This window comes from Bos taurus, chromosome 18, assembly GCF_002263795.3.
Source record: "Bos taurus isolate L1 Dominette 01449 registration number 42190680 breed Hereford chromosome 18, ARS-UCD2.0, whole genome shotgun sequence".
Classification (NCBI taxonomy): Eukaryota; Metazoa; Chordata; class Mammalia; order Artiodactyla; family Bovidae; genus Bos; species Bos taurus.
In genome coordinates, this window is record NC_037345.1 from 53,553,557 (window position 1) to 53,618,588 (window position 65,032).

At 53.4% G+C, this 65,032-nt stretch overlaps 2 protein-coding genes across 5 annotated transcripts; both read left to right on the plus strand.

Annotated features, from left to right (window-relative positions):
- The first annotated feature begins 5,414 nt into the window (after positions 1–5,414).
- Positions 5,415–36,968, plus strand: HIF3A (hypoxia inducible factor 3 subunit alpha). 4 transcript variants are annotated; one of them, XM_015458155.3, is made up of 15 exons: positions 5,415–6,878; positions 11,628–11,818; positions 13,242–13,387; positions 15,363–15,447; positions 15,912–16,024; positions 16,521–16,729; positions 18,314–18,420; positions 18,589–18,736; positions 24,537–24,655; positions 25,673–25,863; positions 26,923–27,027; positions 29,184–29,455; positions 31,090–31,207; positions 32,639–32,720; positions 34,147–36,968. In XM_015458155.3, exons 2-15 carry the CDS (start codon positions 11,770–11,772, stop codon positions 34,242–34,244), a joined length of 1,842 nt encoding a protein of 613 aa, XP_015313641.2. In that variant the 5' UTR covers positions 5,415–6,878; positions 11,628–11,769; the 3' UTR covers positions 34,245–36,968.
- Positions 36,969–39,060: 2,092 nt separating this feature from the next.
- On the plus strand, positions 39,061–59,621 carry PPP5C (protein phosphatase 5 catalytic subunit). The gene is made up of 13 exons (NM_001192249.2): positions 39,061–39,240; positions 45,154–45,395; positions 51,083–51,230; positions 51,899–52,020; positions 54,006–54,071; positions 54,373–54,471; positions 55,325–55,430; positions 56,954–57,096; positions 57,200–57,287; positions 57,714–57,754; positions 57,851–58,029; positions 58,856–58,937; positions 59,103–59,621. The coding sequence occupies exons 1-13, from the start codon at positions 39,120–39,122 to the stop codon at positions 59,163–59,165; spliced, it is 1,500 nt and encodes a 499-aa protein (NP_001179178.1). The 5' UTR covers positions 39,061–39,119; the 3' UTR covers positions 59,166–59,621.
- Positions 59,622–65,032: the final 5,411 nt, after the last annotated feature.

A 65,032-nucleotide genomic window follows, 5' to 3' on the forward strand; every position in this document is an offset into this window, starting at 1 on the left:
TATTGGAAAAACCATACCTTTGCCTATACAAACCATGTCTGCAAAGTGAGGCCTCTGCTTTTTAATATACTGTCTAGGTTTGTCACAGCTTTCCTTCCAAGGAGCAAACGTCTTTTAATTTCACGACTGCAGTCGCCGTCCACAGTGATTTTGGAGCCCAAGAAAAGAAAACTTGTCATTCTTTCCACTTTCCCCCTTCTATTTGCCATGAAGTGATGGGACCGGATGCCATGATCTTTGTTTTCAGAATGTTGAGTTTTAAGCCAGCTTTTTCACTCTCCTCTTTCACCCTCATCAAGAGGCTCTTCGGGTTCTTTTTGCTTTCTGCCATTAGAATGGCATCATCTACATATCTGAGGTTGTTGATATATTTTAATATATATGCAAAATTCTTGCCAGCTATAGGTAAAAGTGGGAGCCTCTGTAGCCTAAGATGGTCGTTAAGAGATTCTTCTTGCATCCCATTCGAGCAGGAACCCAGGAAACCCCTTCTGGTCCGAGCTGCACAGTGCATCGCAACAATCTGGATTCCCGGGCCACCAAATGTCAGAAGACTTACAGATTTACACACATCTCCTAGGATGGGTCCAAGTGCTGAGACTTGCTCACTGAACCACGAAGGAGGGATGTACCAGGGAGCAGGGGGACTTCGAGAACTGGGGAGGGGCGTTCTGGCTTCCAGAGTCTAACCAGAGGTTTCACTGCAGGGAGTGCCAAAGCGCTGAGCACTTGCGCAGGGGGACTTGGGTCACTGTACCTATCACCCCCGTGGCGGGGTGGTTTCCTGCGTTTACACCAACATACACATCAAAGTCTTTGCAGATAACCATGTGATGCAAGAGATTTTTAGATGCGTGTGCTTATAGTCGTGCGTGTGAGTTTCACGTGTCTTATGGATGACAGGTGCTGTTGTTACAGAACCCAGATACCTACATGCGTCACTTATCTGGGTGTGCATCAACACGCATCCACGTGCCAGCAGCAACAAGCAGGCTAACATCAAAGTATGCCTAAGGCCAAGACGGGCTCCCCTGGTGGCTCAGCTGTAAAGAATCCGCCTGCCAACGCAAGAGACTCGGTTTCCATCCCAGGGTTGGGGAGATCCCCTGGAGAAGGAAACAGCAACCCACTCCAACATTCTTGCCTGGGAAATCCCATGGGCAGAGGAGCCTGGCGGGCTGCAGTCCATGGGGTGGCAAAAGAGTCGTAGGACACAACTTAGCAACTAAACAACAAGGCCAAGACATAGATCTCGATCATGGTATGTGCTAGCACGAGCATTTGTCAGAATCCATGTGTTGCTACTGACTCGTGTGTTAATGGCAGCCTGTTACACGACACCTATGTGTGTGACATCAAAATGCACATGGACACGTATGCATATGGACATGTAGGTGGTGACCATGCTTGTCTGAGCTATGCCTGTTCACCCTCCAGAATGGAGCCCTTTGACTGGCAGGGGAGTGAAGATTTGGAAACAACAGTCTGATCTACTTCAGGGTTTGGTGTTTTTTTTTTTTTTAAACTAAAAGCATTTTACAGAAATGACTCAGTCACGGAGCAACATGCCCAAGCTCACACAGCTGGCAAGTGATGGAGTAAAAATTTGAACCCAAGCAGGCTGGCTATAGAACCATGGATCATAACCACTGATCAGCAGGAAAATAATGGAGCCCACCTAATGGAGCTGTCCTGATGTTCCAGTAAGAGCAGGAATTGCACTTGGCATAGAGCCGGTGCATAACACTTAGGACTCATCCTATTTAATCCATCGTCTGCTTCCAGGTTGGCTTGGCTCGAGTTTGGAGGGATTTTCTGCTCCTGGCAGTGTTCCAGGAATGCCAGCTGATTTTTATAAGCCCATATTATTAAGAGTCAGAGTCAGGGAAGGGGAGAGCTGAGACAAAATCAAATCACAAGATGGGACTTCCCTGGTGGTCGGGCAGTTAAGACTCAGAGCTCCTAATGCAGGGGGCCCGAGTCTGATCCCTGGTCAGGGAACTAGATCTCACCTGCCACAACTAAGACCAGGTGCAGCCAAATAAATAAGTATGTTTAAAAATTTTAAAAAGATTTAGATCACAAGAGGTGACGCCTGCAGAACGGTTAGGAGCTATTCCCCCCAGTCTTCGACAGCAGGGAGAGTGAGTCATACAGAAGTGAACATCAGCAAGTAAAATGCCCAAGCAGATGTACAGAAAACTAGCCAGGAATGCTGACTTGTCAAACTGGGAATGTTCACGGTTCTGGGGTTTTGTTGCTGAACCCTATTTCCCTGTTGATAAAATAAGCATTTTTACCTCCAATATCCCAAAGCCTAAGACTCCACCTCCATGGCACTGCTTGTAGGCAGAACTCCAAGGTAATGTTCTGTAAAAAAGATAATGTAAAAAGATAATGTTCTGTAAAAAAGATAATGTAAAAAGATAATGTTCTGTAAAAAAGATATTTCCCAAAAATAGCTGCAGTAATGTTTCCAGTTCCACACGTTCTTCCCTGTGGAAGCTTGATCTTTCCCATCAAGATGTGGAGTCTCTTTCCGTCCACTAGGCAGTATTTTTTGTGATTGCCTGTCGAAAGGAATGAGAGGGAAGTGACGCTGCATGACTTCCAAGGCTAGGTCATAAAGGAGGCATGGTTTCTGTGAGTGTTCTCGCTCACTCTTCCTCTCCACTGGGACTTGGCGGCCATGATGGGAGGAAGCCCAAGCAGCCGCATGGAAGGCCCACATGTAGATGCTCCAGGCACAGTCCCCAGGGGAGGTTCTAGGTGACAGGCAGCATCAACCACCAGGCAGGTGAGTGAGGGGAGCATCAGATCATTTCAGCTTCCCTTGCCAGGGGCCTGGGTTTGATCCCTGGTCAGCAAACTAGGTAGGATCGATCCCATAAGCCTTGCAACTCAGGCAAAAAAAAAAAAGTTCACTCCTTTAAAAAAAATTAATCAATTTATTTGACTACATCATGTCTTAGTTGCAGCATATGGATCTTTGATCTAAGCTGTGGCATGCAGGATCTTTTTATTGCAGCATGTGAAAGCTTATTTGCAGCACATGGGATTTGTTTCCCTGACCAGGGATTGAATTCAGGACCCCTGCTTTGGGAGCACAGAGTCTTAGCCACTGGACCACCAGGGAAGTCCCCCAAACATATCCTTTTAGCAAAAGTTAGAAACTATTTCAACAAACACATTTCCTGTATTGCTTTTGCTGCCAGGAACAACCAAGTGAAGTTTATTGTTAACCTAGATCATAGATGCCTGGCACATCTATGTACATAAGATTTAGTCCTGTTTTAATTTTTGTTTAACATATGCTAGTTTTCCTTGGACACCATAAGTCCTCAGCTTGGCTTTCTGCTGTGAGTTGGATAACCCCTGCTTCCTTGAACAGGACACTGATTCTCCTGCAGCCTTTTCTAGATTTGGCTTCACATTCACACATCTCTCTCCTGAGATTTAGGACACAGTCCCTCAGTTTATCAAGATTCTTTGGAGGGTAAGCAGCTGACATCAACTCAACTAATCTAAGCACAGAGTAAATAAATAAAACAATATTTAACAACAACAGCAACCACCAAAAACCCCATAATGGTTCCAAGATTAAAATGGTGTTCAGGTGTAGCCAGATCCAGGCACCTAAGTGCTAGTGTCAAGACTATCTTTCACAAACTTTCATTTCTGCTTTCCTCTGCATTGACATTCAGCTCATAAAGCCTTTCTCAGCAACAGAGCCCCATAAGCTCCAAGCTCACATCCCACTAGCTTGGCAACTCCAGGAGAAAGAGAACATCTTTCATGATAGTTGCAGCAAATGTCTCAGGGCTGGTTGTCACTATGCTAGGTTAGGTCACATACCTTCTCTGAACTAATCACTGTGATTTGAGAAACAGAATAAACTGGCTAGGTCTAGTCCCTGGTGGCTAAGTGGTAAAGAATCCAACTGCCAATGCAGGAGACCTGGGTTCGATCCCTGGGTCGAGATGATCCCTTGGAGGAGGAAACGGCAACCCTCTTCAGTATTCTTGCCTGGGAAATCCCATGGACAGAGGAATCTGGTGGGCTACAGTCCATGGGGTTGCAAGAGTCTGACATGACTTAGTGACTAAACCAAGCTATCACCAGTCGCTGGAGCTGGTGATGGGAGGGTTATGGCCAGTCCTGTTCAAATTAAATAGACTGAGGGACTTCCCTGGTGGTCCAGTGGCTGAACCTCTGCACTCCCAATGCATGTGGGCTTGGGTTTGGTCTCTGGTCAGGGAACTATATCCTACATGCTGAAACTAAGAGTTAGTATGTTGCAACTAAAGATCCCATGTGCTGCAACTAAGACCCGGTGCAGCCAGATACATAAATAAGTAAAAGTGCTTTATTTATTAATAAATAAAGAAGAGAGAAGAAGTTCCCCAAAAGAAAACTGAATGGGATACTAGGGTGGGCAAAATCCACAGACTTCTGCTATAGTGTCCTTTTCTTTGCCCAAAGCTGTATCCAGAATATTGACCTGCGGTGGATTAACACCCATCTTAGTCAAGTGTAACACTCCTCGGTGACCTCGCGTCTCTACCGTCTTACTTCCTTCACTGGTAGACAGCTACAACTTCTCCGCTCTTCTGAAAAGTGGGTGTGATTGAGTTTTGAAATTTACCTGACATAAACTTAATCACTCACCAGCGAGAACCTGCAAAGGGAGTTCGAGAGGCAAGGAGGCGGGATTGGGGACTGAGGGGTGCCAGACCAGAGGAGCGCGGACCAGGGAGCATGGGAGCGAGATGGAGGGATGAGAGGGTGGAAGGAAGGGACAAGGAACTGAGAGGGAACGGTGCGGTACAGAAGTGGAGGGACTGTAGAACTGGGGTGGGTGGGGTCGGGAGTTGGGGGCGAAAAGGAAAAGCGGGGGGCTCGGTGGGTAGGGAAGACGAGACAGAGTAGGCGGAGCTGGGCGACTCCAGAGGCAGGGCTGGGCCACTGGAGCGGGTGGGATTGGAAGTCGGAGGGGCCCATCTGGGGGTAGAAAGTGGAGGGGTGAGCCGGGGGTGGGAGTTAGAGGGTGGGGGCTGGGGTGTGAGGGACAGAGTGAACTACGTGGGTTCAGACGAGTGTCGGTGTCGGAACTTGGCGGGGTAGACTGGGCCAGAAGGAGAGGCCCGCCGACTGTGCACAGTGCGGGTGACACTGCCTAGAAGTCCGCGGCAAGGGGTGTGGCGGGGTGTGTGTGTGTATTCCTCGGTACCCGCCTCCTGCACACACACACGCCTGGCGTTCTAAGGCTCAGTCTCTGGTCCCGCCTCTTTCTTGGAAGTGACAGACCGATCAGCCAATCAGGGCCGCGGGCAGGGCGCGGGACAGCCAACCGCGAGGCGGGAGGAGGGGCTGAGGAGGGGGCTCGCGGGGCAGGGGAGGGGGCTAGGGGCCTCGAAGGGCTCCGGAGCTGCGACTGGAGAGTCATGGCGCTGGGACTACAGCGCGCAAGGTACTGGGCTTCGCGGGCAGGAGTGATGAGAATTGGGGGTTCTTCTTCCAGCGACCCCTGAGCCGGGTGGGGAAGGAGCGGGTGCAAGCCTAGGACGCCCTCGGACGCGCGGTTGCAGGCACATCCCCGCCGCACTTTCCACCCTAGGGGATCGCAGGGGTGGGGGCATTTCCCCAAGTCCAGGCTGCCACGCCCCTCTAGCCAGGAGCGACTTTGGGGTCTTGATCCCCGATTTCCTGCTGCTCTGGGTTCGCTTCCCTTTCTGATTAGGGGTGAAACTCGGGGTCCCCACGGAATTGGGGTGGTTGCACTTGAGCAGTTCCCGGGATTCTGCGGGAGGCATTTTCCTTCTTCAGAGTAACTTTTCTGGCCTCCGAGCCCCCAGAATTGAGGTTGTTCTTTGACACAAGACCCCTGGGGTCCTAGTAGATACGGGACAGCCCCGAATTGAGCCTTCCCAGATAAAGGGAATCCCTTAGAATTGGGAGTCAGCTATTGATTCAAGAGAGAACCTCCATAACTGGACCCTCCCTGATACTGTTTCCCAAACCTTGGGTTGCCTAGAAATAGGCAGAGGCGGTCACCTTTCAGAAGCCACCTGGGGGACCCTTCCCAAGGGCTTTTCTTGTATTCTTGTGAAAGGTAGGGTCATCCCTTTAATAATAGGAAAACAGCCTGACCCACTTCCCAAAGTCTAGCCTCTTATCTGACTCCTCCAACCCCACCCAATTCCTGTGACAGTGGGAAGCAGCACCCAAGCCTTATTTGGGAAGACCCCAGAGAGGGTGCTGTGCCTGCTTCAGTGTGAGCTGTGATGGGTGCGCCCCCTGCCGCAGCGGCCAGCTAGGTCATCCTGGGCACGGAGTGGGTTTCTGTGTTCCCTTCCCAACAGGTGCAGATCTGCTGGGCAGCACAGGGAACTGGTGTTCTGGGTCCACAGCCAGGGGGTCCTGTCTGGCCATGTTTTCATGGGACCCCGGAAAGTATCTCAAGCCCTTGATTTCTCCCGTCCAATCTGAGGCGTCCAGGAAGCCTCACCCCCTTCCCTCCTCCCTGGCTTCACAGGTCTGATTGGATCTGTCTACACCCTCATGTTTTCACATCCCTCCCCCACTCACCTATACTCCCCCCTGCAATTCTATTCCAGTCTCTGGCTCTGGGCCTGCCAGGGAAACTCTATCCCACCCTTTCTGGGCCAGCCCTGGCCCAGCCCCTCCTGACTGGGTGGGGGCCCCTCTTGGCTGAGCTGGGGGCGCTCCCCCTCTCCGCATCTAAGGACAGCCCTTTCCTTTGGTGTCATCTGAGCCTGCGCACCACCCACTCATAACTTGCACCCGGATCCCGGCCACGCTCCATCCCCTCCTGCACCCCTAGGATGGCATTTGGGCCAAAGAGGGTCTGGGTGATGGTGAGTGGGCCCCCATACTCCCTTACTGCTTCCCCCTCTTCCAGCTCTGGCTAATTGCCATCCCACCCCAGGCAAGGGTGATTCTCGGGAAGCCCCGATGGGCACTTGGCCCTGGGTGTCTCCCAGGTCAGAGGGTTCCCAGAGAACATAGGACTTGGGGTACAGGCACCCCACTGATTACCAGGTCCTTGGGAATGCGCAGAGTCAGGAGTAGAGAGACTCCCCCAACCCCCTTCCCCAAGTCCCTTCTCCAACCCAAACCCTGCCTCTGGCCTTTTCAGGCCACCTCAGGGCAGTGCCAAGAGGATCCTTGCATGGATTCAGCCTAAGGCCCCCCAAATCTTCTATACTTTTTGCAAGACCCCCAATACCAAGTCGATTGTCTGGAGAGGCACAGGAGCAGCCCCGAATGTGGGGCCAGTGTCCCCACTTTCTCTGTGCCTTTGCTCTCAGGGGCAAGTTCTTCAGGGCAGGGAAGAAGTGGGCTTCTCCCTCTCTTGGTGTGTGTGGGGGGGCACCAGGCCCTAGTCCCCATCCCAGGCCTTACCCTGGGGCCTCCCAGTCTGGCTCCACCCCCTGTTCTCTGCTGGAACACAGAGGAAGGGTGGCAGGGCTCCAGCTGCACGTCTCAACCTGGGCAGAGTGCCAAGGGGCTGGACCAGGGCTGGGCATGGGGCCAGCTGGGGAAATCCGGAGGCAGCAGGGGTGGGAGCAGGGGAAAGGACAGGGGTCCACTGGGCGGTGGAGGGGCCGGACAGGGGTCCCTTGGGTGGCATGCCCACCAAGGCATGTCACTTAAAAGCCCAGGCCCCAAAGTCAGGGTTCAAATCGTAGCTCACCAGCTTCCTGGCTGTGTGGCTTTATGCCAGCAGGCTGCTCTCTGAGCCTCAGTTTCATAGCCTGGAAAATGAGGGTTCTACTTCCCGTTTCCTGCACCAGATCTGGATGATGAGTGGTGATGGGACAGACCTTAGGTGGGCAATAAACTGTGTTCAAGTCAGACAGGATTCTGGGCAAAAGCAAACGCGTGGTTGGATTAACAGAAGCGTTGAGCATAGCTGCACATTGGTGGAGGGCCCTGGGATTACCAGCTTGGTGACTTGGGCTGATAATGCAATTGCTTGGAGACTCAGTTTCTGACTCTGTAAAAGGGAGATCACTTTTCCAGGTGCTTAGGGTTGTTGAAGGGACTTAATGGGGTCTCTAAGCTCATGAGTTTTCAATACACCAGTGCTATCATTATTATTAGTATCACTATGATTTAGTCTTTTTCTCAAAGTATTGTGTAAAAGTCACATGTGTGATTGCACACACACACCACACCACGGGGTTACCACTGAAGCCCGAGGGTTTCTCCAGAGCCTATGAGTCTCCTAAGCCTTCCATCCCTGATGTGGACAAAGAGGGAATAATAAAAGTTGCCTGCAATGCTGGAGACCCAGGTTCGATGCCTGGGTGGGAAGGGGATAGGCTACCCACCCCAGTATTCTTTGGCTTCCCTGGTGACTCAGACAGTAAAGAATCTGCCTGCAATGCAGGAGACCTGGGTTCGATCCCTGGGTTGGGAAGATCCCCTGGAGAAGGGCATGGCAACCTACTCCAGTATTCTTGCCTGGAGAATTCTGCTGCAGTCCATGGGGTCTCAAAGAGTCAAACCTTTATATAGCATTGACCAATTGCCAGCCTCAATTCTAAGCCCTTGACATACAGTAACTCATTTAGTCTTCACAACAGCCCCATGAGTATTTGTGCTGTTCTTGGGCACAGGGAGGCCGTGCAACTTGTCCAAAGTCACACAGCTAATAGGTCATGGAGTCGAGACTGGAATGCTGAACCAGAGGAATTAGCCCTGACTCTGTTTAAAGAGAAAGGCCAGGGACTTCCTTGGTGGTTCAGTGGTTAAGGCTTCGCCTTCCAATGCAGCCGGTAGGGGTTCCATCCCTGGCCAGGGAGCTATGACCTCACATGCCTCAGGGCCAAAGAAAAACCCCAAAACAAGAAAACAGAAGCAACATTGTAACAAATTCAATAAAAACTTTAATAATAATAATAAAATAAAAATATGTAAATAAATACAGGGAAAGGCCAGAGACCAGGAGAGGCCCACCCACACTTGCTGTCAGAATATCAGGAGAGCAGGCTGGGAGCCAGAGGGAGGGTCCTGCCGCAGCCACCAGCTAGCTCCTTCTATGAAGGGAGGAGTCGGCCACAGAGAGGAGTGTAGAGCCCAGCTGCCAGGGAGGTGGGGGGGCCAACCCCACCCCTACCCCCATCCCGGTCCCATTCCCTGTTCCCTCCGTCTGGGCCCCCAGCTCAGTGAGGCCCGCCCACCCCCACCCTCTGGGCAGGAAGACAAACAAGGCTGGAACAGAACGGGACAGGAGGACGGAATGTCCTCTGGGCAGAGGAGGACTGGAGGCCCCTGCCCCCCGCCAGCCAGGAGGGAGGGGATGAGGGCAGTTGCTGGCTCCCTCCACCCCTCCACCCAGCCTGTCCCCTTCTGTGCCTCCCTCCCACTTGCATGAGATTTTTCCCATCTGTAGAGAGACAGGAGGCACCACGCGCCTCCCTCCATTGCCTGGGGGTGGCGCTGCAGGGCTCCTGTTTGGGGGTGTGGTTGATGCCCCAGAAATGGCCTCTGGCTTTTAGGAAGGTCAGCTTCCCCTTCTCGGGTTTTGCTTCCATGGAGGCTGTGGAAGGGGCCCGGCCCAGGATAGGGGGGCAGCGGGGGGGAGGGGGGTGAGGAGGGGGTTGGTTTATAAGAAAAGAATTAGAAGGAATTAGAAGAATGAAGGCTTTGAAATCTCACTGCCCGAGTTCAGATCCCAACTCTTCCAGTTAATGGCTTTATGACTCTGGGGTGAAGGACTTACCTTTTCAGAGTCTCAGTTTCCCCTTTGTGAAATGGAGGTTTCAGAGCCTAGGCTTTCTTTAAAAAAAAAAAAAAAAAATTATTTATTTGGCTGACTTCGGTCTTAGTTGCCCCATAGCATGTGGGATTTTAGTTCCCCTACCAGGGATCAAACCATTGTCTCCTGCTTTGGAAGGTGGCTTCTTAACCATTGGACCACCAGGGAAGTCCCTGCCTAGGGCTTTCTTAGGATTGAATGAGTACACGTAGGCTGAGTCCTTACTTAGTGCAATGCCAGACTCATAAATACTTAGCAAATTATAGCTGCTTATTTATGGTTTTTCGTACTGTCCACGGGGTTCTCCAGGCAAGGATACTGGAGTGGGTTGCCATTTATAGCCAACTCACTGGAGAAGACCTTGATCATGGGAAAAATTGAAGGTCAAAGGAGAAGGGGGCAGCAGAGGATGAGATGGTTAGATAGCATCACCGACTCAGTGAACATGAATCTGAGCAAACTCCAGGAGATAATGGAGGACAGAGGAGGCTGGTGTGCTATACTCCATGGAGTCACAAAGAGTTGGACATGACTTAGCAAGGGAACAACAAATTTATGGTTTTTTATCAATAGTAGTATCTCAATATAGATAAGATTACACATATACTATACTATATGTAACATATTCTATCATTTTTCCCCAAAAAACTATAGAGTTTGGATTCAGAGAGACCTGGAATTTGACTTTTAAGACAGTGCAGAAACCGGAAGAAGTACTAAAACCTGGAGATAATCCAGGGCCATACAACAGGAGATGAGGGTTTGATCCCTGGGTCGGGAAGATCCCGTGGAGAAGGAAATGACAAACTACTCCAGTATTCTTGCCTGGAGAATCCCATGGACAGAGGAGCCTGGCGGGCTACAGTCCATAGGATTGCAAAGAGTTGGACACGACTGAAGCAACTCGGCACGTACATACAACAGAGGAAACTGAAGAATTCAGGCAGACCAGTGTTCAAACCTTAGCTTCACTCCTTGTGGGCAAGCATTGCACCTCTCTGTGCCTGGGTTTCATAAGTTCAATGGGGATAATGATATTGTCTTCCTCCTAGGGATGTCTGAGCTACATGGGTTAATTTACGCACATGGCACAGGGTCTGACATAATAGTAAAAGCTGGATACGTGGCAGATATTTCTGAAAACAATCAAACAAACAAACAAAAAAACACGATAACTTTCTACTTCCAACCCCACACGCAGAATTCAAGCATTTGAAATGGATTAAAGGGCAGGGGTAAGTGGTTAGCCATTGGCTGAACAGAACCCCCCAGGACCCTAGGGATGGTTTGCTGTGTCTCTCTGGCAGGGCCCGGGGAAATGGGTCGTTGGACTTTGAGATCTGTACTCCAAGATTCTGAGAACTCAGCTCAGCCGAGGAGGGAAAAGGGCAGGAGACGGGGTTCAGGGAGGTTGTAGGGCAGAGGGCCTGGAGGGGGCTGCAGGCATCTTCTTGTACCCTCCCTCCCCTTGTTACTGGCCATCGCTGCCAGCCTCCTCCCAGCAGGAGGCCTCCCTGTTACCCAGTCGCCCCAAGCCCGGGGAATAATCAGCAGATAAGTCAGGGAGGGGACAGGGCGGCCCTGGGCACGCCTTGGAGAGGAGTGAGGCACCGGAGGGCAGCATGGGCTGGCGCACGGACAATAAAACCCGAGGCTAGGAGCGACTCGATAGTATAAACCACCCAGAGAGCTCCAGGAACTCGCCCGGGCCACACAGCGAGGCCTGCACAGTCGCGGTTCTGACTTCTCTGAGACCCATGTGGCAGCACCCCACGTGTTTGCCGCATCCAACTCTTTCCCTTCCCGGAGCGCCTCCAGTGAACGCAGGCCATGCCCGCAGGTCGAGCACGGAGCTGCGCAAGGAGAAGTCCCGGGATGCGGCCCGCAGCCGGCGCAGCCAGGAGACCGAGGTGCTGTACCAGCTGGCGCACACGCTGCCCTTCGCGCGCGGGGTCAGCGCCCACCTGGACAAGGCCTCCATCATGCGCCTCACCATCAGCTACCTGCGCATGCACCGCCTCTGCACCGCAGGTGAGCCCCGTCCCCGGGAATTCCCACCTGGGCAAGGCCCCGCCCTCGGAAAGGTACCTCCTGAGGAGACCCCTCCGGGAAGCCGCGTCCCGACAAGGCCCCGCCCCCAGATGGCTTCCCGGCGGAGCCCCGCCCCTCTGGAATCCAAGTCCCCTGAGAGGCCCCGCCCCCTCGAGTTCTGGCCAATCGGAATCCAGTGCTAGGAATCCCCGTCCTCTTCGAAGTCTGTTATTTGTTAGGCCCCGCCCGTTGGAATGCTCCCTTGCATAGCTCCGCCTCCTTAGAGTTAGAACTCTAAGAAATAGTGAAGGCTCAGACCTGAAGAATCAGCCTGCAATGCAAGAGACCCGGTTCTACACCTGGGTCGGAAGATTCCCCTGGAAAAGGGAATGGCTACCCACTCCAGTATTCTTGCCTGGAGAGTTCCATGGACAGAGGAGCCTGACGGGTTACAATCCATGCGGTCACGAAGAGTCAGAGAGGACTGAGCGGCTACCACTTTCGTTTCACTGTTTCGCTAAACTCCCTAAGGCACCTGGACCCTTAGGACTTGGTCCCCTGGGAGATCTTCTCAGCTAGACTCACTAGTTATATTGTTTGTCCCCTTGAATTCCCACCCTGTTAAACTAAAAGTCAGCGGGAGGCTTTCTCTCTCTCTCTTTCTCACACACACACCCCTTGGAATCCCAGGACCCTGCAAAGATTTTATTATGGGGAAAGTGGAGTCATCCTCTGGAGACTCTGCCCGTTAGACTTTCCTGTCTTGTATTCTGTCCTCCTTAGAATTCTGTCGCTTGGGAGTCCCTGCTTCTTTAGAATTCTGCCCATCAGGAAGGTCCTGCCCAAGAATTCTGAACCCTTGGCAAGCTTGGCCCCCTTGGAATTCTGACTCCCCTTATACCTTGGCCCCTTAGAATTTTGACCCCTGGGAATTTCATCCCGTTAGGATTCTGCCCTCCTCAGGGTTCTATTAGGGGCTTCGCAGATGGCTCAGTGGTAAAGAATCTGCCTGCAATGCCAGAGACTCAGGTTCGATCCCTGGGTTTAGAAGATCCCCTGGAGAAGGAAATGGCAGCCCACTCCAGTATTCTTGCCTGGGAAATCCCATGGACAGAGGAGTCTGGCAGACTAAAGTCCCAAAAGAGTCATAGGACACTACTTATTGACTAAACAACAAGAGTTCTATCCCCCTGGGAGACCCCTGCCTTCCTAGAATTCTGTACCCCTGGGAGGCCTTGTTCTCTTAGAATTCCAGTCCTCCTTGGTCCTTCCCTCTTCCTTGGGACTCCAAGTCACTGGGATGTGCCCCACTCACCTGGGGGTACCTGTAAGTCCCTCTGAGTGAAGGAAAGCAGAGGGAGGCTAGCCAGGGCGGGCTCACGGCTGACTGGACACACCCCATCCATCCTGGCCCGGACACCAGGGGAGTGGAACCAGGTGGGAGCAGGGGGCGAACCGCTGGATGCCTGCTACCTGAAGGCCCTGGAGGGCTTTGTTATGGTGCTCACCGCCGAGGGAGACATGGCTTACCTGTCAGAAAATGTCAGCAAACACCTGGGCCTCAGTCAGGTAAGAGGGACTCCTACTTTGTGCAGGCGATGCTGGGATACGGATGGCACCAGAACCACCTTAGCCCTGCTTTTACAAGGCCCACAGTGCAAAGGGGAGGCAAATATGTCACCAGACAGGAAAATTTGGAATGGGTAGGGCTGGGGTGGGACAGCTAAAGGGGCTGTACAAGCCTGGGGTGGATGCTGGTACCTGAACCAGACTGGGAGGGAATCAAGGGCTTCCTGGAAAAGACATCTGAGCTAAAACCTGAAGGACTTACCCAGTCAAAGGGTATGGTGAATGGTTGGGACCACCAAAGGCTAGGAATGTACATGGCCAAGGAAACAATATGCCAAGACACAGATGTGAGATAAAAGCAGAACCTTTGGGGACATTTCTCCGAGTTAGGTGCAGAGTGCAGGGAGAGAAAGTGACAGAAAGGCTGGAGGTCAAAATTTAGGACTGAAATAGAAGGTTTGTCTCCAGGGCACTAGGGAGTCATGGAAGGATTTTAAGCAGAGGAGAGATTGTGTCAGAAAGGTGCAATCAGATTTTCATTTCAGAAAGATCCTCTAGCTACTGCACAGAGATAGAATTGGAGAGAGTGAACCTAGAGGCTGGAAACTCCATAAAATGGTGGATGTGGGGTCCCAAATGGGAGAAGAGGAGTAGGATGAGGGGCCCGGGGATGGGGAGCCAAGAGGCTTAGGGAGTAGAACTAATTTCAGCTCATCTTACACCCAGTCCCAGGAGATGGCTACTGTTTTTTTTCTTATATCACATAGATGAGCTGCACTGCTGCTGCTGCTAAGTCACGTCAGTCATGTCAGATGAGCTCCACAGTTGGCATCTATTCCTTTCCCCTGCCTTGTTATCCCACTCTTTAAAAAAGAAAATTTATTTATCTGCGTCAGGTCTTAGTTGCATCATGAGGGATCTTTCGTTGTGGCACATGGACTCTCTGGGTGTGGCCTTCCTGGCTCAGTAGGTGTGGCTCTCAGTCTTAGTTACTCCTCAGCATGTGGGATCTTAGTTCCCCAACCAGGGATCGAACCCACATCCCATGCCTTGCAAGGCAGATTCTTAATCACTGGATCACAAGGAAAGTCCCCATCCCACTCTTGATGCAAACTTCTGTTAGTTTGAGCTCTTGAGTTCAGAGAGGTGAATGTTCCAAGGTCCCAGAGCTAGGAAATGGCAGAGCCAGAACTCCAAGATCTCATCACTCCCCTGTTCAGCTTTAGCTCTGACCACTACCTCTAAGATAATGTTCCATCATTTCATCATAAGGGCTTCCCTAGTAGCTCAGCTGGTAAAGAATCTGCCTGCAATGCAGGAGACCTGGGTTCGATCCCTGGGTCGGGAAGATCCCCTGGAGGAGGGCATGGCACCCACTCCAGGATTCTTGCCTGGAAAATCCCCACGGACAGAGGAGCCTGGTGGGTTACAGTCCATAGGGTTGCAAAGAGTTGGACGCAACTGAGGGGCCAAGCACAACACAGCACAACCCTGCTTTAGTTCTCTTTGTATCAGTTAGTATATTGTTTTATATGGCTCAGACGCTGAAGAACCTACCTGCAATCTGGGAGACTCAGGTTTGATCCCTGGTTTGGGAAGATCCCCAGGAGAAAGAAATGGCAATCCACTCCTGTATTCTTGCCTGGAAAATCCCATGGACAGAGGAGCCTGGTGGGCTACAGTCCATGGGGTCGCAAAGTCAGACATGACTAAAGTGACTGAGCATGTGCCCCACTACCCAGTAAGCTCTGAGAGTTAGGGGTTTTGTCTTTGTAGTTACTTCCGTGCCCACACCATCTAGAAGAAGGCCTGGCATGCTGAAGAAATGAATGAATGAATGAATAAGGAGACTAGGAAAATAATCCGGGTTCATGAATTGGGGCAGGGTGATGAGGATGGGAAGGGTGAGATGGGTCAGAGGCCCTTGTAAAAATGCTTTTCCTCCAAGGCAACCCTCTGCTTCCCTCCCTCCCAGCTGGAGCTGATCGGACACAATATCTTTGATTTTATCCATCCCTGTGACCAAGAGGAGCTTCAAGATGCCCTGACCCCCCGGCAGAGTGAGTTCCCTGGAGGTCTCTGCCCTTAAATTACAGAAACTGAGGCTCCATCCTGCCCTCAGCATATCCTCTCCCCTCTGGAATCAGTTCAGTTCAGTTCCGTCGCTCAGTTGTGTCCGACTCTTTGTGACCCCATGGACTGCGGCACGCCAAGCTTCCCTGTCCACTGAGAAAAAAAGATGGGAAAAGAAGGACGCTGTGGCCCTGCCCTGGGGGAATGCAGGGACTCAGCCCGCTCTGGGGGGGGCGGGTCTTAAAGAGCGTAACATACCCCTGGGAGACCCTCTCTGGTTTCAGGTCTAGATTTTGAGGATGAGGCTGGTAAGAGTTTAGTAACCGGGGTGCTGGAGGGACCTGGGCCCTGTCCTGAGCTACCCGATGACCAGCTCCTCCCTCCCCCGCCCCTTCCCTTCCCCTTCTCCCCCTACCCCTGCCCCTGCCCCCGACCCTGCGGCCCTCCTCAGGCCTGTCCAAAAAGAAGCCGGAGGCCCCCACGGAGCGGTGCTTCTCCTTGCGCATGAAGAGCACCCTCAGCAGCCGTGGGCGCACCCTCAATCTCAAGGCGGCCACCTGGAAGGTGGGCAGGACCTGGCGTGGAAGGGAGGGGCCCGCTGGGGCTGGACCTGAGCCCTTAAGTTCCCACAGCGGGTTGGAGTCCGGGGATCTCCTGGGCCCAGGATCCAGTGGGGCTTTCTCGGGTTGGGTCTTGGACATCCTCTGGGTACTTAGGAGGTTGGGGATCGGGTGGTCCTTGTATCCTTCCTTAGTCTGGATCTCTGTGGGCCTGGTACTGGGAGTTCTCAGCGTCCTGAGTCTGGAGTCTCCATGGGGTAGGAAAATCGGGTCCTCAAAGCTCCCTGTGTCTTAGAATCTGGAGATTGTCAGAACCTTCTTAGGTTGGGGTCTCTATGGGGTCGGGGTCCTCAGAGCTCTCTGAGCTGGGGCTCTGAAATCCTCAGGGCTTTCTTCTTTCAGTTACCTAGGGGAGGGGCCCACAGGAACATACCTCCCAGAACCTTGGGTAGCCCCAGGCCCAGGTACATCACCCTCTCGCCCCCAACTACCCCCACCAGGTACTACACTGTTCTGGACACATGAGGGTCTACAAGCCCCCGGCACAGACTTCCCCAGCTGGGAGTCCCAACTTGGAGCCCCCTCTGCAATGCCTGGTGCTAATCTGTGAAGCCATCCCCCACCCTGGCAGCCTGGAGCCCCCGTTGGGCCGAGGGGCCTTCCTCAGCCGCCACAGCCTGGACATGAAGTTCACCTACTGTGATGAGAGGTGGGCAGGAGTCAGGGGCCCACCCACCACCTGCCAAGCCCGGCTCCTGCTCTTCCTTTCTGCCCAAGTTCACTCACTGTCTGCTCTCCTACCCACCACCCCCAGTTTCTCTCTCTGGTCTGTTTCTGGCTCTCTGACTCCATATCTCTGTCTTGATATGTGTGCCTGTCTTTGAATTGTCTGTGGGTCTTTTTTTTTTTTTTTTTTAACTTTTAGCCATGCCTCTGATCATGGGGGATCTTAGTTCCTCGACCAGGGATTGAACTTGACCCCCTACATTGGAAATGCAGAGTCTTAACTTCTGGACATGCCAAGGAGGTTCCCTATATGTGGGTCTTCTTATCTGAGTTCAGACTGTTCGAGTTACATGCTGGTTGTGCATCCTTGGCCAAAGGACCTCACCTCTCTGTACCCCACTTTCCTCATCCGTCCTGTGAAGTGAGAACACAGCCTACTTAGAACATGTGTTCTGATCACTCAGTGAGTTGCCTGGTGCAGAGTAGCCTAGATGTGCCTATTTTTAAAAAATAATTGTCATGATTACTTTTTATTTCTATTCGTTCTTATTTTTCTTTTAGTGATGTTCTTTCTTCCTTTCTCTACCCCTCTCCTATTTCTTTCACGTTCTTTTTTTGTCTTTCTTTTCATTGCTATTTCCATTTTTACCTTCTCCCTCCTCCCCTATTCGGGCTTTACAGGTGGCTCAGTGGGTAGAGAATCCACCTGCAATGCAGGGCTGCGGGTTTGATCCTTGGGTCAGGAAGATCCCCTGGAGGAGGGCATGGCAACTCACTCCAGTATTCTTGCCTGAAAAATCCCATGAACAGAGGAGCCTGGCGGGCTACAGCCAATAGGGTTGCAAACAGTCGGACAGAACTGGAGCGCCTGAGCACGCACGCAGGCACGCACGTTCCTCACGCACGCTCCTCACGCACGCACGCTCCTCAGCTGTTAATTTCCTAAGGCTGCTGTATCCTGTTACCACATACCTAGTGGCTCAGAACAACGCATATTCTCTATCTCAGAGTTCTGGAGGTGACGTCTGAGATGAGTCTTACGAAATGAAAATCAAGGACTGTGTTCTTTCCAGAGGCTCCAGGGAAGAATCCGTTTCCTTGCCATAGAAGCTTCTGGGGGCCCCATACATCCCTTGGCTCGTGGTCCCTCGCTCCACCTCAAAGCACATCACTTCCACCTCCGCCTCCATCATCGCATCTTCTGTTCTCACTCTGACCGTGTGCTCCCCCATCTTGTAAGGACTCCCGTGGTTACACTGGGCCCACCCAGGGGATCCAGGATCATCTCTCCATCTCAAGATCGTTAACTTCATCACATCTACAAAATCCCTTTTGCCGTAGAAGGTAGTGTGTTCACAGGTTCGGGGAATTAGGACGGAGACATCTTCAGGGGCCATTATTCAGGCTGCCACGCTCCTTTCCCTATTCCTTGCTCTCCCTTTGTCTCTGTTACAAGCCTGTCTCTCTGTCTTGCTGGCTTCAGCCCCGTGTCCCCACTCTCCTCCCTTTCACCCACCCTCCACCTCAGCCAGTTGAACTGACCTAGGCTCCACTGCACCCACCTCAGGATCGCGGAGGTTGCCGGCTACAGCCCCGACGACCTGATTGGCTGTTCTGCCTACGAGTACATCCACGCGCTGGACTCGGATGCAGTCGGCCAGAGCATCCATACGTGTATGTGTTCAGGTTCCATTTCCGGTGCTGCATGGCGCCAGCCAACACCAGCTCCGCGCTCCCCAAGCCCCAGGGAACATTCTCTTCCCTGACCCTTCATACCCCATGCCCCGCCCCCACTGCCTTCTCTCCTCAGTTTCCCTAACCCCTCCCCATGCCCCTCCCCAGTGCTGAGCAAGGGCCAGGCAGTAACGGGGCAGTACCGCTTCCTGGCCCGGAGTGGTGGCTACCTGTGGACCCAGACCCAGGCCACAGTGGTGTCAGGGGGCCGGGGTCCCCAATCTGAGAGTATCGTCTGCGTCCACTTCCTGATCAGGTAAGCGGGAAGGAGGTGGGATGTCTGTGTGCATGGGTCTGGTCTGCATATGTATGAACAGGTATGTGTGTATATGTTCAAGTGTGCATGTGCACAGTGCACACATGTGAGAGGAAGTGTGCACATGTATGTAGAACACGTGTGACTGATCACACACAGGCATCTTCATGTAGACACAAATATATGAGTGTGTGCTGGTAATATAAATGAAAAAGACTATTTTCAAGTTATAATAAGACAGCTGAATTGTAGGGCCTTTTAAAAATTGACATGTAACTTACATGAGAAGATTCACTCTTTTTTTGTATGTGGTTCTGTGAGTTTTTACAAATGCACAGAATTGTGTAACCCCAACCACAGTCAGGCTATAGAGTAGGGAATTTCCTGGCAGCCCAATGGTGAGGACTTGGCTTCTTTCTTGACTTTCACTGCTGGGGCCAGGGTTCAATACCTGGTTGGGGAACTAAGGTCCCACAAGTTTCACAGCAAGGTCAAAAAAAAAAAAAAAGCTATAGAGTAGTTTCATCACCCTCCAAAATTCTTATATAGTGAACCTCAGCCCACCCCCTAATGGTCTCTGTCCACCAGTGATCTAATCTCTGACCCTAGAATTTTGCCTTTTCTAGAATGTCATGTACACTAAATTCTATAGTATGTAGTCTTTGAGCCTGGTTTCTTTCACTTAGCCTAATAGATTTTAAGTTTATGTTGTGGTGTGTATCCATCAGTTCCTTTTTGATGCTAGGTAATCTATGCTATGAATATGTATGGACCGCGGTTTATGCATTCCTCAGTTGGAGGACATTTGAACTGTTGACTATTTGGGGTGATTACGAGAAAAGGAAACATTCTCATCCATGATATTGTGAGGTCATGTTTTCATTCCTGTTGGATCAACAGCTCGGAATGGAATGGATGGGCCGTATGGTCGGTGTATGCTTAACTTCAGAAGAAATTGCCAAACTGCTCTCTAAGGTGGCTGTGCCCTTTTGTATTCCCATCAGCATTGTGTGAGGGTTCTAGTTCCTCCACGTCCTTGCCAGCATTTTATTTTATATCGTCTTTGTTTTCATTGTTGTTGTTCAGTCGCTGTGTCCCACTTCGAAACCATGTGGATTGCAGCAAGCCAGGCTCCCCCATCCTTCACTATTTCCCGGAGTTTGCTCGGATTCATGTCCATTGATTTGGTGATGCTGTCTAACCATCTCACTTTCTGCCACCCCCTTCTCCTTTTGCCTTCAATCTTTCCCAACATCAGGGTCTTTTCCAGTGAGTCAGCTCTTCGCATCAGGTGGCCAGAGTATTGGAGCTTCAGCATTAATCCTTCCAGTGAATATTCAGGGTTGATTTCCTCTGTCTTCATCGGAACCATTCTAATGAGCGTGCAGTGGTAAAGCATAGGCTCCTCCCCCCTTCCATCATGCATCTTAGAAGTTTTTCACCATGACAACTTGTGACAAGGGCAGCTAATTATCACCCAAGACAGAGAATTACAGCTTTTCTTTGAAGTCTGTCTCCCAGGACATGGCATTCATTTCTAAAACCATAGGAGTTTCCTTGGGTCTTTTGTTTTGTTTTGTTTACTTGGCTGAGCCAAATCTTAGTTGTGGCATATGAACTCTTAGTTGCAGCATGCAGGATCTAGTTCCCCGACCAGGGTCAAACCGGGGCCCCCTGCATGGGGAGCATGGAGTCTTAGCCCCTGGACTACCAGGGAAGTCCCTCCCAGGATCTTTTTGATCAAGAAGAGATTGTATTAGAAAACAGAGGTTGGTAACAGGAATATTTATGCAAGTCTTCATACACAGGAAAACAAGCCTGGTTGTCTTCGAAATGCTCCCCCATCAACCTCCTTTCAAATCAGAATCTTTGAATAACTTGTATCCTTGAGAAGAATCAGAGCAAAGGAGAGGGGACCTGCCCTCCTATCTCTTCTGGAAGCTCCTTTTATTCATTATGAAGACTTGCCTTTGGATGGCCAGGCCCTGGAATTTTGATCTTTCACCCTTTAAGCAAAGAGCAGACCTGGGGAGTTCAGTTTTACTGGCAGAAAATGGATGAAGCATGAATAGGAGATTACTCAGTAACAGTGAGGTCCCCTCTCCTTTGCTCTGATTCTTCTCAAGGCTACACGTTATTCAAAGATTCTGATTTGAAAGGGGGTTAACTGTGAGATGAGAAGCATTGAGTATGAATATTGAGTGGCGTGCAGCTGCATGGGTCTCTGTGCCTGCTTGAGTGCTGACACTGTGTATACTCCATCCCCCCTCTTCCATACCTGAGCCTCCTTCCATTGCCAGCAGCACCTGCTCCATAAAAATAAAACTCACTTGCACGGGGCACTTACAGCATTCTACACCGTGGGCTTTGTGCTCACAAGAAGCCCATGAGGTATAGCCGTTATTTCGATCCCCATTTTAACAGATCATTTATTTATTTTTGGCTGCATCAGATCTTAGTTCACATGCAGGGTCTTCGTTTCGGCGTGTGAGTTTCTCTCTAGTTGTGGCGGATGGGCTCCAGAGCGCGTGGGCTCAGTCGTTTGCTGCAAGCAGGCTCTCTAGTTGTGGCAGTGTGGGCTTAGTTGCCCTGAGGCATGGGGGATCTTAGTTCCCTGACTAGGGATTGAACCTGTATCCTCTACATTGGAAAGCAGATTCTTAACTACTGGACCACCAAGAAGTTCCTCCATCCCTATTTTGGAGGAGGGAAAAGTGAAGACCAGAGAGAGGAAGTCCTTTGCCCGATGTCACACAGTTAGCTGAGTTTTGACCCAAGCAGGTCTGGAGGACCCTTCTCCTTTTGTCCTCAGTCTTTCCCAACATCAGGGTCTTTTCCAGTGAGTCGGCTCTTCACATCAGGTGTCCAAAGTATTGGAGCTTCAGCTTCAGCATCAGTCCTTCCAAGGAATATTCAGGGTTGATTTCCTTTAGGACTGACTGGTTTGATTTTGCTGTCCAAGGGACACTCAACAGTCTTCTACAACACCACAGTTCAAAAGCATCAGTTCTTTGGCACTTAGCCTTCTTTATGGTCCAACTATCACATCCATACATGACTGGAAAAACCATAGCTTTGACTATATGGATTAATGTAATTAATAATAGACTATTAAATTATTGCACATTATGTTACAGGTACATGTGTACATATTCTAATGCATACAAAAATATCATTTCAACATGTAACTGATATTAAAAATTATTATTTAAGAAGTTGTAAAGATTTCTTGGCCATGCTGAATGGGATGTGGGATCTTAGTTCTTGCATCAGGGATCAAACCCGAGCCCCCTGCAGCAAAAGCTCTGGAAGCTTGGAGTCTTAACCACTGGCCTATCAGGGAAGTCCCCTAAAAATTATTGAGACTTTTAGATTCTTTTTTTCATACTCAATTTTTCAATCTAGTGTGTATTCTATTTTATTATTTTTAGTATTTTATTTATTTATTTGGCTGCTCCCAGGTGGCATGAGAGCTCTTTGATCTTTGCTGGGGCATGTGGGATCTTTAGTTGCAGTATGTGGGATCTAGTCCCCTTACCAGGGATTGAACTCAGGCTCCCTGCATTGGGAATATGGATTCCTAGCCGCTAGACCATCAGGTGTGTTTTACACTGGGGTGTGTTTTACACTGACCTGCTCTGCATGCTCAGTCACTTCAGTCATGTCCGACTCTTTGCCATCCCATGGACTGTAGCCTGCCAGGTTCTTCTGTCCATGGCATTCTCCAGGCAAGAAGACTGGAGTGGGTTGCCATTTCCTTATCCAGGGAATCTTCCCAACCCAAGGATTGCATTGCATGCAGATTCTTTACCGCTGAGCCACTGGGGAAGCCGTTTACACGACGATACATCTCAGTTCCAACCAGCCATGTTTCAAGTGCTTTGTTTACTGGAAAGGTGCATAATACATTTTGTAATTACATAGATAGGGCTTCCCTGGTGACTCAGTGGTAAAGAATCCGCTTGCCAATGCAGGACATGCAGGTTTAATCCCTGGATCGGGAAAATCCCCTGGAGAAGGAAATGGCAACCTTCTCCAGTATTCTTGCCTGGAAATCCTATGGACAGAGGAGGCTAGCAAGCTACAGTCAGTCCATGGGGTCACCAAGAGTCAGACGTGACTTAGCAACCAAACAACAACAACAACGTAGATACATTTACCAACAAATAATGTCTTTTACTTAAGGTCTGTCTTTTCCTATTAGCATTTCCCACCATGAGAGCCGGAAGTCTTGTCTGTCTTGTTCACTGTTGAAACTCCAGTGCCTGGCACATAGTAATTGCTCAGTAAACAATGATGGCAAATATATAGAGCTCATCCTGTGCCACAGTTCTATGCATTTGACATATACCAACTTATTTAGGACTCATAACAACCTGGGGAGGAGGTACTATTATTATCCCCACTTTACAGAAGAGGAAAATGAGACCCAAAGAGGTTCAGCCATAGGCTCAAGGTCACACAGCTTGTACGTGGCAGAGTTGGAATCTGAATCCCAGGCTGCTGGCTGCAGAGCCCTTGCTCTTAACCACTAAGTATTTCTGGTTGTCTAGGAAAGGGCTTCTGAGGTGGCACAGTGGTAGAGAATCCACCTGCCAATGCAAGAGGTATAAGAGACATGGGTCCAGTCCCTGGATTGGAAAGAGCCCCTGGAGTAGGAAATGGCAACCCACTCCAGTATTCTTGCCTGGGAAATCCCATGGACAGAGGAACCTGGTGGGCTCCAGCCCATGGGATCACAAAGAGTTGGACATGACTGAGCGACTGAGCACAAACAAGGAAAGGTCTGGAAGGAATGAATATGTGCATTCCATGTGGCATGTAGGCACATGTGTTAGCCCCATTGTAGAGAGTTTGTGTGCCCACCTGACCAGGAATACACCTGGGGGTACATGAGGGTTCCCGTTTGTGCCTGTGAGTACGGAGTGCATGTACACGTGACTGTATGAGCCTCTGTTTTTCTAGAGGGGTGGGGCAGCTTTGGATCCAGCCTCAGTTGGGATGTTTCCAGCCCAGAAGGGGTGGGTGAGGATGGGGCAGGGTCCTAGCTTCTGGGAGAGCTGGTGGAAGGACCACCCACACTTCATCCTGGAGAGTGTTATGCAAATGAGATCCAAATGAGGGTCTGGTCCTCCACCCCAGGCCCCATTATCCAGAAGCCAGTTTGCAGAGGGAACATTTGGATTGCTTCTGCAGCTAGAGACTGGGGAGGGAGGGGGCGGCAGGAAGACACAAGGGACAGAAGCATATATTTATAAATTCGTTCCTTTGAATGTGGCAAATGTCTATGAATAGAAGCTTCCTAAATAAAATCTTATTCATAAAAATATATCCCTATAAATTCTTCATATTTGGTAACATAAGAATATGGTACATATATAGTCTTTATCAATACATTTATAAGAATGCGTTTATAAGTAAATGTCTATAAAGAGAATATTTAGTTCTCATGCCTTTCAGTCTCCCTGTTCTCTGCCCCTCATGGCCCGTCTCTCTTCTCTCTCTTCCCAGGCTGTGCTAAATGCCAACTCTTTTTTTCCTGCCTTTCCTTCCACAGGGGGAATTTGGGAAGACACCCTTAACTTTCTTTTCAATGCTATTCTTAATATAATAAAAAAAGCAGTCAACAAAATTTAAATCTTTAAAACAAGTCAGCATGGCAAATTATTTTCTGTACAATGCCCTCCCACCCCTGGACGAGATGGCCTCCTGTAACAGGACATCACTAGGAAGGGACTGCCTAGGGGTGGGGCCAGGCACCCTCCCTGACTCCCACTCCCCTTTCTGCCCTGTACCCCAGCCGAGTGGAAGAGACCGAAGTGGTGCTGTCCCTGGAGCAAACGGAGCGACACTCTCGCAGACACGTTCAGCGGGGCAGCCCCTCTCAGAAGGATGCCCCTAATCCTGGGGACAGACTTGGTATGGGGCTGGGCTGGAGCTGGGTGGGGTTGTGTCCCCAGGACGCTCTGGAGAAAGCCCAAGTCCCTTTATCTGACCCACTTGGCCCCGTGTGACCTGCCTCCTGCCTCCTTCCCCTTCTCACTCACTCTCTTATCCACACCAGCTTCCTTAGCGCTCTGGGAACATAATAGACTCTTTCCTGCCTCAGGGCCTTTGCACGTGCAGCTTCCTTTGCCCAGAATGCTCTTCTCTCTTCTGCCCTCCCTCTTCTGTATTGCTTCAGTCTTATTGTTCCTGTGCTCTGAATCCTGCTGTGATTCCCAACTGTCCCCACTTTCAATTTGTTCCGTGCTCCCACTTCACTATACATTGGCTTCCAATAGTCTAGACCCTTCCACATCTGGCTTCTTTTTACCTCTTCCTTCTCTCCTGGTTAATGGCCCTCCCCCTCCAATCCTGGATAAATGAGTTTCCCTCCCTGCCTGTTCTTTAGGGCTTCACCATCTGCAAAGGGTTGCTAGCAACCCATGCTCCTGGGTGTGGTATGAGGTCACCCACATCCTTTCCGTTTCTGACTTAGAACTGGCTCGGGACCACATCTTGACCTCCAGGGTCCTTAGAACCTCCCTGAGGGTCTTAGGCCAGGTTCCTCCCCCAACATGCCCACTCACCCTCCCTCCACCAGAGCCAGATGGCCAAAGGCTGTTCTGTGCTACTGGAGAATCAGGTTAGTTTTGTGCCCCCGTCCAGCTGTGTCAATCTGAAATATTAAAACACGTCCCCACCGCTGGGCAGTTGCTACTGTTCCTATCTACTGTGTGCCCCAGCTCCGTGTGGGCCCCTCCCCTAGGACCCTTCAGGGCCACTGAAGGGATGGCACCGGGCCCAGCATATCTTCTCCAGCACTCAGCTCCCAACGCTGTGAATGGGGTCCATACTGATTACATCATCAGCTCTGCTCCCTGAGGTGGGCAGAGGGCTCCGCCCTCAGCCCTGAGTGACCCTCCTGTGTCCTACGCATCTTGTGTTCTGCAGACACCTCTGGTCCCCGGATCCTGGCTTTCGTGCACCCCCCTGCCCTGAGTGAGGCCGCCCTGGCCGCTGACCCTCGTAGGTTCTGTAGCCCTGACCTCCGTCGCCTCCTGGCACCAATCCTGGACGGGACTTCAGTAGCCGCTACCCCTAGTGCACCCCCAGCCACACGGCGCCCCCAGAGTCCTCTTCCGGTAAGCATTCCCTCCACTTCAGCCCTCAGGATCCAGGCTTTTGGGTGTTTGGCTTGAACCCTGCTTTTCTCTGGGCATCAGTTTCTCCCTCTGTGGAGTGGAAAGGTTGGGCATGAGATGGAGTTGGGGTTCCTTCAAGATCTAGAGTCCGGATTCTTTCAACTTTTATCTGGATCAAAATGTAGGATGTTTGGGGCTGGCAGGGGTAACCCCTCATTGCTTGTGACTAAACATCTGAATTTTGTGGCTTGCTGTGCACACAGCAAGTAGGATCTTAGTTCCCTGACCAGGGATCGAACCTGTACCCCCTGTAGTGGAAGCATGGAGTCTTAACCACTGCACCGCTAGGGAAGTCCTGGGTTCTCCGAATTTTAACCTCACAGAGACAAGAATGCCTGATGTTTTAGACTATTCAAACCTGGATTCAAAGCCTGACTCTGCCATGTAGAGCTGTGTTACCCTGGACAAGTGGGGCCTCGGTTTCCTCAGCTGTAAAATTAGGATAGTAGCACGTAGCCACCTCATTGGTTATGGCGAGGGTTCAGTGATATCATCCATGACAAGCACTTGGGAAAGACTTCAACAGACCATAATGGTTACTGTTTTTACTTAAGAGTCCAGAAAGCTGACCTTTGACTCAGGGGTCCATATTATCTAGTCTTGACTTTCCTTATCCCCACCTTCATGACTCCCCAAACTATCTTCTCTCCACCCGGGAAACAGACTGTGACCTTTGACCTCACCTTTACCCTTGGGACAACTGGACTCGGCATTGTTTCCCCCCAGACTCCAAGATCTATAACCCGCCAGGGCCTGAGTATCTTGGCCTCAGACTTCGGTCTTTTGAACCTCCGATTGTGCCCTGTCAATCTACACCCAGGCACTCAGGCTTTTGCACACCCAGGTTCAGAAACCCACATTTGCTGTTTGACTCGCTTGGTATCCCAGCTGTCTGACAACTAACCCTCACTTCTAGCCTGAGCTCAAATGTTCAGACTGCCTTACTGCCAACATCTCCCAGGCCCAAGATTTCCTTGAGTCTCTACTCTGTCCCCGCAGGCTGATCTCCCAGATGATCTCCTTGTGGACGTGGAGAATGCACACAAAGTCTTGGCCTCTGGGAAAGACCTGCAGACAGTGGAGACAGATCTAGATATCGCTCAGGTAAGGGCTGGCGTGGAAGGAGCGGTCTTTACCTCTGGGTTCTAGGTGACATATCTAAGCTTTAGAGAGGGATGGTGGAGTGGTTAATGAATAGAGGGATGGATCACTGAATTCACTAGGTGGGCGATAGTAGAGAGATGGATGGGTAATGCTTAGGTATCCGGATGGATGGATGGGTTGCTGGATAGACAGACTGTTGGATGGATGGTAGATGGAAAGTGCTTGGATGATTGGTGGTCTGGAGAGATAAGTGGTAGTGGCATGATGAATTAGCTGGCTATCACTCTGTAACACATTACCCCAAAACTCAGTACCTTAAAGCAAACATTTGTTACGTTACATGGTTTCTGAGAATTAGAAATCTGGAAGCAGCTTAGCTGGATGGTTTTGTCTGAGTCTTTCATGAGGTTGAAATCAAGTTCTCAGTCAGGGCTACAGCCGTGTGGGGCTAGAGGATCCACTTCCAAATTCACGCACAGGGTTGCTGGCAGGCTGCAGGCCCTCACGGCTTTGGCTGGAGGCCTCAGTTCCTCACCATGTGGGCCTGTACAGAGGCTGCCTAAGCATCCTCACAGCACGCCCGCTGGCTTCCCCCGAGGCAAGTAATCTGAGTGAACCCAAGACAGAAGTTGCGGTGGTTTATATCCTAATCTCAGAAGTGACGTCCCATCACTTCTGCTGTATTGTATTGGGCAGACAAACCAACTGTGGCACAGTGTGGAAGGCAGTCACAAACAAGTGGGAACGCCAGAAGGCAGTGATCCTTGGGACCCCCAATGATTCATGTCTCTCCCTCACACAAGGTACACTCACCCCTCCCAAGGCCCCCCAAAGTCTCTTCCCATTACAACATCAACTTTAAGTCCAGAATCTCATCACCCCAGTCAGGTCTGGGGGTGGCTGAGCACCTCAAATACAGTTCCTCTCAATCTGCTGGCCTCTGAACTAAAGAGACAAGTTGTCTGCCATCCACATTCCCAACATCCAGTGATGGGACAGGTGTAGAATAACTGCCAAAATATTCCTATTCAAAAAAGTGGGGGGAAGGAGAGCACTTGGGTCACTGATCCATAGCAGTTCTGAAATCCATCTGGGCAAATATCTAAAGTCCCTTATCATGTTGATGTATGGCAGAAACCAACACAATATTGTAAACCAATTATCCTTCAATTGAAAAAAAAAAAAACTAAAAAAAAAAAAGTTCCTGGATCAGAACTCATTCCTACTATTTCCCAGTAGTTTTTCTCATGGCTCTTGGCTCCACCCTTTGGGCTCTTGGCAATTCACTGTCATCCTTCCTTTTTCCGAAAAAGATAGCATGTGTTGCAGCTGAGTGGTTTTTGTAACCTGCTTTCTGCTTAGAGAGTTTTGATGGTCCAAAGGTCCCTTTTCATTTTGTACCATCCCTTTCCGTTTCAGTCCAAGCTGCCAATGCTTCTGTTCATGTAAGTGTCTTTGGAGTTCACTCCACTAGACAAAAGCCATACCCACTAATCTCTGAGATAAACCCCTCTACTTCAGGCTTCTGTTGAGATGGCTGAGTAACAGAGCTCTGAAGTTTAATAGAAGTTCTATCGTTTGATTGAGAAGACCTACGAGGTACATCCTTAAACTCGAGAGTACCTTTTGTCAGACTAAGGATATTCCAGACACCACCTTTTGTCTTTCTAAGGTCTTTGATGTTGTTCATGCAGTACGCCAGGCTTCCTATTTCCCAGAGTTTGCTCACATTCATGTCCATTGAGTTGGTGATGCCATCCAACCATTTCATTCTCTGTTGCCCCCCTTTTCCTGCCTTCAATCTTTCCCAGCATCAGGATCTTTTCCAATAAGTCGGCTCTTTGCATCGGGTGGCCAAAGTGTTGGAGCTTCAGCATGTCCTTCCAGTGGATATTCAGGGTTGATGTCTTTTAGGATTGACTGGACACAGTAGTTGGGGACTAAACTAGGGCCGAAATACCAAGAGGTGAGGATCCTTGGGGGCCATCTTGGCAACTGGCTACCACAGAGTCCTTCTGCCCATTTTACAGATGAGGAAACTGAGGCTCAGAACCTTGACCTCAGACATATAACTCTGAAGTGGTGGAGCTGGGACTCCAGCCCAGGTCCACCCAAGGCCAAAGCTTATGCTCTTAACTGCCTCCTGCCCTCTGCAGGACGTCGATGCTCTGGATTTGGAGATGCTGGCCCCCTACATCTCCATGGATGATGACTTTCAGCTCAACTCCAGCGAGCAGCTACCCAGGGCCTACCACAGACCTCCAGGGGCTGTCCCCCGGCCCCGTGCTCGGAGCTTCCACGGCATGTCGCCCCCAACCCCTGAGACCTCCCTGCTGCCCCGCTGGGGGAGTGACCCCCGGCTGAGTTGCTCCAGCCCTTCCAGAGGGGATCCCTCAGCATCCTCCCCTATGGTTGGGGCTCGGAAGAGGTGAGCTGCAGTCGAGCAGGGATACAAAGGCAGTGTAGAGGGAACTTGCTGGCAGTCCGGTGGTTAGGACTCTGTGCTTTCACTGCTGAGGGCGCGGGTTCAATCCCTGGTTGGGGTAGATAAAAGGGAGGTGGAGAGAAGGCCCCTGACCCCATCTTTCTCCTGCCCCCCACTTTCAGCCTCATCCCCCATCGTTCCCCCTACCCTGACCTCTGCTCCAGCCAGGCCCTTGGTGTCCCCAGCACTTGCCACATTTGTTTCAATCTTGATGTCTTTGCCTGGGCTGTGCCCTCCTTCTGGAGCTCCCTCCACTGTTCTCATTGTTTATCCACATCCCACCAGCCAACCTCTCCTTTAGGATGTATTTCTGGCCTGCTGCTGCTGCTGCTAAGTCGCTTCAGTCGTGTCCAACTCTGTGCGACCCCATAGACAGCAGCCCACCAGGCTCCCCCGTCCCTGGGATTCTCCAGGCAAGAACACTGGAGTGGCTTGCCATTTTCTTCTCCAATGCATGAAAGTGAAAAGTGAAAGTGAAGTCGCTCAGTCATGCCCGACTCTTAGTGACCCCATGGACTGCAGCCCACCAGGCTCCTCCGTCCATGGGATTTTCCAGGCAAGAGTACTGGAGTGGGGTGCCATTGCCTTCTCCTAGTGACAGTTTTTGTCACAGTGAAGAGGACACTGCCATGGTGTCAGAGAAACTGTCCAGAACCAAGTTTCCTAAACCCCTGAGAATCTGTTGAAAGCCACGAACTCTTCCCAAGAAACTGGACACATACACATACTGACACACGATTTCAAGTAAATTTCAGAGGATCCGTGTCCCCCTTTCAAAGATGTTAGATGATTATTTTTCTTTAACAATTTTATTTTTGGCCATGCTGGGTCTTCATTGCTGCATGGGCTTTTCTGTAGTTGCAGACAGCAGGGGCTACTCTTCATTGAGGTGCTTGGTCACCTCATCGGGGTGGCCTCTCTCGTTGTGGAGCCCTGACTCTAGGCATCTGGGCTCCATTCGTTGCGATTCCCAAGCCCTGGAGTGCAGGCTCTATAGTTGTGGTGCACAGGCTTAGCTGCTCTGCAGCATGTGGGATCTTCCCGGACCAGGGATCAAACCCGTGTCTCCTGCATTGGCAGGTGGGTTCTTAACCACTGAGACACCACGGAAACCCCCTAGATCACTATTATTAATACTCAAGTTTCTGCTCTCCAAGTTGCAGGCATGAGCCCATTAGTCTCCAGGGTGGTCTCGTAACTACTCTTACGAGGCTTTCATGGGTACATCTCATTATTTTCCAAGGCTCTCAGCCTGGCGCTGGATACAGTGGGTACCTAACAAGGATTTGTGAAATGAGAGAAGAAGAAAATTAGTGAGTAGAGTAGGTGGATGGATGGATAGGTGGATGAATGGAAGGCCAGATGGATGGAGGCTGTATAGGTATGTGGGTGAGTGATGGGTCATTGGATAGATGAATGGGTTGTACTGACAGACAAATGAATGGACTGGTGGGTGTATGAGTAAAGGAATAAACAGGTGTTTGGGGGAGTGAGTGGACGCTCCTCCCTTGTGCACACTGGGGCCCACACCTGCCCAGGTTTGCTGGGCCCTGAGATTCTCGCCTGTCTCCCTCCAGGGCCCTGATCCCGAGCTCAGAAGACGAGGCAGAGAAGGTGGAGCTCCTGGGCATCAGGCCCCCGAAACGATCCCCCAGCCTAGAACCCGAAAACTTCCTGTTGCCTCCCCTCAGCCTGGTATGTGTGGGGTTGCATGGGATTCTCTGGCCCTCAGAACCAGAGAGGCTTAAACCTACTGTTTTCAGAGATGGAAAAACAAGGGGGGCAGGGGCTGGCTGAAGGTCAGATGGATGGTCAGTCATCCCTTCAAGGGTAGGACCTTGATCTGCTGGCTCAGATAGGTATGAAAGGGCTTTGCAAATAGATGTAAGTTGGTGGTAAGTGCTAAGAAGAAAAAAATAAGCAGAGTAAGGGGAGAAATGACAACGGTGAATATCTGTAGGAAACTTCACCTCTCATGGGAACCACTCCTCCCCGCTTCCCCCACACCCCCCGGCAAATCTAGCACTGTCCTGGCCTTGGATTATTAGTGTAGCTTTAAGAGTACAGGCACTAGAGTCAGACTGAGTTGGGTTCAAATCCCAGGTCTGTCACCTAGTAACTCTGACACCTTGGGTGTGTGGGTGATGTCACCACTCTGAGCCTCAGTCTCCTAATCTGCAGAGTGGGGATAGTTACATTCCATAGGACTGGCATGAGATGCAATGAAATCAGGCCCTTAGCTGCTCCTTAGTGGGCTATTGATAAATGGTCATATTAAAAACCAACCAAACAAAAGCCTGAATTCTCAGTCTGAACAGAGCTGTTTGAACACGAGGGTGTAATATCAGGTTGATAAAGGTTGATAATATCAACAGTTTCTTACTTTTTGAGTGTCCACCATGTTCCAGATGCTGACTGCATGAAATGCCTAGCATGAGTAAATTATTCAGTTCCTATAGCCACTCTTGAATAGTAATACTTAATTTAAATTTTTTTCTTTAAATTTATTTATTTGTTTTTGGCCATGCCAGGCAGCTTGTGGGATCTTAGTTCCCTGACAGGGGATTAAATCTGGGCCCTCAGCAATGAAAGCACACTGGACCACCAGGGAATCCCCAATTATTATTATTCACATTTACACTCAAGAGGTTGAACAACTCTATCAGTCTGGACAGGACACAGAGAGCATGCTCAAATGGGGTATTGAGGAGAATTTAGTAACAGGACTGTGTGTAAAGGTGTGGGCAAGACCCTGGGATTAGCAACACCACCTCTAGCCTGAAGGCACAGGGCAAGGCGGTGGTGCCCGGATCCTTGAGAGAGTAGGGTCCGCCTTGTAAGAGCTGAAACCTTGAAACCCAAGGGAAAACAAGGAGCAAAACCAAACAAACAAGGACTAGCAAGGCTGCACCTCGATGGAGTCCATGGGAGCAGGTCAGCTTGCTGGGGCCCAGGAGGGAAGAACAAGGCTCTGGAAGGAGCCGCACAGCATGTCTGGGACAGCAGCTCACCCAAGGTCAAAGAGCTGATAAGTGGCCACTGACCCCCACGGTGCCCTTAAGCACTGCACCATCCTGCCTCCTTGGATATGATGGTAATGATGGTGGCTTTGTCTCTGTCCCCTAGAGCTTCCTTCTGACAGGAGGACCAGCCCCAGGGAGCCGGCAGGATCCCAGCACCCACCTTGTGGAACTGAATGAGCCCCTGGGTGAGTAGCAACCTGGGGAGACGGGCCCTAGGTCCCTGTCTCCCATGAGAGGTGCCTTAGATGGCTGAGAGAAGGTGGGGTGATCCTGAGGGTGGTGATGGGCTGTCAGTGCCTGCACACGACCTTAGTGGGAACAGACAGCCCCTCCCACTTTCTCGGGGGTTGGGGGGCACCGTGGGAGGAAAGAAGAGGCCCTGAGGGAGACGGGCTGGCCAAAGCTGCCCCCTGAGGTGGAAGTGGAGCCCAGGTCTCCCAAAGCCCTTGTCTGATTGTGCCGTGGTCATTCCCAGCTTGTGGCCCTGGGAGATAGTTTCTGCTCTGGAGTCTTGGTTTCCCGCCTCTGTGAGTGGCAGTGTGCTCAGTCGCTCAGTTGTGTCCGACTCTGCGACCCCGTGGACTGTAGCCTGCCAGGCTCCTTTGTCCATGGGATTTCCCAGGCAAGAATACTGGAGTGGGTCACCATTTCCTCCTCCAGGGCATCTTCCCCACCCAGGGATTGAACCTGCGTCTCCTGCTTTGGCAGGCGGGTTCTTAACCACTAGCACCACATGGGAAGCCCCTCTGTGAGGGCCTATTTTAAGAGTTCACACTTGAAGGAGATGTTCTGAGGACTTGTAGAGATGCTGCCGAGACTGGTTTCCTAAGAAACTCAAGAAAGCACACCCTTGCGGTGATGCTGTTTTCAGAGCCCCCCTGCAGAGCAGGACAAGCTGCTGTGTCTGTGAGGCTCCCAGCATCATTGTCAACAGCCATGGCTCCACCTGAAACCTCTAGGCATCAGCCAGAGGGAGCTTTCCAAAGCACAAATCTGACCCTGGTCTTCCTCTGCTCAAAGCTCTTCCAAGGCTCCCTAGTGCCCTTCAGAAAGAGGGAGACCCTCAGCTTGGACTCTAGTCTCCGTGGGGTCTGACTGCTGCCTCATCTCAGAGGACACTCTGCGTCACATCCTCCGTTTTAGCCATGGTCACTGTGCCTCGATTCATTCTTTTCCTTTATACATGTAACAAATATTCACTGAACACACAGTAAGTGCCAGGTGCTGCCCAAGGAGCTGGAGACACACGTGGAAGTGAAATAGGCAGAACTCCCTGCCCTCATAGAGCTGACATTCTAGTGAGGGAGCCAGTCCAGAACAGAGAAAGAAATAACGAAAAACAGTGCTGTTGGGGGAAAATAGCGCATGCAGTGGGGAAAGGAGTTTGGCGGTGGGGGGATTGCCATTGTATTTTTTTTGGCTGCACCGAGCGGCATGCGGGATCTTAGTTCCCCAACCAGGGGTGGAACCCGGGTCCTCTACATTGGAAAGCGGATTCTTAACCACTGGACCACCAGGGAAGTCCCAGCGGTCAGGCTTTTAACTGTCTGGGAGGGAAGACAGGTTGGGGTGATAACTCCCCATTGGTTTTCCTTCCATCTTCCCCCACAGGCCCGGGCCCCTCCCTGCTCTCTCTCTACCCGGACGAGGACACGGCCCAGCCCAGGAGCCACTTTCAGCTAGCGGCAGGCTTGGCCCAGGCCAACTGAGTCAGGTGCTCTTCTCATCTCCTTTCTCCTCCCCAAGAAAGGATGTCAACCATGCTCCAAGCCGGCAGCCAACGCACAGGATGGCGGCGCCCAGAGAAGGGTTCCCTCTCCCCTTTCGGTGACCCCTGCCCACCTCGGGCCTACCTCAGCCCCCACCCTTCCGCCCCCCACCATTTGGGGGCGCTCTGGGGTGGTCTCAGCTCAGTGACCTCTGGGAGGGGGGTCCCTGGCCCCCTCCTGCTTCACTCAGGACTTCCCTTGAGGTTCTCAATCCTGGGTACCTCATCCTTTTCTTCAACTCTCTTGGCTTTATTTTCGGTAATTGGGGGTAGGGGAGGTTGAGGTTCAGATCTGTATTTCTGGGCTTTGGGGTGTATTGATAATCATATTCATGTTTCTTTCTATCCATCTTTCTTTCATTCTTATTTTTGTTGTTTTCATGGTATGTTTTTAATTGCTACAAATTGCCTGGGGTCTGTCTTTAAGAATGTGGGACTCTGATCTCCCCCTGTCATCATAAGTGTCAATGGGGAATGGGGCCCTCTGGGCCAGACCTAACTGCCTAACCACATCCTCCTCCACGCCCCATGACTTCTCATTGAGCCCTTCGTCTCCCAAGCAGCCACCTAGCTCTGCCCACACCTCTACTCTGGACTTCCAGCTGGTTTTAGCCTGATCTGGACACCAGCTCCAACACTGGTTTTCCTATCACAGGTGTAGCCTCCCACCTCGGCTTCCAGACCATAAAACCTCCAACGCTTTCTGGTTCTAGTCCTCACTCAGCTTTTGACCCTCTGTGGTTCTAGACTGTGCTACTCCCAGCCTCCTCTGGTTCTAGACTGTACAACCTTCAACATTCTCCGGTTCTAGACCACAAACTTCAGGCCTTCTCTGGTTCTAGATGGTGTGCCCCCCCATCCATCTCTGGTTCCAGACTGCACGATGCCCAATGTGGTCCGCTTTAGCTCTCCCATCCTCCAGACCACTAGGATTCTAGATCTCTCAGTCTTCAGCTTTTTCTCATTCTGGAGTTCAACTTTCCAACTCTTTCTTCTTTACAGTCGCCAAATCTGTCTGGTTCTAAGGCTCACAACTTCCAACCCCCTCTGGCCCAGGACCACCAGAATCCTCTGCTTCTAGAACTCACTCTCTGCCTTCCTCTGGTTCTAGAGCCCTTCCCACACTTCTCCCTTGTTCCCAATGGCACATGCTCCCACTCCTGCTGATTCCAGCTCTTAAGACCAAAGATTTCCTCTGATGTTGTACCTCACAACCCCAAGCTCTCAGTTGGTGCTACTCTTCCTGATCTTTGATGCATTTCTTTCCAAATCCAGACTCTGTAACGTCTAGATCATTTTGATTCATGATGCCCAGCTCGTTCCTTTTCAACTCTAGACTTGAGACTTGCTTTTCCCATCAAAAGGAAGATATGAGTTTTATGTCTTGAACTTATAATTAGTACTTTCTGAACTAGACACCACATTCCAGTTCTCCTTCACTCTAGTCCTCATAATCTCTACCATGAGGTAGAGATTTACTGGTTCTGGACTATATATAAACCTCTACGTCTTGCAACTTACAAGTCTCTGATTCCAGATCTGGTTATCTCTCTCTTCTCTGGTCCTAGAAACTGGCTTTAAATGTCTTCTGATTTCAGACCTCATCCTAGAAATTCCCTTGGTTCTAGACCTTACAATCTCCAATTCCCTCTTATTCCACATTTTATGACTCCAAATTCCCCTGCATCTGGGACTCAGCCTTCAAACATCTTCTGATTACAGACCTTGCTTTATCAACTTTTCTGGTTCTAGACCTTATAGCTCTAAGCTTTGGGTTCTAGGGTTAAGCTCGCCCAAATCCCTCTAGTTCTAGACCTTGGTCTTCAGACTTTTTCAAATTCTAGTCTTTATTCTTTATCTCTAGTTCTAGATCTCACAGCCTCCCAACTGCCTCTGATTTCAGATCCACATTCTTGTGGTTCTAGAACTCAGCTGATTTTAGAATCTGGACCTTGCCCTGTAGATTCCTCTGGTTCCAAATCTTAAGACCTCTAACTCTTTGATTTCAGACCGCACCCTCCTAATTCTATTCTGGGCTTCCCACCCAACTCAACTAGCTCCAATTACTACTCTCTGTCTTAAGTTTTCCCATTCCAGATCCTGACCCCCCAGGTCCTTGGGCTAATGGACCTCTCTGTTCTCAGTCTCATATCCCTAAAAATTCTCTGTCCCAGACCCCCCTCCACTCTCCACCTCAGTCCTCCAGACATATACTTACCTTTACTTAACTCCAAGTATCTGGGGAACCCAGGGCTCCCTCACAATCCAGGAGACTTCCCCAGCCGCACAGGCACACGCACAGCCCAATCTACATATCGCAGGGTGGGGAGGAGGCCCGGACTTCTCAGTACTCTGCCACCCGGTGTTCCCGCCCCTCTCCAAATTCCTTTCTATGATGGTGCTCTTCTTGGTCTCCCACAGGAGAAAGCCTCACTCTCTCCACCCAATTCACTCCCTTTTTTGGAAGGCACTTCTCATCGTTTCATCAAGAGATGGCCTGTCCAGATCGGTGCTATGTCGGGGGGAGAAGGATCTGACCCCTCTCTCCCTCAGGGGGTGACCTAGGCTGGGCTGGAGAGGGGGGAGGGACCAGACCAGCCATGCTGGCTCTGAAACCCATTAATCTCTAAACCTCCATAAAGATCTCGCCTTGATAGGCACCAGAGCTCTGTGTGTTGACTCATCTCTAGGGTTGCTGCCGGGGGTGTGAGTGCACTGGGTGTCCATTTGTGATTCTGCGTGTGACACTGTTCCTACGTAGGTCTCTGTAACGTCGTGTGTCTGGTGATGTTTTCGCTCTGTGTGGGTTGCTGTGGCATAGTTCTGTGGACCTGTGCATGGGGAGGGTTGTAATTCCTCCTGCGTGTATTAGTGTCTGGGTGAAATGATTCAGCCTTATGTGTGTTTCTCGTTACTTTGGATTTCTGTGTTCCTGAGTGTAGAAGGCATTGTGATTTTTTTTTTTTTGGTACCTGTGTGTTGTGATTCTGGATGTGCGTACAGGAGTTTGACAGTACAGTTCTATGTACTGGTGTTTATCTGTGTGACATAATTCTCTGTACTTGATTGTGCATGGGTGTATATACATCAAAGAGAGATTGTATGTCAAGATTCATGTGTACATGGGTGTGCCTGACCTGCCATGTCACCATCATAACTCCTCTCTTATGTTCCACAAAAGAATCTTTTCAAAGGAAGAAAACCACTTTTAAGCTTTGGCACTTGCTGGGCCCTCTGCCTTTCTCCCTTCCCTCCCTCCTCACTTGGGTATCTCCCACTTATACTTTAGATCTTCGTTCAGACATCTCCTCCTCCAAGAAGTCTTCCTTGCCTACTCCTGCTGGTTAAGGTCCTCCCATAACCTCCTGAGAGCTGCCCACTCTCCCCCTACCCCCGCCCCAACCATCAACTCTAGGTACTCTGTCCCACTTTGAGTACTTATAATGGAAAGGAGATAAAAAGAACTGTGTGTTAGGCCCCCTGTCACTTTACATATATGATCTTACCAAACTCTCCTGTGATCCTAAACAACAGGCAATTATCTCCATTTTGCAGAGAATGAAACTGAGGTTCAAAGAAGATGATCACTTGGCCAAGGTCACACAGCAGGAAAGGGCTGAGCTGTATTTGAATTCAGGATTCAGATCCATTACAGCATCCCTCGCCCTCAAAACAATCAAAAATCTAACCAACAGGGTAGGCTCTGAAGCATAGAGAGAGAGTAGAGGAGGAATGAAAAGCACAGGAATAAGGTGGGACAGGTTCATGTTCTGGCTCTGTGACTTTCTTATTGTATGACCCTGGGCAAGTGCATTGCCCTCTACCAATCTCAGTGTCTTTATCTGTAAAATGGAGGTGATACTAGCTTGTAGCTTCTCGGGTGACTGTTGGCTGTGCTAGGGTCTAATTGCCAGGACAAGAAGCTTTGAGGGTGGGATAGCTCGTGCTATCCCCAGGAGGGGAGCGGGAGCAGAGCCTTAAAGAATTTATACTTTAGCATTGACTAGTGGCTGTAGGCTTGGGAAAGGTGGCCCAGAAGGGTGTACAGTGAATGGGGATTGGGGATAGGAGTGGCATCTGGAAATGTTGCCTAAGGCTAGACTATTCAGGGTCTTCTAGCTCATCAGAAAAAGTCTCGGTTTTCTCCTAACGGCACTGAGGAGCCATGGAAGGCGGCTGAGTGAGGGGTGAGAAAGGAGATGGTGCAACAAACTTCTGAGTCTAGGGGATCCAGGGTACCTTTAGTTAATAACTTAGAAACTCTGACCCTTTCTTCTGTCGGTTTGAGAAACTGCCCATTTTCCAGAGAGGGATAAGTGAGGCCCTGAAGAGGATGAGAAGATTTGTTCAAGGTCACACAGGTACTTGACAATAGGGCTAGACACCCCCGGCTCGGGTTCCGCGTCAGGGACAGTACTGTCACAAAGAAAAGCCACACCCACCAGCAGCGTTCGCAAACCACCTACCATCCGGAGATGACGGCAGGGAGAGCCCACTCTAAGACCCCGAGAAACTTCTGGGCTCGGAACACGGAACTTTGGGACCAGGGGCCACGCCGGGCCTTTTTGCCCGCGCGCCCCTTTTCGCCTCCCTCATTGGCTCATTCTAGGAAGGGCGCCGTCGGAGGCCGTCTGGTCACCTTGTCCTCCGCGCGCTCTACGGCGAAACGACCCTGCGCAGGCGCGCGAAGGGAGCTTTCGGGGCCCGCGCTTTACGACACTTGTGCAGCAGCGGCAGCGGCAAGTCGGCACTCCTTCGCGACGATTCGGCCGGGTGCCGCTGGAGGCCGTTGCCAGGGTGGGGGTCGCTTTGCGGCATGGCGATGGCGGAGGGCGAGCGGACTGAGTGTGCTGAGCCCCCCCGGGACGAGCCCCCGGCTGATGGCGCTCTGAAGAGGGCAGAGGAGCTCAAGACGCAGGCCAACGACTACTTCAAAGGTGCGCCCGCCCTGGAAGGAGTGAGGGAGGGTGGAGAGCAGCCCCAAGTCAAGGGGTGCCGGGCCCGCGCGGAACCATGGCAACGCGGAGCGGCAGCCTGGGCGCGGGGCAGGCACTACCAAGTGACCGGGCGTGGGGAGGGCGAGGATGGCGCTACCAAGGGGCGACAGAGGGGGCTCCGGAGAGAAGGGGTGATACCTGGAAGTGGCGAGCGGAGCGGGTGCTAAGTGGGGAGACCGAGGAGGGCGCTTCCAAGTGTGAAACGGGAGGGGGACCGGAATGGGAGCACCACCAAATGTGAGACCCCAGAGGTGTCAGCTTATGGCGCGACCTGAAGAGGGCGCTACCAAGTCGTGACATGGGGCGGAGGAGTGATGGCGCTACCAAGTGGGGAGACTCCAAGTGGAGAGGCACCAAGTTGGGGGAAGGGGGGGAACTGTCCCGGTAGAGCAGGCGATCGTAGGCATGGGAAATAGATCATTAGATAGGAGGGCCAGGAAGGAGGAGATTTGAGGTTACTCCAGGAGAGGGAAGGTTCTGGGGGTAGAGGTGAGGCAATCCAAGACTCGTATGACTTAGGATCTTAGGAAAGTAGGGTGTGGGTGCACCCATTCATTCATTGATTCGGTCCGTTTATTGAGCATCCGCTGCGTGCTAAGGACTGTGGTTGACTTTAGGTACACAGCAGCAGGTGACACAGATGTGGCCCTGCCCTTAGGTAGTTTGTAATTTAGCAGAAGAATCAGACATTGAGCAAACACACAGAGAAATAATAAAATACTTAAAAGCTGTGATGATTCCTTCGGAAAACCCCCAACAGAGACATAGAGAATAAGGGTTGGAGGCCACGACCTTAGAGAGGTTGGGGAGGGAAGGCCTTACTGAGGAAAAGGCATTTAAGTTTCAGAGGACAGTTGGGAAGGAGTGTCCCAGGTGGGTGGTGCTGCCTATGCAAAGGCCCTGAGGTCGGAAATGAAAGGAGACTGGCTGGCTTGGCTGGAACTTTAACAAGTTAGCAGGGAAATAGATACAAGATAAGCTTAGGACAGGGGCCAGATATCTTAGGGTTTCATAAGTCACTGCACAGACCAGTTCGGATTTGACTCTACTCTCCCAGAGGGGCTCTTGAGTGGAGAGATGGACCAGCCTGGAACTCTCTAGTGAGGAATTTGGGCAGGATCAGCCTCTGGGTGGACTGCAACAGCCTATGGGAATGGAGGAAGTCGCCTTGGAAAAGAAGGGGCTTAGGGTAGAACCTTAAGGAATTCTAGTAGTTAGAACTGAAGAGGCTGCATTGGAGTGGTCCTTGAGGTGGAAGGAAAATCAGGAAAGCTGAGAGAAAGGAGTGCTTCTGGAAGGAGGGGATGTGCCTGAGGTGGGATACCGCAAAAGCCAGCACCGAGCATTGATTGTTGGATTTGGCTCCGTAACATGTTGGTGGTAGCCTTGACCCAAGCAGTTTCTAGGGGATGATGGGGCTGGTAGCCAGAGGGGAGGGCGCTGAAGAGTGAATGGGAAATGAGGAAGTGGAGACAGCCAGTGTTGACAGGGGTCTTGAGAGTTTTGGTTCTGAGGGGGAGTGGAGAACTTGGGGGTGGGGGGTGCTGCTTTTTTTTTTTTTGACGAGCAGAAGAGACTAAGACTATAGACCAATAGAGTTGATCCTGAATGAGAGAGAGGAGGCTCATAGCAGAGGGCCCTGGAGGTGGGGTGTGGCGTGGGAGGGATCTCGAGCCTTAGCGGAGAGCTAGTCTCTGGTGGGAAGGTCAGGTCAGACTGGAGCAGTGAGAAGGAGCTGGGACTGGTGAGAGGTGAGGCTGGAGGTAGACCCTGGAGGCGGGTCAGGGAGTGTGGATGTCATCGCGAGGGTGGCAGGAAGCCATGGGACATTTGAAGAGAGGAGCAACATGGGCTGCTTAGCAATGGAAGGGGATCCCCCAGTGGCCTTGCAGAGACCGGACCCAAGGACAAGGCTGGAGACCCGGAAAGAGAGTAGGATGGTGGACAGGTGAGTGGTGCCCACCGGGCCGGAGAGACAGAAGCCGACTCAAGAAGTGTTTCAGAGGGAGAGTGATAGTGGTCACCTGGAGAGAGGGAACCCCAGGAGGGAAGAGCAGGATGCCAAAGGCCCAGAGGTGAGCCGAGCACTGAGGAAGTGAGCGGGGCTGGAGCCTGAGAGGCCAGAGTTGATGGTGAGGCTGCAGGGGGAGCCTGAGCATCCCGCTTGGGGACTCTGAGGAGGCAGGGATGGTTCTGGGCGGGAAAAGGACGGGATTGGGTTTGCGGCTTTAGAAAGACCCCTCTGGAGGGGAAGGACTGGGGGCTGGAAGAGCTTGGGGGAGACTGAGGCAGGACCCTGGACAGGAGAGGATGAAGGCCAGACCAGGCAGAGATGGGCAGTCAGGATAGATGTGAAAGAAGAGATTTGAGAGACTTTCTGGAGGTTGACCTGACAGAACAAGGTGACTGCCTGGCTTTGAGGGTTGACAGATCAGGTGTCCCTGCCAGGGCCCAGTCTCCAGCATGGGGCAGTGTGGAAGGTGAGACTGCTCCTGAAATGGGGCATGAGAAGAGTGGCAAGCATGGGGGCAGATGCTGAGATGAGGGGAGAATTCTGGGAAACAGTGGGCCTTCCAGAGGGGCTCCTTGCCCCCCCAGGACCTGGGTTCTGAGCTCTGGGAGACCTGAGACTGGGCAGGTAGCCAGCGGCGCTGGCACTGAGCTGGAATGGAGGGGGATGCCCCTCCTGGTCCAAGCCCCTTGCTGTCTGGCAGGCAGCTGTAGGCACAGGCCTCAGTCCCAGGGGTCAGGGGAATAACAATAAAAAGATTAATTACAGCTCGCCTTAATTGAGCCCCCGCGGGGGCCAGGTACACCACTTTGTCTAATCCTCCCCTGGGCGCTGGGAGGCAGGCAGGAGCGGCCCTGTTTGTTTTATAGAGGAAGCTGAGGTTCCGAGAAGTGAAACCGCTTGCTCAAGGTCAGAGTGTGCGAACAGCATGGCCCGGATATCCCCCTTCCTCACCACGTGCTTGGCTCCCACATTCAGAGTCCTTACCCACAGCCCTACCTGGAGCCGTCCTGGCCCCGGGGCGGTGAGGGGGGAGACGAGGGCCCCCAGGGGCTTGCAGGACCCTAGCTGGTTGACCCCTGGGAACTCAGGCCTGATCCAGAGGCCCCAGTGGGGAAGAGCCTGGTCCCTCGTGTCATTCACCCCTCTTCCCCTCTGAGCCTCATCGCCCCCCACCGCCTTCTGTATAAAGACAGGGGTTCCGTTTAACCCCCAAGGAGGCCCCTGAGTCCAAGACTTCACGCGGTTAAGGGCTCAGGCTGCCCGGGTTCAAATCTTGTTTCTTTGTCTTACCTGCCGTGTGACCCCTGGGAAGACCTTAACTTCTCTGTGCCTCACTTTTCTCGTCTCTAAAATGGGGCCTCCCTTGAGGGTTAAGTGCACTCTTATTTGTAGAGCTGGGCTGGGATCTGGTGTCGATAGCTGTGTGAAGCCCAGGCCCCTCCCGTTTCCTTTTTTCTAGTCTCTTCCCTTCAGTGAGTTGTTCAGTCAGTTCTTTTATGAGCATCTGCTGATCGCTTTCTCGGCTATAGCCACATTTCATCTGGGAGTTCCTTTAACCCTCACAGCCAGCGCATGAGGCGGGACCAGTTGTGCTTCCCACATTTCAGATGAGCAAGCTGAGGTTCAGAGAGGGGAGGCTATCTGTCCAGGATCTCGTGGTCAGGATCCTTAGAGCCTGATGTCAGGCTCCCCACCCCATGCCCAAAGGTACGCGGCAGGCACGCTGGCCGCCGGCCTCTGGAATCTGGCCAGGAGGCTGGAAGGAGTCCTCGAAGATGTTGGCATTCCAGGGAGGGTCGGTCAGACTCTGCTGGCTCGTTCCGCCCCGGCATGTTTCTGAGAAGTCCTGGGCCTGCCCACCAGGGCTCACGGTCCTGGGGAGACACACCCATCACCTAACGGTGACTGCCCAGAGAGGGCAGGCCTGGGAGAGCGGAGCCTTGGGGCGGGGGCCGCCCAGAAAGGTGCCTGACCCCGCCTGGGTGTCAAGGAAGGCTTCTCAAAGGAGGTGACATCTGAGCCATTTGAAAGGTTGCCAGACGTTAGCTGCGGAAGGGATCGTTGTTATATTGTCCTGGCACCTCCCAGCACCTGGCTTCCTTACCTACTGTTGGTGTGTCCGTCTTTCTCTTTCTTTCCTACCTTCCTTCTTTCGTTCATTCAGGAACCACTCATGGAGCTGGGAGTCCTCTTCCGTTCTTTTCTCCCGACTCCTCCTCCTCTGAGTCTCAGCCTCGGCATCCCCTCTAGGTGGCCCCAGCCACAACACTGCGGGTGTCACGGTCTGAGGGCTGTGATCTGTGTGTGGTGTGTCCGTCCCACCCTCCAGCTGGATCGTGAGCCCCTGGACAGCAGGCTGGGGTGGGCTGTGTCCTCAGACAGGGCCAGGGTCAGAGTAAGACAGACAGTACCCCTGCCCTTTCAGGACTTAAGTTCACACCGGGAGGCTGGGCAATAAGCAAACACGACAAGGGAAAGTCCTGTTTTCTCAGATGCCTCTGGGGAAAGGAACAGTGGGAGTTAGGGCAGGAGTTCTCATTTTAGGCTGCGGTCGGGAGGACTCTCTGAAACTTTAGCCCAGAGTGGGTACATAAGTTGCCCCGGGACACACAGCTCGCTAGGAGCAGAGCGGGGATGGGGCCCAGGCTGCCTGCCCCTGTGCCCGTGTCTGCCCCATGCCGGTCTCCCCCAGAGGCCGCCTGGTACGGAGGAAGAACGTGGGAGTCCACGGCGCTTGGCCTGACTCGGAATCCCTGTCTGCCACTTGCCGGGTGACGTGGTTTCCCTCTTAGAGCCTCATCTGGAAAGTGGGGCTAACGCAGCTGTCCTCGGGGTGCCATGAGGGTTCAGTGCAGGGACCTGTGTACCAAGAGCCCCACAAGGCACCTGGCACACCACGTCCCCCCAGGTCGGGCGCTCCCCCTGGCTTTGGTCTCCTGCCTGTTGAACAGCCACGTGGGCCAAGACAGCTCTGCAGATACAGACTGAGCGTCTGACCTTGAACGAAACCTCTGTGGCTTGCTGTAGAGGGAGCACCAGATGGTGCTTGTGCCGCGGGGACATGTGGATGCCCCGGGTCGGGATGTAACGTGCAGGGCACAGCCGTGGTGCATTTCAAATAAAATGGACTTTTCCCCTTGGCCAGATGTCACGTCCTGTCGCTGCACCCTGCTCTGGCTGTGGACTTCGGGATGCGTCCTGCCAGTCCCCCTGCCCTCACCTCCTACCCTCCCCAGGCTCAGCGCCCCCAGACACACCACCCTCTTGCTGGTGCTAGAACTCCGTGCTCTCCCCCCCAGTACCTTTGCACCTGCTGTTCCTTCTGTGGGGAATGCTCTTCCTCTGGTCTGCTTTATCGCTTCCTTTGAGTCTCTTTAATGTGTTGCCTTCCTGAGACTAAGTAGGTCCCTTTTCTGTCCCCACTTCCTGTTTTACTGGAACCCCTCTTTGGGCTTGTATAATTGTTTTGGGGCTCAGGGCAGACTCAGAGTTGCTGATTACCATCTCAGGGCTGGCACTCACTAACATACCCTCTCCGGGGCACATTCAGAACGCCCTCCGGAAGTCCCAGAGGAAGTGTTGCCCAGCTGGGGCCTTGGTGGGCGATGGTTGGGTGGGCAGGTATGTGGAAGTGATTTAGGGAGTTAGGGATTTGAGCTTGTGCTAGGGTGGGACAAGTCAGGAAGGGGAGCGGGCTGGAGAGACGTTTCTGAGCTCCATTCTGGGCCTGAGTTTCTCCATCTGTAAGTGGGGGGACTGGCCAGCACCCAGTCTAGGACCCCTGCTGGCTGGGGGTGGCACCCTTGCCTCATACCCCCCCCGCCCCTGCATCTTCACAGCCAAGGACTACGAGAACGCCATCAAGTTCTACAGCCAGGCCATCGAGCTGAACCCCAGCAACGCCATCTACTATGGCAACCGCAGCCTGGCCTACCTGCGCACCGAGTGCTACGGCTACGCGCTGGCCGACGCCACGCGGGCCGTCGAGATGGACAAGAAGTACATCAAGGGCTACTACCGCCGGGCTGCCAGCAACATGGCGCTGGGCAAGTTCCGGGCCGCCCTGCGTGACTACGAGACGGTGAGTGGGCCTGAACCAGGCTGGTGCTGGGGGCCAGGCGGGGCGGGCCGGGGCCTCTTCGTGCTTGGCCAGACCTGATGGGCAAGGTGTGAGGAGGCTGTGCACACATTTACTCACCGCTCGCTCGTCCAGCACATGCCAGCTGGGTTCACAGCCCAGCTTGACCTTGGGAGGGGGCGAGGCCTCTCTGTGTGCTCTTCCCCATATCTGTGAAACGAGGGGGCAAAGACCTGCCTCTTGGGGTTGCCGTGAAGAGTAAACGAGCCTCTGCTTTTCAGGCATTTAGAACAGCACCTAGCACGTAGTCGGCACATGTAATTAACTGTCCTGATTATTGTTGTTATTACTGTTGGTGAACAAGAAGCGCACAGCCCTTCTGGTGGAGCTTATAGTTTGGAGGAGGGCAAAAAAATGGAGCTGTCATTGGGAGGGCAAACAACCATTGCAGGTGAGGATGTGGGCCTGGGAGAAAGAGAACAGGGCGAGACGCTGTAGAAGGACAGCACATAGGGGTGTGTTTTGATGAGGTGACGAGGGAGGGGACCCAGAGGACAGCAGGGACTGGCCAGGTCACTCGCTCATCCACCGCTCCCGCTGCTGTCACTGCTCTGGTCGTGATAGGGGAAGGCCTCACAGAGCACGCCTACATGCCAGGCTCGTCCCCTCCCCTTCACGTCAGCCGGCTGAGTGACTTGTGTGGCAGCCCTGTGAGGCGGGAACTATGGTTACCCCCATTGTACAGATGGGGAGACTGAGGCCCAGGAGGCTCAAGGCCCGCCTACCTGCATGCAGCTGTTAAGCGGTGGAGCTGGGGTCTAAACGCAGGCAGCCTAGCCTCTGGCCGGCGTCTTCCCCCATCCAGAGAGTTGCTCCTTGAGAGCGGGGGTTCTCTTTGTTCTGGGACGCTCCCTGGGACGGTGGTTGGCACCCAGCAGGGGCTTAGCGTTTGTTGAATGAATGATTGTCGTGCCCCCCCCTTACACGCGCACACAGTCTCACTGCCTCCTTTCATTTCCTCCGTTACACGCTCTGAGCAGCTTCTGTTGTGTCAGGCAGGACAACACGGGAGGCCAAGAGCTGCGGGCTGCGGTTGGAAGGGGCAGGTCACACGGCCGGGGCGGGCTGCTGGCCGCCGGCCCCGAGAGGAGGGCGGCCTTCAGTGCAGGTTCGCTCCGAGCCCTGGGCCAGGGCACCTGTGGCAGGGCAGGCAGGGCAGAGGCAGGGAGGAGGAGAAGATTTAGAGCCCGGGAGGTGGAGTGGAGGAGGGGGCTGGGATGACCCCCCAGGAGGATGGTGGAAGGAGCTGCAAAGCGGGGTCCTGACAAGCTTGGACTCCCCGGCTGTTCTGAAGCCGGTCCCCTGCCTGGGCCCGGGGTGTCCACATTTGGCAGTGGTGCCGAGAGGCGTGGCCACCTCCCGGGTGGCTGTCGGGCGCTGCTGAAGTGGTGTGAGAACAGGTCACGGGGCCTGGAGGGCTCAGTAATGAGTAACTCAGGAGGGCAGTTGGGGTGGGTGGGGGCAGGTCTCCAAAGCGGGGGAGGGGCTGGGGAGAGAAGGAAAAGGGCAGAAGATGAGAGGAGTCCCAAGTGCAGATCTGCACGGGGTCTTCCCTACTAGGTTGCAGGGCTGTCTCCCCAAGGCCCGGAATGGAGGTTTTCTCACTGCTCTGATCCAGCCTGGGGCCTCGCAGCGCATACTCCTGGAGTCTGAGATGGTCACTTCCAGCCATCTCGCGGGCATACACAGCTTTATCCCGGCCTTGCGGGATTCGTAGGGGCTGGGTTACGGCCACTTTCCCTTTGGGGGCTCTGCCAGCAGCCCTGGGGACCCCCTGCATGAGCCTGAGGTCCTTGCCAGCCTGGACCACCCGCCTGCCTGCAGGCTGTCCTTTCTGACACATTTCATCAGACTCTGGGTGCAGGGCAGAGGGGCCAGCCTCGGGGGGGTCCCCATGCAGGCTCTACTTCCAGAGCCATTGTGTGGTGACACGCTAGGGATTCGCAGAGCATGGGCCCAGACCCCTCTTCAGTCTTGGCACTGCTGGAGGCGGAACCAAGACACGACCTTGGTTAGACAGCATCACGTGGCCTGGCTCTGAGGTGAAGGGCCTTTCCTTTCTCAGCCTCAGTTTCCTCGTCTGCACGCTCACTGCGGGCCCAGCTCTGTTGTGAGCGCTTTACGTGCTTTGTACATGAAGGAAAACGGATTTACCCTTTTACAGCACAGAAACTGAGGTCTAGAGAGACGATGTCCCTCCTCCAAGGTCGCCCAGCAGAGACGAGAGGCGTGAACCCAGAGTCCATGCTTATAACGCTCAGTGGGCTGTTTGAGACCAGCACTTCTGTCTTCATCAGATAGACTAGAGAAGTCAGCAGTTCATTTTGGAGGAAGTACACATATGTGTGTGTGTGTGTACGAATATTTTTCATTTGTGTGAATACGGGTGTGTATTAGGTGTGAATTCTTACCTTGAGTCATGGTCTCCAGTCTGCAGGCCACTCATGCAGGGGCTGATTCACCGGCTCCACGGTCAGAACGCCAGGCCGTGAGCTGTGTAGCTCTGAGCGCTTTGGATCTCCTGCCTTGGTGGCCTTGTGAGGACTCAGCGAGAGTAGGGCCCCCACTCAGGGCACTTTCTGGGTGTGCTTTCTCTTGGGGGTGTCTGGGAAGAGCCCACGGCCCCCCAGGAAGGGCTGTGTGCAGACACAGGGCCTTGTTAGGGGCTGGGGGCCTGGGGGTGTCTCCACTCTGCTCCGCCTCCAGGGCAGGAGCTGATCGCCCCTCTCCAGGTCCGTGTTGAATCCCCCCACCAACGCCTCTCCCTTGTCTCCAAGTTCATTCTTTCAGGGGGACCCTGGCTCCAGGATTCCCGCCCCTTTACGGGTCCTCTTCTCACAAGATTCTACCTGTGTTCTGTCCTGTCTGCAGCTGGAGCTCAGACAGTCACGAGGGCCCAGGCTGGGTCCGGGGGACTCCGTCTCTACTCCTCACCTGCCCCCTGGACTTCCTGGGTTTGGAGGGTTTGCAGTCCCATGTGATGCCGCTGGAGGTTTTACTGCGGAAACAGGAGTGAGCGTGGTTACCAGGCGCCACCCAGACTTTCTAGGGACGTCCTGTCGCGTGGAGCGTGTGCTCTGGGTCACCTTCCTGAACTCTACAGAGCTCCCGTTTCCCAGATACATGCCGGCCCCATGGCATCATGTGGGGTCACGAGCCCGTGTTACCATATCATCGGTCTGAGTCCCTGGACTTACAGCCCGGGAATACTTGCGGCTGAAACCACTTTGGAAAAACAGCTGTTTATTCTACGAGTGTTGTGGTTTCACATGCAGGTATAAGGAGTAAGGCAGAGCCCCCACCGCCCCTCTCCCCCAATGACATGCCTGGCATCACTGTCACAGGATGCTGACCGGACACAGCCCAGACCCCACTTGCTGTGAGATCCCTCTTCTTAAAGAGAAGTCCAGCATTCAGTTCTGAGCCAGCAGGCCTCGGGGCCTCCCACCGCTGCAAGACCTGGAGGCCTGGCTCCAGAGCCTGCTCGTAAGACCCGGACCTGCATCGTGTCCCTGGAAGGCGTGTCTGGCGCTGTGGGGACCGTGGCAGTAGGTGGGGAGGCGTCCTGTCCGAGCGTGTGCGGTGGGACCAGGATCTTCAGCAGGGAGAGAATGGAATCCTGGCTTCCTGGGTCAGTGACTTCACCTCTCCCAGCCTCAGTTTCCCTGTCTGTCCGTGAGGTGGAGCTGTGATGACATCACATAGAGCTGCTCTGAGGAGAAAGTGAGCGAGGTCTTCGCTTACAGCCTCAGGCATAGAGAAAGCTTAGCTGTGCGCTGTTACTGCTCCATTCCTTTGTTCCCGGGGTCATCAGTGTTTGCTTCTGGCCGCACCCCGGCCCGCAAGCTCTCTGAAAAGAGGGCGCTGGCTCAGAGGAAATGCTTATTGGGGCATCCGCCCACTCGGGGCGCTCCTTACACCTGGGACACAGCCTCAGCCCTGCCCTCGTGGCCACGGCCACCTTCCACTGGGGAGGTAGACCCGACTCCTGCGGTGCTCAGGGCTGGGGCGGGGCGATGAGGGGGAGCCCAGGGCCCTGTGGGAGCCCAGGGCGGGTGCCTGACCCAGCCTGGGAGATAGAGGGCGGGGGCGGGGGGCTGAGACCTGGAGGAGGAGGAGGCAGGGCTGAAGAGTCACTGAGGGTGGACGTGAGGTGTTCTGGGCCAGGGGGTACCAGCCTGCAGGTGAGAGGGGGCTGTCATGTTTGGGGACTTGTGGCTTTGGTCTGGCTGGTTCACGCTGGGCAAGCAGGGAACGCAGAGGGCTGGGCGGGCCCTCATGGGCCAGGCGGAGCCGCAGTTTGGATTTCATCCTTGGCCGTGGACTCCTAACCTCTGCTTTTTGGGAAGTACTCCAGGGACTGTCAGGGGCCACCTCTCTCCCAAGCCTTGCGCCACACCCCACCGCAGGTGGAGGCACCTGGCAGGGTGCCTTGGCCCGAGCCTGCCCTGACCCGGCTTCCTGCCCCCACACCTGGTCTGCACGCCCGTTCTTGGGGGTGAGCCACTCTGACCCTCGGGGCTCATCAGCAAACACCTTTGCCCCGGCTTCTGATGCAGCCAGGCTTTCCACCAGGGTACGTTCGCTGCCTGGCACCCGCGTTTTCTGCACTGTGGCACAGGGCTGTGGGAGCCCACTCCTGGGGAGGCCAATGGGGGGCAGGTCAGGCAGGGTCCACTGATAATTACAGGAAGAGTTACAGGTAACTGAGGCTCAGAAACGTGAATTCATTTGCCCAAGGTCACCCAGCACGTAAGTGGCAGAGTTGGGGTCTGAATGCAGCCCCCGCTCCCTCTGGACTTGGGGGATCAGAGTCTGTAGGAAGCGAGACGGAAGGGAGGGGAGGGGACAGGCTCCTCTTCCTGGGACCTGAGTGTGTCCCATGGCCAAGCGCCCAATGCTTCCTGCATACGATCCCGTGTCATGGACGCGGCAGCCTGTGAAAGGGGCCGTGGGTGGCCTGTGCTGCCACACGCCCTTCGCAAGTGTTTGCTCATTCTGTCCTCCTGTCAGCCTCGGGGTTCATGCTCTGTCGCCTCCACCTTCCTCAGGAGGGAACCAAGGGAACTCACTGGTCCTGGGTCTCCGGCCCGAGGTTGACCCCGGGCGCCTGACCACCAGTTACGGCAGCTGCCTGCAGAGCTCGGGCTGCACGCCAGGCCCGTGCTGGTTCCTGATCCTCCCCAACAGCCTGTCACCTCCCCCACCTCATAGATGAGACAACTGAGACTCCGGGTGGATCCAGCCCACGGGGACCTCTCAGCCCCTTTGGTTCCAGCAAGGAAGCTGGAGCAGGGCCAGTTTTATTTTGATGATGGTCAGAGCTGCGGTGTATTAAGGAGCATCTGAATGGGTTAATATGTTTTCCCTCCCGGCAGCCCTGTGTGGGCAGCTGTCGCGCCCAGTTTAGGGACACAGAAACCAAGACCTAGACGGGGAGCGACTCCAGGCTTGCACCCCTTCTCCGTGGGACTGGGTGCTCTGCTCAGTGTCCGTGGAGCCCTGGGCCAGGCTAGCCAAGGGCAGTCATGGTGCCCCCGCCTCCCAGTGACCCCTCTGCCCCGCGCCTCGCCTGGGGGCTGATGACTCTTTCCTTCCTTCTGTCCTCTCTTGCCCACCTTGCGTACCAGGTGGTGAAGGTGAAGCCACATGACAAGGATGCCAAGATGAAGTACCAGGAGTGCAACAAGATCGTGAAGCAGAAGGCCTTTGAGCGGGCCATTGCGGGCGACGAGCACAAGCGCTCTGTCGTGGACTCACTCGACATCGAGAGCATGAGTGAGTCGGGCCCGGGTGCCCCGCTGTGCCCGTCCCAGAGCCTTCCTCGTCCTTGCCCGGGCCCTGTGTTGCTGTGGGTGCTGGGCACCTCTGGTCCCTGCGCCCCCACGCTGTCTGTGCTCCTGGAGACCCTGCCGTCCAGCCTGGGGGCTGGAGGGCCTGGGTGTGGGCGAGCTTCCTTGCCGTATCCGTCCTGCAGTTGCACCACCCGTCATGGGCCTGATTTGTCCCTAGGTCCTCTGGGCACTCAGAGGCATCTGTCATTCATTCCACGGGTGATTATTGGGTCCCTACTGGGTGCCACCATTGTGGGCACTGGGGATACAGCTGTGACCCGCACAGCCCCTACCCCCTGGAGCGGGTGTCCTAGTGGGGAGAGAGGACGGATAGTCAGTTCACGTGTTAAATGCTAGCGGATCAAGTCCGGGGGAGAGGCTGCCAGAGAGGGAGTGCCCTGTAGGTGGGAGGTCAGGGAGAGGGCCTGTGAGCCCACCTGAGCAGAAGGGGCCGGCCGTGAGAGGCCCCGGCCAGGGAGCGGAGTCTTCAGCCCGTCCCCTCTCAACCTGTGTGTCTAGCGCCGAGCCTGCCCCGTGCCTGGGGGCCAGGCCCCACTTCCCATCCTGACAGTGGCCGCGGCCCCTGACTCTCCTCCCCCCTTCACACGCCAGCCATCGAGGATGAGTACAGTGGGCCCAAGCTGGAGGACGGCAGGGTGACAATCACCTTCATGAAGGAGCTCATGCAGTGGTACAAGGACCAGAAGAAGCTGCACCGGAAGTGCGCCTACCAGGTAGCACCCCCCAGAGCCCGGGACCCGGGGTAGCCTCAGGGCGCTGGCCCAGCCTGAACCCCGCCACCACGGGGGCGCAGGAGCAGGGCGGTCCCACCGGCTGGCGCTTGCTGAGCCCACGGTGTGCCGGGCACCCTGCAGATGAATTCTTCATCTCCAGCATTTCCATTGGTTACTTTTTAATAGCTTTCGTCTCTCGGCCCCATATGTTCATGCATGTCATTTACCTTTTCTGTGAGATCCTTCAACACATTTTCCACACAGTTATTTTAAAGTCTCTGTCTAGATCTCCCACCATCTGGGTCATCTCTGGGTCCGCTTCCGTTTGTCTGCTCTTCCCGTCTTAGCGCTTTTTTCTCGTGGGCCAGACACTTTGTGTAGAAGCACAGTAGCGATGGAGACAGATACTCTCCTGCAGACACGGGCAGGCCCTGCTCTGTTGGGCTGCCAGAGTGACGGGCTGTGTCCGTCCCCCCTGCAGTTCAGGGGCAGCTCGAGTTGGAGCTGGCTTCAGAAGTGTCCAGAGGGGAGCCAGGACTCCCCGGGGGCGGAGCTCGGGATCTTCGCCCTGCCGGAATCCCAGGGATGCCTGTACGCTCTCAGGTCTCCAGCTTACGGAGCTGTAGGAAAGTGCTCTGATGTTCAGCCCTGCTGCTGGGGTGTCTGAAGGGCGCTCTGCTCTCAGTCTCGCCCCCACGTTTGTGCCTCAGGTGGCTCCTGTCCACCACGTCGCCTCGCACCCTCTGTGTGGCCATGGGAAAGAATGCACAGGCCTGGGCGGAGGCCTCTGCTGCAGGGCCCCCTGGGCTCTGGCGCGCCCGCTCCCCTCTCAGCCTGGCCCTCCTGCTGCGCCACCGGCGGGAGCACAGCCGCCGTCGCTGTCCCAGGGAAGAGCTGGTCGCCTCCCTGTCTTGTAGTTTGACTCATTTAGGTTTCTTTGAGCCCTCACTGTGAGATGTTTCAGTGTGTTCTTTGTTTTTTCTTTTTTCTTCTTGTTTCTTGGCTTGTTTCCATCATTAAGGCAAGAGTGACAGTCTTTCGTAACTTTCTACGTTCTGACCGGAAGTGGATACCTCCTGCTTTTCTTTGTTAGCACTGTTTTCCCAACTTTTCACTTAGCAAATTGTTAAACCCACAGAAAAGCCAAAAGACCAGCACAGTTAACGTCCATAGCCCCTTCACTTAGTCACGAGTTATTAACGTGTTGACACTTCGCTTTATCTTTCTATGTATATGCATGTGTACACACACACAGTATTTTCTTTTTTTCCTTTTTCCTGAACCATTTGAGGATAAGTTGCACCATAACCTGTGTCCCCTAACAACAGGACATTCTACTGCATGACTATAGTCATTCCCACCTTGGAAATTCGGTGGTGAGAGAATAACACTGGCTGACGCAGACGGCCCGCAGGCCAGCCGCTGCTGCCCACGTGGCCAGGTGTGCATGCCGCTGCCGAGTCTGTCTTCAGTCCACAAGGACTAGTACTGTGTGTTTCCAGGCTGATGGTTTAGCTTTCCCCAGTTTTTTTCCCCAAACATCCTTTTCAGCTGTTCTTTTTTTTTTTTTTTCTAATCCAGAATCCATTGAGGGATCAACGATTGCTTATGGTCTGCTGTTTTACTTTTTTGTTCGTTTAGAGCAGCCTCATGCCTTTTGGGGAGATTTTTGTGACTTTGACACTTCCATGTTTGCAAGCCAGCTATTCTCTTAAACGTTCTGTATCTGGATTCATCCCACGTGGTTCTGCCTGATGCTGATCGTTTTAAGACAAACGGAGAATCTGGGTTTTCCCATGAAATAGTCCTGATGTTTTAATGCTGCATAGCCCACTCAGGTCACAGGCTCTGTTCCCAGCGGGCACGTGCTCGGCTAGGCCTCCCCTCCACCCAGCAGCATCTCCTGGCCAGTCTGGTCTCCCCGGGGTCGGGGTGGGCGGCTGGCCCTCCAGCGGGCCCCGCTCACAGCCTGCCCTGCCTTCCAGATTCTAGTACAGGTCAAAGAGGTCCTCTCCAAGCTGAGCACACTTGTGGAGACCACACTCAAAGAGGTGCGTGCTGGGGGCGGTGTGCGGGCGGGCGGGCAGCTCCCTGGCTGGGGAGGGCCCACGGAGCTCAGAAACTCACAAACGCCCCCCTCAACCTCCTCCCCAACCCCTGGCTTGGTCTCCCTTCCTCCCACCCTGTGTATCTCCTGTCCCTCTCCTCCCCTTTGCATTTCGTGCTCCCCGCCTGTGTCTGTTCCATGGTTCTTCTCACTCCACTGTGACCTCTCACCCCTCCTCTCCCCTCTGCCCCCTCCACACGTCTCTCTCTGGGCCCCTCCCTCTCCGGCGGCCTCTTTTCTTCCAGACAGAGAAGATTACAGTGTGCGGGGACACCCACGGCCAGTTCTATGACCTCCTGAACATATTTGAGCTCAACGGTTTACCCTCGGAGACCAACCCCTACGTATCCTTCCTCAGAAGGGCCAGCTCCTCCTCCCCGGCCTCTCCTCCCAAGTGTGGAGTACAGGAGGGAGAGGACTCCCTGCCTGAACCTGAGAAGGGAGAGGCCTGATGAGCACCCTGGCCCCAAGCCGGGCTGGAGCAGCCGCCGGCCTTGCTCTCCAGGCTCCAGGGCCAGACAGGCCCGGGCTGGTGCGCGCCTGCTGTGACCTGGGCATGAAGCCAGTGCATCCGAGCCCTGGCTTCTCCTCGTCTTGAAACAGGGCTGGATGTGTGTCCTGCTGAAGAGTGAGTACGTGAGGGTGGGGCAGCCCTGCCCACGCCTGGCTTCCCTCTTGGCCGTGCCCTTTTCCGGCTGTGCAACTTGGGCAGGTCTCTTCACCTCTCAGTTCCTCAGGTTTGTCGTTTGTAAAATGGATCTGCCTCATCAGGCTACTGAGACGGGTAGCGTGTTCATACCTGGGATGAACACAGGCTCGGGGGCCCCGGTCCTCATTGTATAAGTATTTGCTCATGTTAGGATAATTGTTCCATGAATGGCCACTGGGCGGGGCTACCAGGCCCATGTCCCGATTGCCCTGTGGCTTTGGGCCTGTATTGCAGGGAGAGCTGAAGCCGGCTAACCGCCTAGGGTCTTTCCCTCTGCCGTCAGTTTCCCTAAGAAGCAGGCGAGATTGGGGACCTTGGTACCTCCTGAGGCTCAGAGGGGCCAAACTACTGGGTCAGACCCAAAAAGTGAGGAGAGCCCAGGTGCCCCGAGCCCTGCTGGCGTTCTTGGCCCCAGGGTAGTGCCAACAGGAGCAGGGTTGGAGGGGCTAGGGAGGGAGCACTCCCCCTTGTTTTCCTTAGCAGGGCAGATATTTAATGGCGACTTTGTGGATCGTGGCTCCTTCTCCGTAGAAGTGATCCTCACCCTTTTTGGCTTTAAGCTCTTGTACCCAGATCACTTTCACTTACTTCGAGGTGAGCTGGGGGGTCGGCATGGGGTCTGGGGTCAGTGGGGGTCTGGGGTCAGCGCGGGGCCCTGGGCAGGGCTTGTGCGGGATAGCGATTGCAGGCGTGTTTGTTTTGTGTCTTCACTGAGACCATGCACGGGGCCGCCCTGGCAGGTTGGGCAGGTTGGGCACTGGGCACCAGCATGGCGTTAGTGGAGTTCTGTGGGCCCCGGTGAGGACTTTGGTCATGGGGGGCCTCTGAGCAGAGGAGGGTCAGGGGCCATCTCTGGTATTAATAGAACCTTGTGGGCCTCTGTGTGGGGAACAGACCAAGGGCTGAGAGAGGGAGCAGGGAGACTGGTGGTAGCTGGACCCAGGTGGGAACAGTGGTTGGATGCGGACTCGCTTTTTGAGTAGAGCCTGAGTGTCTGCTGGTGGGCTGGATGCAGATGTGAGAGAAAGAAGGGGTTGGAGGGGGACACTCCCGAGTTTTGGCTGGAGCATCTGGAGAGCTGCTGCCACTGAGAAACTTGGGGTGACGGGAAGAGCAGAGTATAGGCTGGAAAGTGGGGAGCTTGGATCTGGATGTGGCTGTGAGGCGGAGAGGAGATGTCTAAGAGGCCTCCGGGGGCTATAAAGTGGGGTTCCTCAGCGTATGTGTGGCGTTGGGCTGGGTCAGCTCACCAGGGAGTGAGGACCGAGGGGAGACCCTGCCTGCTGAGAAGGGGGACAGTGCAGAGGAGATGCGGCAAGGAGTGGAGGAGAAGCAGGATGGAGTAGGGGCAGGGGCTGGACTGGGGGCTCTGAGATGCACGAGGCGGTCCGGTGGCGGAGACTCCACACTCGCAATGCAGAGGGCCCGGGTTCAATCCCCGGTCAGGGGACAGCCGTGCTGATGCCCCTGGGTTCACATCCAGGTTCAAGGAGTTCTCGCAGTGCTCCTGGCACGTGGCATAGATCCCATGAGCGCCTACTGCAGGCCTCCTTGGAGGAGGCGGCGCAGAGCTGGACTCAAACAGTCCGGACTCAGCAATTGTGGGGGGCCTGGCTGCTCCCTGGCCTCCCCTGGCCCCAGAGGGAGGAGGACGGCTTCTGGTGGGAAGGTAGACGCCCAGGCACAGGGCTGGCCCACAGCAGGCACTGCAGGGGCGCCTTTCTTCCGCTCCAAAAACCCCCCCTTTGCTTGATGTTTCTAGCATGATAAGTGTGGCTGGTCCTTTAAGAAGGAATCCGAGTCTCAAGGGGACAAGGGACGTGCCTCTGGTCACTTAGGGTTGGGACCAGGGCTGGACCCATGGTGATCAGGGCCAGCCTAGGCCTTGTGACCACACACCTGTGGATCTTCTCGGCCCGTCCGCCCCTCTAGACAGAGGACTGAGAACAGCGTCTCCACCTCGCGGGGTTGCTGGGAAGGACCCGCGAGCTGCTGCGTGGATGCCACTGGCTGGGGCTGCCGGGCGGTCCTCCTTGGCCTCGGCTGGGGTCTGAGCTGGAGGGCGCCCCGCCCAGCAGCGGGATGCTGAGGTTTCTCTTCATGCTGCTGTCGGCCAGGCAACCATGAGACGGACAACATGAACCAGATCTATGGCTTCGAGGGGGAGGTGAAGGCCAAGTACACAGCCCAGATGTACGAGCTCTTCAGCGAGGTGTTCGAGTGGCTCCCGCTGGCCCAGTGCATCAATGGCAAAGTGCTGGTAAGGCAGGCTCCCCGACCCGGCCGCGACACGAGGCTGCGAGGCAGAGCGTGGGGGTGTGGCCGGCCCCTCCCCTCACACTGCTGTCCCCCCTGAACCCCAGATCATGCACGGGGGCTTGTTCAGTGAAGACGGCGTCACCCTGGACGACATCAGGAAGATCGAGCGGAGTCGGCAGCCCCCAGATTCAGGTGACCGGGTGGCCAGGGACAGCCTCACCTTCCTGTCCTGCATGTTGGGTCCGTGCACCTCCCTCGTGGGGTGGTGCTGGCCGGGGAGCAGGAGTGTCTGCAGCCGTCATTTATTTAACTCCCTCCAGGGACCTCCCGGGCAGTCCAGTGGTTTGGACTCCATGCTTCCACTGCAGAGGGCCGGGTTCCATCCCTGGTCGGGGAATTACAATCCAGTGTGCTGCGAGGTGCAGCCGGAAAAAAAAAATAAACTTAAAAAAAAAATACTCCTTCCAGCTTTGGGGGTCATACAGATTGAATGGGGTCTCGCGGGGAGGTTGGCGGGGAGGCCCGTGGTGGCCCAGAACCCCGCCTCAGGTGCCCTGTGACCTCCGTGGAGGGTGGCATCCTCGCCCAGCCCCTGACGCTCATCTCTCTCTCCTCCAGGTCCCATGTGCGACCTGCTCTGGTCCGACCCGCAGCCGCAGGTCAGTCTGCCCGGGGCTGTGGTTGGCAGGTGCGGGCTGTGGGCAGGGCGGGCGGGGCAGCGGGGAGTAGACGCCCTGAGCTGCGTGTCTCCCCAGAACGGGCGCTCGGTCAGCAAGCGGGGCGTGAGCTGCCAGTTCGGGCCCGATGTCACCAAGGCCTTCCTGGAGGAGAACAAGCTGGATTACATCATCCGCAGCCACGAGGTCAAGGCCGAGGGCTACGAGGTGGCGCACGGCGGCCGCTGCGTCACCGTCTTCTCTGCCCCCAACTACTGGTGCGTCCCCACCCCCGCCTGCCGGGCCGCTCTTCGCAGCCCACTGGTTTTCTTTTCTTTTTAACATTTCATGGTAGAAAATTCCAGAGATACATCAGATACTGTAATGAACGCCCACATACCCGTCACCCAGGTTCAACAATTACCGACTCTCACCCCACCCCCGCCCCCACCGTGGGCTCTTGGGAAGCTAACCCCAGGCGTCCTGTCTTCCTCAGGGCGTTTCTGAAGGAAGGAGCTCTTCTGTACATAACAGTGATGACCACTGTCAGTCCTTCAGGTCGCCTGAACCCCGCCAGGGTTCCCTTTCCCCACGTAGCCCTCCTCAGTGTCTCTTTCCAGTTGATTGCTTCCAAGCAGGACCCGTGGTCCGCAAGTTCGAGTTCCCCGTCCGTCTTGCCCTCCGCTTTGCTAGTGTTTGGTTGAAGAAGCCAGAGTCTCCCATGCTCTGGACAAGACCAGAGACTGAGTCCATCCCAGCTGGCCGGTCACCACGCTCCTCTGTGCCCCGTGTTGCCTGGTGGTTAGAGCCAGGGCGTGGTTGGATCTGGGACCCTGTTTTGGCCTGAGCCCTGCCTCCACCCTCTGCCCCTGCTGGCACTGCTCCCCGGGCCTGCTCCTCCCGGCACCCAGCCCCCTCCAGGCTCTCTCTCCTTCATCCCTACTCCTCTTTCTGGGCTCCCAGGGCCCCTCTCCACCTCGATTCCTCTCTCCTGACATCTGTGTCCCTGTCTTTCTGTCCGGGACCCTTCTCCCTGCGCGTTCATCCCCCAGCCCCTCCCAGCCTCTGACTGACCACACGGCCCCTCTGCTCTTTTTCCCGCAGCGACCAGATGGGGAACAAAGCCGCCTACATCCACCTCCGGGGCGCTGACCTGCGGCCCCAGTTCCACCAGTTCACAGCAGTGGTGAGTCCACCCCCAAGCCTGGGCCAGAGCGGAAAGCTGTTCTAGGGGCGGGAGGCGGGGCGGCGGGGGCTGGTTTCTGCCTCTGGGGCTCTGAGGACCCGCCTCCCGCCCCAGCCCTGCTGCCTGCCCGTTTCTGTATCTGACCCTGTGCCTCTGGTTTCGCAGCCTCACCCCGACGTCAAGCCCATGGCCTACGCCAGCACGCTGCTGCAGTTAGGGATGATGTGAGGCCCGCGTGGCAGGGCCCTGCTCCCCATCGACCCCAGGCCCGGCCCAGGGCAACGTTGGACCCCCTTTTACTTTGTAAAGTTTGTATTTATTCCCCTTTAGGTTTGCAGAGGGGGTGGGGGGCTGGCCACATGGTCTGCTCCCCCGACAAAGAAGACGGAGGTGGAGAGGCTGAGGGTGGGGCGCCGACCGGGCATTCTGGAGGAAGGCCAGCACAGCCGTGGGGGGGTGGGGCCCAGAGGCTTCCCCGCCCCCCTTACTTGCATGGCCCCTCCCCTGCTAAAGCAATAGGGCCCCGCCATAGGAAGACCCCTGGAAGGAGGGTCGTCAGGGAGGCCTCACCTGCACCCCCCTCCTGGCAGCCCCAGGGTGGGGCTCGGCTGGGGCGCACCCCCTTCCCCAGCTATTTTATGTCTGTAATTAAATATGTTAAAATAAAGTCATTATTGTAAGTCAGCTTGTCTCAAACAGTGGGGCCTTGGGAGCTGCTAGCATTGGGGTGACCACTTCATAGGGGACCTGAGGGATGCCATGAAGGCCTACCCCCTCGCCTCTCATCTCCCTGGAGCTGGACAGGCCTGTCCTGGGGCTACTTGGCCAAGGAGCCCCTGTGTCTGCTGTCCTAGCAGGCTCCTGGGGGCGAGTTCTGCCGCCTGCGACAGAGAACCCCATCCACAGTTCATGTGCGGGCAGGAGCCCCGAGCCCTCACCCCTGACCAGCGAGTGTTCACTGAGGCTGCTCAGGTCAGCCTTGCCCTCACCCAACCGGTCTCAGGGAAGGCCAGCCTCAGTTCTCACCTCACACAATGAAGCAGATGTCTCCCCCCGCCAAAGGAGACTGAAGGTGTTTTCTGCCCCTTTCCCTTTTATTCTCCATTGGCGGTTAATAGTGAATCCCATCTACATTTCAGTTTTTAAGTCTGAGCTCTAAATGAGGCGCCTTCAGTCCTGATTCTATGGGGCATTCAGAATAGCCCTGCAGGTTGGTCCACTTCTCCAAAGCCAGCCGGGTGGCTGTGAACCAGTGGGTGTGAGCCACCTCCCTGGGGGAGCGCGCTGTCTTGAGGAAAATAAGCACAAAGTCCCCGTGCGCCGATTGCGTTTGCTCCTCAGTTCTGAGGGCCCTCTGGACCTGCAGGTGGAGTTGCGGCAGGTGAGACACCAGAGGGGGACTCTCTTGCTACTCCATTTCAGGCGTCCCCAGTCCCGCCTTTGTGTCGAACCGTTTGCTAGAAGAACTCAGGCAGGACTCAAAAGAGCTGTTCTGTGCATGCTTACAGATTATCACAGCAAGAAAAAAAAAATCAGCAAAAAGAAGAGACACGTGGGCAGAGAGAGAGTGGGCCTGGGCTTCTGGTATCTCTGCCAGGGGAGTTGGACAGCACTGACTTCTCCCAGCCACAAGGTGACAACAGGGAAGGCCGCCCAGGCCTTGCTTCTCAGGGTCTTGACTGCAGTTGGTCACGTGACTGACCTTAATCTCCAGAGAGATTAACTGATGCCGTGGGGCCCAGGGTCCCCAGCATAGATCTTGGGAAAGTATAGGCCACCCAGAGGGGAAAAAAAAGACCCTCATCAGGGAGGATGTTCCTCGGACTTAGAGGGCCCCCTCGACCAGACCTTTCTTTGAGCGAGATCAATCCTTTGTTGCACTGCAAATCCGGAAGCTCACTGGCTCTAAACACAGGGATGTATCCATCTTTCTCTTTTCCATGGGTCGACAAGGCCGGGCCACACAGTTCTCCCTCGAGCTCTTCTGGCAGGTGTGGTCAGTGGCCTCGGGCTGGACTCGCCGCAAAGACCGGCCTGGCTGGTGGTCCAGGTGGGCTCACTCCAGTGCCTGGTGGCTGGGAACTGTCACCGGAGCGCCCACGCCCAGCTGCCCTGTGCCCACCAAGGAGCTCCCTGAACCTCATGACCTGGCCTCGGAAGTCCCCACGCATCCCTTCCCCCATATGGTGTCCGTAGAGCAAGTCTCTTAGGCCAACCCAGATGTAAGGGCCCGGGCAACAGATGACAAACCTCCCCAGGGCACTGCCTGCCACACAGGGCCTCACCAAGGCCCATGCTGATGGCACTTTCAGAGGAAGCTTTTTTATTTTTTCTTGCTTATTTTTTAAAACACTTAAAAGTTGATTCATTTTTACTTTTTGGCTGTGCTGGGTCTTCGTAACTGCGCACGGGCCTTCTCTAGTTGCGGCGATCCAGGCCTCCTCTCTAGTTGGGGCTCCTCGCTAGTTGCGGTGCGTGAGCTTCTCATTGTGGCCGCTTCTCTTCTTGCTTCTCGGGCGCCCAGGCTTCCGTAGTTGCAGCTGCCAGGCTCAGTAGTTGTGGCACCCGGGGTTAGTTGCTCTGAGGCATGTGGGATTTTCCAGTATCGAACAACTGTCTCCTACATTGGCAGGCTCACTGTGCCACTAGGGGAGCCCTAGAGGAAGTTTTTAAATCGTTCACTTAAATTTCTTTCTTTTTTTTTATGCTGACCATTTTTTAAAGTCCTTATTGAATTTGTTACAATGTTGTTTCTGTTTTATGTTTTGCTTTTCTGGCCTTGAGCCATGTGGGGTCTTTAGCTCCCCAACTGGAAATCAGACGCACACCCCCTGCTTCGGAAGGTGAAGTTTTAACCACCGGACCTCCAGGGAAGTCCCCTTAAATTTCTTTCTCTTTCTCCTTAAATTTCTGATTAAAAGTAAATTTATGGGTTGGTCCCAAGATGCTTAGCGTTAACTTGAAGCCCAGAGATGCCATCATTCCTATAGGAAGAGGCCCGTAGCTAGCATTTAACTTGTCAACCGTTGGGTTTGGCCTTTTCTTTTAAGGAAGAGTCAATTCTGGATTGCATCCTGCTGGCAGTATCCTCTTAAGATACTGATGGTTTCTCTTTTTTAACTTAGCATTTGGAGACAACTTTAAATAGAGATAGTATTTGGAAACAACTTTAAATAGAGAAAGTTGCCAAAAAGGTCCAAAGAACTTCAGGTCCAAAGAACGCCCTGTGTATGGGTCAGCTGGACTCACGTATTACAAGACATTTTGTTCCATTGGCTCGCACTGCGTTGGGGTGTGTGCATTTTGTGTCTGTGCACGCACACACACTTTTTTCCCGAGTCCTTTGAGAGTAAGTTGCATAGCATACATCACAATGCTTTACATATTTCAGTGTGTTTTTCCTAAGATTCAGGCTGCTCTCACATAAGGACCCTACTAGTAAATTTAACATTGCTACACTATTTGTATTACTGACTGTATTCCAGTTGTATCCGTTGGCCCGATCGATAATGCCCTGGGTTAGGGACTTCCCTGATGGTCCCGTGGTTAAGAATCCACCTTCCAATACAAGGTATGTGGATTCGATCGCTGGTCCGGGAACTAAGATCCCACGTGCCTCGGGGCAACTGATCCCAACTAGAGAGAAGCCTGCCTGCCTCAGCAAGGATTCCAGGTGCCACAACGAAGACCCGACGGAGCCAAATAAATAAAACTTTTTGAATGCCCCGGGTTACCGTTAGTTCGGTCTCTTCGGTCTTTAATCAGGAATGTTTCCTCTGCCTCTCTGTCTTTTCTGATATTGGCATTTCTGAAGAAGACCATCCTTCTCCCCATCCTCTTTGTTTAAAGAATGTTTATTTGGGATCTGTCTGATGTGTCTTCCTGATCAGACTCTGGTCGTGGATCTCCAGCCGAAACAGGACACAGTTTAGTTCAGTTGCTCAGTTGTGTCCCACTCTTTACAACTCCATGGACTGCAGCACACCAGGCTTCCCTGTCCATCACCAACTCCCAGAGTTTGCTCAAACTCATGTCCACCAAGTCAGTAATGCCACCCAACCTCATCCTCTGTCGTCCCCTTCTCCTCCTCCCTTCCATCTTTCCCAGCATCAGGGCCTTTTCCAATGAGTCAGTCTTTATATCTGGTGACCAAAGTACTGGAGCTTCAGCTTCAGCATCAGTCCTTCCAATGAATATGCAGGACTGATTTCCTTTAGGATGGACTAGTTTGATCCCCTTGCTGTCCAAGGGACTCTCAGGAGTCTTCTCCAACACCACAGTTCAAAAGCATCAATTCTTTGGTGCTCAGCTTCTTTTTATGGTCCAACTCTCATCCGTACATGACTACTGGAAAAACCATAACTTTGACTAGACAGACCTTTGTTGGCAAAGCACTGTCTCCGCTTTTCAATATGCTGTCTAGGTTTGTCACAGCTTTTCTTCCAAGGAGCAGTCATCTTTTATTCCGGAGTCCAAGAAAATAGTCTGTCACTGTTTCCATTGTTTCCCCACCTATTTGCCATGAAGTGATGGGACCGAATGCCAGGATCTTAGATTTTTGAATGTTGAATTTTAAGTCAGCTTTTTCACTCTCTTTCATTTTCATCAAGAAGCTCTTTTGTTCCTCTTCACTTTCTGCCATAAGGGTGGTGTCATCTGCATATCTGAGGTTATTGATATTTCTCCCAGCAATCTTGACTCCAGCTTGTGCTTCATCCTGTTCAGCATTTCACATGGTGTACTCTGCATATAAGTTAAATAAGCAGGGGACAATATACAGCCTTGACGTACTCCTTTCCCAATTTGGAACCAGCCTGTTGTTCCATGTCCGATTCTAACTTGCTTCTTGACCTGCATACAGGTTTCTCAGGAGGCAGGTAAGGTGATCTGGAATTACCATCTCTTTAAGAGTTTTCCACAATGTGTTGTGATCCACACAGTCAAAGGCTTTGGCATAGTCAATAAAGCAGATGTTTTTCTGGAACTCTCTTGCTTTTTCTGTGATCCAATGGATGTTGACAGTTTTATCTCTGGTTCCTCTGCCTTTTCTAAATCCATCTTGAACAACTTGAATATCAAGTTCTCGGTTCACGTACTGTTGAAGCCTGGCTTGGAGAATTTTGAGCATTACTTTGCTAGCGTGTGAGATGAGTGACCCTGTACTTGTGATGATGATGGTGAGGGCTCAGTTGTGTCCAACTCTTTGTGACTCCACAGACTGTAGCCCACGAGACTCCTCTATCCATGGGATTTCCCCAGCAAGAATAAGTGGGTTGCCATTTCCTTCTCCAGGGGATCTTCCCAACCCAGGGATGGAACGCGAGTCTCCTGCGTCTCCTGCATTGCAGGAAGCCCTGTATTTGTGATATATATTGGAAATAATTTTCTCTCAGTTTTTTTTTTTAATACTAGTATTGCGGTTAAAAAAAAAAAAGACATCACAAAATTGTCTGTGGTCCAACTTGTCATTTTTATCTTTAGACTTTGGTTGTGGTGTTGCCATGCAACATAAATAATTTTTGGCTGCGAGGCTTGCAGTATCTTAGTTCCCCAACCAGGGATTGAACCCAGACCCCTGACAGTGAACGTGCTGAATCCTAACCACTGGACCACCAGGGTATTCCCTATTTTTAAGAAATCAAATGGATTGGTTTTTCTTCTATTGCCTCTGGCTTTTGAGTTAGGGTTAGAATGCTTTTCCCTGAACCCAGGGAAATTCCCTCTGGTTCCCTTCTGGGGTTTGCACAGTGAGGGTGAGGAAACAGACCACTGGCCTGGAGCACCCGGTGAGCAAGGAGTCAGGATCTGGTTCCCCAGATCTGCTTACATCCAGAGTTAACATGACCATAGGGCTAGGGGCCCAAAGAATGAGGGAGCCAGCTCGAGGAGCTGGGAAATGAACATGATGGAAGCGGTTGAAGCCGGAGGATGACAGGAGCGCTGGGGTGAATGTCCATCTCAGGATGACTAAAGGGGCAGCTTCAAGGGGGCCTCATGCTTCTCAGCCTGTATTTTAAAAACCAGCATCAAGGACTTCCCTGGTGGTCCAGTGGCTAAGACTCCACACTCCCTTGGTTCAGGGAACTACATTCTAC

Bases quoted from the DNA above. Each gene is read 5' to 3' on its own strand.
- PPP5C (NM_001192249.2), top strand. From the start codon at position 39,120: ATGGCGATGGCGGAGGGCGAGCGGACTGAGTGTGCTGAGCCCCCCCGG. The intron at 54,072-54,372 runs GTGCGTGCTGGG...CTTTTCTTCCAG, and splicing joins TGGAGACCACACTCAAAGAG to ACAGAGAAGATTACAGTGTG. The intron at 57,288-57,713 runs GTGACCGGGTGG...TCTCTCCTCCAG, and splicing joins TCGGCAGCCCCCAGATTCAG to GTCCCATGTGCGACCTGCTC.
- HIF3A (XM_010815016.4), top strand. From the start codon at position 11,545: ATGTGGCAGCACCCCACGTGTTTGCCGCATCCAACTCTTTCCCTTCCC. The intron at 29,456-31,089 runs GTGAGCTGCAGT...GTCTCCCTCCAG, and splicing joins ATGGTTGGGGCTCGGAAGAG to GGCCCTGATCCCGAGCTCAG. The intron at 31,208-32,638 runs GTATGTGTGGGG...TCTGTCCCCTAG, and splicing joins TGTTGCCTCCCCTCAGCCTG to AGCTTCCTTCTGACAGGAGG.